Raw genomic sequence first — 72,089 nt, forward strand, 5'->3', positions numbered from 1 at the left:
AACTCCCCCCCACCTCCCCTTCTGCAACCCTTTGTTTGTTTCCCAGTTAGGAGTCTCTCATGGTTTGTTTTCCTCTTTAATTTTTCCCCACTCAGTTTCCCTTCTTTCCCTTATAGTCCCTTTCACTATTTCTTATATTCCACATATGAGTGAAACCATATATAATTGTCTCATATAAACCATATAATAATAATTGTCTCTCTCTGATTGACTTATTTCACTCAGCATAATACCCTCCAGTTCCATCCATGTCAAAGCAAATGGTAAGTATTCATCCTTTTTAATGGCTGAGTATATATATATATATATATATATATCTTCTTTATCCATTCAGCTTTTAAGGTCTTAATTTCAACCCTGTATTTGCTAAAGTATTTGTAGCTTGAAATGTATTCATGCATCCAAAGGATATTTATTGGAGAGTTGTTGTGTGCCAGGTACTGGATAAAACACTGAGGATATGATGAGAAGCAAGATAGTCTGCCCTCCCAGAGCCTAACCTTGGCATTTATTCCTGCAGATTTCCTGGTAGCAGCTATACTCAGAGTCTACTTTAGTCTTTGCATGGCCCCCAAGGAGCTTATAACACAGGGAGGCAAGATACCCCTGTGGAATCTTTAAGCAAATCAAAGGGAATGGAATTAAGATGTCACCATTAGCAGGTATTATGAAGCAGGAGCTCAGAGAAGGGATCAATTGTGTGGGATGGTAGGATAAGGGATTCTGGGATTGGACTTCAACCCAGAAGTACAGGTAGACTTAAGGCAGCCAAATTGAGTGGAAGGAGGCAGGCTGGATGGGGGAAGAGATGAACAGGCTTATGGAGTTAGATCATTGTTCACTATGTAGGATGTAGGGAAAGGCTAGGGCCTGCCTCTAAGGAGAAAGATGTTTATGGTGGGGAACTCCTGGTCCAAGATTGGGTTTTATTCTCTATTGATGGAAAACTCCTATGTCTTCTAAACCATTGGTTAGTGAATATCTCTCTTGGGTGTGATTAAAAGTCCACGCCATCATTCTGTGTTTCCCAAACTTGCCAGATCCTAAACTTTCCCAAGTTATAAGAATTATCTGGAAATACTTGTTAAGGGCACAGATTCTGGGGCTCCATCCAAGATAAACTGACCTGGGGAGGGGCTTGGAGTTCTGTACCTTTAAGTCATGTCAGGTGATGTTCTTTTCTTTTTTTATTATAGGTAAATTTGGGAAATATAACTCAACGCATTACTGATGTTTCCAATCCTGAAGCTGCGTAATAGGAAACTCAAACAAACAAGCAAACAACAAAAACAAGAATCCACTGCTCAGGCTTATTCACAGTAACCTAATTTAATTAAAATGATAAAAATGTAGATAACTAACAATAACCACAATGAAATTATGAGTGATTTTGGTCCATAATTATTTCTTCAATTGAGCCATATTCCCTATAGCCCCAGAATCAGCTAGAAGACTCACATCTGGCACCACTAACAAGTTTTTTTCCTGTTCTAAGATGCCAAGACTATGGCATTGTAAACTGAGGGTGTGATTGCTGGTGGTGCTTTAGGAGGGGAGTGACATAGTTTCCTTTGGGGAAAAAAAAAAACATTTATGGTTACTCTGGGCTATTACTATCTGTTCAGGTCACAGCAAATGTTAAAAGCAGCCCACTGGAATCATTTGGGAAATAATCCTTCTGGTTCCACTTAGCTGGAACCTATGGGAGGAAACAGAGAAATAAAAATCACACAAGAATTTTCATTGTTACTGAGAACTTTCTGAGTAAAGACAAAGCATGTGTTGTTTCATCCCACAGGAAAATCAATTCTATTTTTACTGGGGAACGTGTTTGTGTTTTTCCACTTATGAAATCATGGACTCCAGGTTTTAGGAAGTTGCAAAGCCAGAAGACATTTCAGAGGCCACTTGGCTCTACTGCTTACACCCTTTCTCTATTCTTCCTCGTGTAAGCTGAAATGAGTACCAGGAGCTATGAACTTTGAGTTACCTCTGACATTGGCTTGCTGTGTGATTTTGGGCAAGCCCTTCACCCTCGCTGGACCTCAGCTTCCCCATGTGTTCAAAGAAAAATGGGCTTTAGTTGAGCTCTTCTATCTAGAACCTTGCAAAAATGTAAGACTCTCTCATGGCATTGTTCTGGCACCTTCCTAGACAAAGGACACCTAGTTTATAGAGGTTCTACTGCATCTAGAAAGACCTATATTTGTTATGTGGGCCAAAATGAACAGGATCTGTTCACAGACTTAGAAAAACACTCTTAGCATTCAGGAAACCTTGTCTGATAGTCTGAAAAAAGGAATTGTCTGAAGGTTGGCCTTGTTGATTCAACACTCTGTTGGGTTGCATCATCTTGGACTTGTGAATTATTCTCATGGAATCCATCTTCTTCATTCATAAAATGGGGATAAAGATAATAATGATGTCTATCTCATGAAGTTGCTCTGATGAGTAAAGTAATATACTTAAGGTTTCAATAAAATTAAATATCATTATTTTCCCCTTATAATTTTGGTCCCCAAAGGTGTTTTCTCCTCTCCTTGGTGTATCCCCTGGTACTGTTCTAGCTTCATTTTGTTAATGCATCTTTATTACCTTTCCATTCCGTTATTATTTAGGCTTGTTTCACCTGAGGGAATGAAGAAAGGAAATGTTTCTTAAGGAGTCAATTTTTAAAGAAAAACAACATATCTGATGGTAGAGTCAAAGTAGGTGACAAACCACCAGTGTTTCATTCTGTCAAAACAGAGGTAGAGTCCAAGATCTGTGTAGGGGAGCAGGTTTCTGGATGAAGGGTTACCTGCCCCGCCCCCAGAACTGTACTTTATGACCATCATTTCCTGAGTAGGAACTTCCTATTTAAACCATTAGGATGAGTTAAAGGACATTCAGGTTCTCTCAGAGGGAGATTCCTAGGGCAGGGCAACAATCAAGGCTTTTTGTTCTTTTCCCTTCACCTCTCACCTGCACAGCACAGTGAACAGAACAGTGATGGTGATGAGCTCACAACACAACACAGCTGTAACACAGCTTCCGGGTGTCAGGTCAGGAAGTCTAGACTTTGGATCTAGTCCTAGTTTTCACCTTCTTATTCCCCATGGGTCTGTGAAGGGGTCTCTTGCCCCATCAGCCTTACTCAGGATCTGCACCTATGAATGGGCAGGTTAGAATGGATGCACAGAAGTGCCTAAGGGAGTTTTGTCAAAAATACACAGGTCTGGACCTCACTCTCAGAGATTCTGGTTTAGAAAAGCTAAAGATGAGTTGTTCTTGTGAATCATTGCTTCTGACCCAAGGCACCTGCACATTTAATCCTAGATGTCTTCCATTTGTGGTATGTGGCATGACTTACCCACCTATTGGAATGTGAGAGAACTCAAGCTAGTTTACTTTTTCACAGGATTGTCACCCAGGCTGTGGCTCTGGAAGTGTGGTCTATAGGTCTCCAGTGAGCCATGAGGATCTGTATGAAGGTCTCAGACAAAACAAATGTGAGTCCTTTCTTGACATTTAAAAAATTAATGGCATACATTTCCATAAGTTGATATCTTTGTATATGATCAAGAGCTACTTACTAAGAATCCAATATTCAACTTTGGGCTCCCCCTGAAAGCAAAGCCTAAGGCAAAGACAGGTGAGTTTATTTGGTACTACCATCCTTTCCTTTGGTTTTATGATGTGTGGGTGGAGAGCAAAGAGGATAGAACTTGGAAAAATGAATTTTAGTTCCAGGCTGAGCTTTGTCATTCCCTGGCTGTGGATTTGGAAAACCAATTTTCTTCTCAATTTTCACATTAATAAAGTGAATATAACCAGTCCTGATTCACTGTGTTTCTATGAGACTTACATGAAATGGTACCAGCAAAAATGTAGGAATTGCTAACTGTGCCAATAGTTTATTATTTTATTTGAATGTGCAGTGTTCTCAACTCCATCTGGGACTATGGAGCTTTAAAACATACAGATTTCTGGGTTTTAGCCCTATGATTGTTGAGTGAATCTGGAAGGGGTACCAAGGGAATCTATAGTAAGATTCTAGTCATTTTTGATAATCAGCCAAATTTAAGAACCACTAAATTATACTGTGAGTGCCATGGAGCATGAATATGTCTTATTCAACTTTGTATTCCCACTGCTTAGCATAGTTGTTAGTATACAGTGTAGTCAATGAATGCTTTTTTAATGAATAAAAGAGCAAGCCTCTATACTTGATAACAACAAAAAAAGTAAAAGTACAGCTCTCCAGGCGTCACCCTGTTCCTGTGATCTACATGTCTGCCTGACCTACCTTCCTCCACTGAATTAGTCTGTTTGCCCCAGAAATACCTAAGCTAATTTATACTAATAGCAATAATATTTGAGTAGTTTGCACTACATAATGCTTAGAGTCACCATGGGTGACAATATCTTCGCTTACTACTTCAAAGGTGGTTGTGAAATATAAGGGGATAATAAATAGGGTGATTTTCAGGCTGTAGTGTGCCATAACTATAGAGGGAATTAGTATTATTAAGCAGTATATGCTAAGTAACTTCATAGTTCTTCAAAACTCAATATATTATGTGGCTCTAGAAGAGAAGATTCTTTAATCAGAGTCTCTAGGCCCACAAATTCGCTACTGAGTTCACTTTAAAGTGATTCAGAGGACAAGTTTAAAATAATGAAACATGGAGAATTGAAATTATAAGACTGAGCAGAGGCATACAAGCCAAGACAATCCACAAGAACACAGAGGGATCTCAGTATTAGTATCGGGAAAGTGTAATGCAAGGCAAAAGATGTTGAATAGGCTGAAAAGGAACCTTTTATAATGATGGAGTATGTGGTACATAATGGAATATACTATCATGAATAGTTATGTGCCACAGAACATAATATTAAAGTATAGAAAGCAAAATCTTCAAATATATAAGGAAGAAGAAGAGGAAGAGGAAGGAGAAGAAGGAGAAGGAGAGGGAGAAGAAGAGGAAGAAGAAAAGGAAGGAAGGTAGGAAAGAGGAAGGAGGGAAAGGAGGGAGGGAGAAAGGAAAGAAGGGAGGAAAGAAAGAGAAAGAAAGAAAGAAAAGAAAGAAATAAAAAGAAAGAAAGAAAGAAAGAAAGAAAGAAAGAAAGAAAGAAAGAAAGAGAGAGAGAAAAAAGAAAGAAAGACCCCAACAGAATACAAATTGTAGTGGGGAAATTGTTATTCCTTTGAAATTTGGGCAGATCCAGCAGACACAAAAGTAAAGATAAAGACAGTGTGAACAAAACTTACAAGCTATTTTTAGTACAAGTGTATTGAACCGTACGAACAAAAAACAGATCTTTATAAAACCATCTAGGGAACAAAACCTCACCATATTTTAAACCTAAAAATGCCCTAATAATTTCTCCAAAGAAAAAGAATATTGACCTGGGTTGTCTAGTATAGTAACTATGATTCATATCTGGCTATTGAGCCTTCCACTGTAGAAGATAAAGAATTTAGGAAAATTAAAACCATGCTGTCATAGAGGTCTATGGTCAAGTTGGAGAAAGACACCTACCACTGTACAATGGATATCTAATTACTCTTAGTACTGAGCACCTACGGTGGGCTCAGCAGCAGGACCTCTGCTATATTACCTGTAATCCTTTCAAACATATTACAAGGTTGGCATAATTATACCCACTTCTCAGATGACCAAACAAACTCAACCAGGTTGAGTGGCTTTGTTGAAGGAGCAAAGTAGCAGATATGTGGTTGGCTGGTTCTAATGCCCATGCTACTTCCACACTGGTTCCATAGAATGTTCAGCTACATGATTGAAAGTCCACAGGTTATAGGATGGACATTTGAAGGTGAGAGAATTAAAAATACCAAACCATTACATTTGCTTTGATTTGGTTGGCATATTGGTTTAGTTTTAGGAACTCCAATCTCCTTCTTTACAAGACAACAACAAGAGTTGATTGTTTATGATCCCTTTCAGAAGATAGCAATGAGAGACGCTTTGGACGGGTCAGCTTTTTTAGTATGTGGAAGTATGCAGTCGCATGTAGGGGGCAGTCCTGACAGGTGTCCCATTAAGAGTTTCCTGGAGTTTGGGTTGTCTGTCCAAGCAAGGCTCTAATAGTGACTTCACATTTGGACATATTGCAGTTAAAGCTCCATTAGCTGCAAAATAAATTTTGCCAGAATTTATTCCCTCTTTCATTTTAAGAGAAAGGGGAAAATCATACAAAAATCCAGAATTAATCAATTCCTTGGAGCTTTCTGGTCAGTTGAATTCATTTCAACATATTCCTTTCAGGTTCTTGCTTGTGTGTTGGCCCCAGGGACAGAGTCAGGAACAAGACAGAACAGTAACTCCAGGAGGGACCATATAGATTCTATCAGTGTGTTATTTTTTTCCAGTTGTAAGAACAGAGGCACTCCCAAGTCAACCCAGGAGCTATTCAATATTAAAGTACTACTTGGATAGATAACCCAAATTCCAGAAACCCAGGTGATCCCTCAAGCCTGCTGCAGGGACATGCACAGGAAGCAGGAAGAATAGAATCTCAGTCACACAGCTAACCCTTAAAAGACTGGCTCATCATGAAAGTGCTGGAAAGTTCAGGACCTTCCCAGAACAGCACTTGACCACAGCTGTTGTTTCAGCTACCATGAACAAATTTCTCTTTAATAATGATTATGCCTGATAAGGGTCAAGTACGATGCCAAACACTTTCTAATTCTAATTATTTCTCTTTTTCATATTGTTTACTACTTTTTTAAATAATTTTTTATTGGAGTTCAATTTCCCAACATATAGCATAACACCCAGTGTTCATCCCACCAAGTGCCCCCCTCAGTGCCCATCACCCAGTCACCCCAACCCCCTGCCCACCTCCTCTTCCACTTCTTGGTTGTTATTTTACCTTTCTTTACATGTGTGCTTTGGCTTCTGGTTCTGCTATATGGGTGCCTGGGTGGCTCAGTTGGTTAAGTGTCTGTCTTTGGCTCAGGTCATGATCCTGGGGTCCTGTGATTGAGCCCCATGTTGGGGAAATCCCTGCTCAGTAAGGAGTCTCCCTCGGCCCCTGCCCCAGTCCTGTGCTCTCTCTTGCTCTCTCTTTCTCTCTCTCAATTTCTCTCTCTCTCTCATAAACAAAATCACAAAGAAAAGAACAGTGGTTTTGGGTTGTGCTATAAATTTCTCAGCTCACTGTGCCTGGGTTTCAGATGATCATAGAATTCCTTGATAGCTCTACTTCATTGATTTATCTAACCAATATTTATGATCCTCCTGTTAAGTGCCAGTCCTCAGCTAGATTCTGGAGTTTCCAAATTTAATAAGATAGTGGTGGGTCCTAAAGAGTGTGTGTGTGTGTGTGTGTGTGTGTGTGAGAGAGAGAGAGAGAGAGAGAGGGAGAGAGAGAGAGAGGGAGAGAACGCAACATAATCCAAATTTATTTTTATTTTTATTATTTTTTTAGAGAGGGAGAGAGAGAACCTTAAGCAGGCTCCATGCCCAGCTTGGAGCCAGAAGCAGGGCTCCATCCCACAACATTGAAATTATGACCTGAGCTGAAATCAAGAGTCAGATGCTTAAATGACTGAGCACCAGGCACCACAGATCCAATTTTTATTTTGAAAAGATCCTTTTTCATGAGTGGAAGATGCATCAGGGGTGGAGAGGAGGCAGCAAGGAAGAGGTGAGAACAGGCAGGAGCCTATTTTAGTAATCCAGGTGAAAATGATGGTTTGGATTACAGCACAAGCCTCTTATTGGTTGCTTGGATGTTGCATATTAGTGAAAGGGTGATTTTTTTTTTTTTGAGCAATTGAGGTGACGGGATAACTCTGAGGGAGTCTAGAGAATGGGAGGTGGGGTGTAGAATAGAAGATGTAAAGGAGCTTGGTACATTTTATATTTGAAATATTAGGGAGAACCTGTTAGTTGACTTTGTAAGAGTAGATTTCAGGGGAGTTATCTGGAGTGGAGATATACATTTAGTAGTCATAGCAAAAAGATGGCGCTTGTAGCCATGGTCATAGAAGAGATAATGATGGAAAGGACTACAGAAGTGGATGAGAAAGATGCTCCAAAGAATAATAAGTTCAGAGAAGTGAGGAGGATCCAACTAGGTGACTGAATAAAATGTCCCAGTGATATGGGAGAAAAAAACCCAGGTGATTGCAGTGTTAGAGAAGCTGAGAGAGAAGCCATAGGGTGGAATTCAGAGCCCAAGAAGACGGTTGGGCATTAGTAGGCTTGAGAACACTTCCTCCATCATGGTAGGCTAAAAGAAGGAGAAAATGACCATGAATACTGTAGGCTTGAGCATGGGTGGTGAGAAGCTGAGGGAGTTTGCTTCTGCTAATTTGTATTTTTCTCAACTAAGTATGAGGCCAGGTCATCAGAGGAAACTGTGGATGGAGGAGGAAGTGTGGGAGGCATGAGAGAGAAATTATTCACCTCAGTGAGTGGGAAGGTCAGCTTGTGAGAGAAAGATGGTCAGGCCTTTGGGCAGTTGTGAAAGTCCACCGATACCTGGGACCATACATAAATGTGAACCCTGTCAGCTCAGTCATGTGATTGTTTTCTCTAGCAACATACAGCTTCTTGGGGACACTGAGAGTGAGGGAAGGATGGTGTGTGCAGGCCAGAATGGTGGAGGGGGGCAGGGAAAGGAAGTTGAGGAGATTTTCTAGGAAGTAATTGCAATGAATGTTCATGCAATCTGGGATGAGGAGATTGCATGAAGATTTCAGGAGAGACTAAAGGGGGTGAGAAGATGGTAAGGAATGAAGGGTAATGTCCAAGAATTGTGGCAAGGGGAGAAGGGCTTCTGTGGAGCATGAGACTTGGAATGATGGGATGGGGTGGTCAAGGTAGGGGGTGCATACATTGATATTTTACATATGATATAGTGTCTGTTGGTGGGAAAATCCAGGATGTGACCCATGGCAGTGGATAGGCTAGATAGAGAGGGGGGAAAAGTTGGAAGGGGGAGGAGAACAAAGTCTTGGATAGGTTCATGAATGGATGTTGAAACCAGTAAGAATGATACAGGAATTGATGTGAGGAGGAAAACAGTCCCCAGCTCAGGTCTTTAAGTCTTTTATCCCTTAACGGAGCATGATCAGAAGGTCAGTAGATAATAGCAACAAGGAGGTGTGAGTTCACCAAATCCTGAATGTTTTATAAGAGTAAAGGGGAGGAAGGGTGTAGAGAAAGAAATGGGAAACAGGGAGGACACCTACCCCATCCTAAGACTCTGATGGTGTGGGGTATGAGAGAATAAAGCACCTTCCAATGGTGTCTCAGAGAACAGATTTCAGTTAAGGGAAAAAGGCAAAGAGAATTTACCAAGAAAAGTTGATTATTTATGGAGATTTGCTGACCCAACAGTTGGATTTTTAGAAGGTTGTAGTGGAAGGGTTTGTTGGGGAAGGATTGGGTGAGAATAAGAGATGTACAAAGCAGCAGGACATGTGTACCCACCCAGATTTACAAAACCATAGGTAACCAATCATTCTATAGGCTCAATAAGGAGTAACTTGTCCCTAGCCAAATCCCCTAAAGCCATATGGCAATGATTTGGGTACAGAATGTGGCTTCCTGTGCTTAAGAAGGTACTGAGAACTATGTCCCTCAGCAAAGGCTAAGGACAGTACACAGGGGAGGAAAAGGTGAAGGATGCAGGAGACCAAAGTGCTGGACAAGTTCATGTATGGATGATCAGGGCAATGAATTCTTACAGAAAACCTTATCCAATCCCAACTGCTTTTCAAGACAGAAGCCTTCCCTATAACACACTCAGTAGCTTATGCTTAAACACGTTTCATTAAAATGGTAATATTTCTAGAGTCTAGTTCATATTAACATAGATATGTGACTAAGTTATTTTTAAATGCCAAGTAAAATGTCAGTGAAAGGTCATATAATCCCCCTCAGATTAGCAAGAGTAATACAGATTGGTAGTACTCATGAGTGGTGAAATTGAGGGAGGTGGGAACCGCTCTAAACTACTGGGTGGAGAGTGAATCCGTTTAAAATTTGTGAATGATAATTTATAATATCTTAAAATCTTAAATGCCCATATCTACTGACATTAAATTCTTCTTTCAGGAATCTAATCTATAAAAAATTCTCACTATTTAAGGTACATACTGATGTAATTTTCAGAGATGTTAATGGCAGGTCTGTTGAAATAGTAAAAGCCACAAACAAGGTATTCATCAATGGAGAAATGATCTGAAAATTATCTTTTTACAAAGAAATACTAGCCATTTAAAAGAATAAAGAACAATGATAGCAAGGACAGATCTGCAGGCACTGCTGTGAAAAGATGTCTGTGCTATATTCTTAACCCAAAAAAGTAAATTACAGACCAATATGTATGGCATGATTGGATTTTTGTAAAAGAAAATGTATATGGGTTATACACACACATATGCTTATGGATATATGTAGATATATATGTTTGTATGTATTTTGCCAATTTTAAGACTTAAATTTTCATGTCTCTGAAATCAGGATATATCTTACAATGTGCGCAATGTGTGGTGTGTTACAGTTTAATTGACAGTCTTTCTTTCTTTCTTTCTTTCTTTCTTTCTTTCTTTCTTTCTTTCTTTCTTTCTTCTTTCTCTTTTCTTTCTTTCTTCTCTTTCTTTCTTTCTTTCTTTCTTTCTTTCTTTCTTTCTTTCTTTCTCTCTCTCTCTCTCTCTCTCTCTTTCTTTCTTTCTTTCTTTCTTTCTTTCTTTCTTTCTTTCTTTCCTTCCTTCTTTCTTTTCTTCTTTCTTTCCCATACAGAAATTGATGGCTCATTTTACAATTGACAGATTTGGACATGATGAAATATGGCAGGTAAATCAGAAAGAAAGATAAGAATGTATAAGCATAGGAAAAATAATACACATCAAATATTTACTAAGGGTTATCTTTAAGGATGGGGTTGAAATGACAGTAGGTGAGGATTTTTCCTTTCCTCTTTTTAAAAATATTTCTAAATGTAATTAAAATTTTTATTTGTGGTAAAAATGCCTAAAATTTAATTGAACACTTTGATGAATTTTTATAGATGTGTAGGACCTATATAACTATCATTCAGAACAGATTTAGAATATTTTCATCTCCCCAGAAGTTTCCTTCACCCCCAATCAATATTCACCCTTCCTCCCTGTAGACTCTATTTAGCCTTCTATCCACGCAGATTCATTCACCAGTTCTGAACATTACATAAATGCAATCATACATGAATGCATTCCATTCATCAAATGGGATAAAATGAAATGTATTCTTTTGTGTCTGGCTTCTGCTTAATATAATGTCTATGAGGTTCATTCCTATTATTTGTGTGGCAGTAGTTTTTCTTTCCTTCATTGATGTGTAGGATTCCATTGCATGAGTATACCACTACTTATTTAACCATTTTTCTATTAAAGGACATTTGAGTTATTTTTGTTTTGGGACTGTTACAAATAAAGCTAATGCATTCATGTACCTGTCTTTTTCTGGACATATGATATGACCTTAATTCTGTTAGGGCTGACCATGCCTAGGAGTAATATGGTGGGGTCATTGGGCAAACATATGGTTAAACTTAGTTGATATTGCCAAATAATTTACCAAAGTGATTTTACCATTTTCTCTTCCTCCTGCAATCAGATTTCCAGTTGTTTCACACCACCACCAATATTTGATATTGTCTGTCATCCTAACTTTTGCAATTCTGGTGCATATGTAGTGGTATCTCTTGGTGGCTTTAATTTCCATTTCTCTGACTACTAATGATATGCCTTTCAAAGGCCTTATTGGCCATATAGATATTTTCTTTTCTGAAGTGCTGTTCCATTCTTTTTTTTTATTTGACTTATGAAAGTTTTTATATATGTGGATGTGAATCCTTTGTCATATATATATAATATATATATGAATTTGGGATGAATATCATCCCAAATATTTGTGGCTTTTTTTTTATTTGTGGCTTTTCTATTCACTTTCATAATGGTATCTTCTCCTGAACAGAAGTTCTTAATTTAGATGAATGCCAATTTATCATTCTTTTATGGTATGGCTTTCATACACTATTAAAACATTTTAATAATGGGGGTACCTGGGTGGCTCGGTGGTTGAGCATCTGCCTTTGACTCAGGGTGTGATCCTGGGTCCAGGGATCAAGTCCTCATTGGGCTCCCCACAAGGAGCCTGCTTCTCCCTCTGCCTGTGTCTCTACCTCTCTCTGTGTGTCTCTCATGAATAAATAAAATCTTTAGAAAAATAAAACATTATAATAATAACATTTGAAGACATTAAAAATATATATTTTTCTTCCCTCATTGCTCTGGCTAGGACTCTAGTTCAGTGTTCATAGAAGTGGCAATAATGGGCATCCTTGCCTTGTTTCTAACCAGTGGACACATGTTTACTCTTTCACCACTGAGTGTGCACCACCATATGTGCACAGCTAACCTGTCCTCTGATGGGTCATGGGTGAGGCTCTGCAAAGCCAAATGTCATAGTTATCACAGGTGTTCCATCCCTTAGTTGGACATTTCTAGACCAGCCCTAACATAAATGACCCTCTCAGGGCTTTGTTTCCATATCTTTAAATAGGAAGTAATAATAGGACCACCCTCATAAGATACCTGTGAAGATTAAGAGGATTATTTAAACATAAAAGCACTAAAACTAATGCCTTGTTCAGAGTAAGCTCTTATTATATGTTAGCTCTTATTATTAGCTGGTTTTATTGCATTTGTTGGGCATTTCAATACATCATTTTATACTTCATTAAGGATGTCTTGGTTATAAATAGTTTATTCTCCACATCAGTTTTTAAGCTCGATAAAAGCAAATCTGGGTCTTGTACTTTCCTCAAACTTCTTTTGCACTAATCAAATTTACGGTCTAATAGCACAGCAAAATAATAATATTGGGATTTTTTTTTCCATCTGTATATCTGAATTAGCATTGACCTGATCTTTTTTGAAGAAGTGACATTTTGGGTATCATGGTTGTGTCTCTAATATGCAGAGATTTTTCTTTCTTTAAGTATTCAGATAAAGAGATGAAGAAAGTTTTCAAAAAATAGAATAAAAACTAATTTGCTGAAAATCTGGATTGGAGTCCTGGTTTTTCCATTTATTTATTGGCTAGGTGATTTTCATCTCTGAGCCTCAATTTCTTTACATCTTATCAAATGGGCCTAGTAATACCTCGTTTTTAGTGCAATATTTAGCTTTCTTCCCTATTTCAATATTGGATTAAAATAAAAAATAATCATATTTCTTCAACAGAATTGTTATTCAAAAGGAGCTGAACCATTAGTACACTATAAATCTGTACTGTAATCACTAGTGTGTGTGTATGTGTGTATGTGTGTTGAATTAATTGCAGAAAAGGGTATAGACCAATGTTTATTGAAGAGGTTTCTCTTGAGATGCTAATAGATGTTCCTGGGTTGGGGAGAGGGTTACAAATAGAAAATTTGCAAAACTGGTCAATATTCACAGAATGATAATCAGTTATAGTTCTAGGACACAATTTGCATCTTTATGGATGAGAATTATTTGCATTACTATCAATTTTCCTCAATTTCAGGGCAGTAAAAAAAATCTGAGACAATGAAAGCTTAAAACGATCTGAATTCATGAGCCAGTCAGTACTCTCTCTAAATTTCAATCTTTCACAATTTTTCCCTATATTACATGTCTTCTCAAACAGAATGCTATTCTTGCTAATCTTTTACTTAAAAGGAGCCTGGAGTTAATTATTTAAAAAATATATGCACATATAGCTCAGTTTAATGAGTATTTGGATAGAACATCTTCAGTTGGAAAGATGTTGAGCTAAAAGGGAAAAATTCAATATAGCAAGTTTTTAAAAGGTGATTTTAGCTTCTATTCAAATCAACAAATATTTCATAAGTACCTATGTTGTGATTCAAAGGAGAATAATGTACCTTGTCTTTTGGGGAACTTAACAATATTCTACCTTCCATAGTATTGTGTTTGGCCCCATGTTTGCATAGGATCCCATGCCTGGTAATATATTTCTAGAAGTCTGATAATTCAGTCTAGAAAATAGCCATCTAGGGGGTTCCATAATTCAAGGAGAATCCACTTAAGTCCCCTGTACTAATGTAAATGGAAGACCCTCCACTTACCATCTTGCTTCTGTTTCCAAATTCCCCTGGGAGGCTGATGGAAGAAAAATAGACAAACCTAAGAGCAGACAATTGTCCTGGTGCAGTACATTCTGAATCCACATTTTGGAAAGAGACATTTGCATTAAAAATATTTTTATTATTATTATTATTTTTAAAGATTTTATTTTATTTATTCATGACAGACACAGAAAGAGAGAGAGGCAGAGACACAGGCAGAGGGAGAAGCAGGCTCTATGCAGGGAGCTTGATGTGGGACTCAATCCCGGGTCTCCAGGATCATACCCCAGGCTGAAGGCAGCACCAAATCACTGGGCCATCGGGGCTGCCCAAAAATCTTTTTATCATTATAATGAAGCTAATTATATTATATAATAATAATTATTATAAAGAAGTTCAGCTCCTCACATTTCAAACCATTTTTATTTAAAACATGATCTTTGTTTTTGTGTAACTAAAAGGTCTATTAATTTTTTTTCTAAAAACCAAGCAAAACCAAGCCCCTTTTGTCCTCAAAGTTTAAGTTTCTGATATTATAAAGCTCCTGGCAGCTTTAATCATCAAGATTAAGTAATAATAATAATAATAATAATAATAATAATAATAAAATTCTATTTCGGTGTCAGCTACTATACTATGTACAACTAGACTGAATTGGGTCATTATAATGATGTGCAGGAATTTCTTGGAGTTAAGGGGTCCAAGTTGTGATCTTAATACTATTCTCTTTTTCATAGTTCTTCTGTCCCTTCTTATTGGAAGTGATCCCTCCTCACTGCTTTTGGTGGATTTGACTCTAAGATCTTTTAGTGTGCCACTTCTTCATATTGTTTGGATAGATACTACCATGGTCAAAGCCCATGCATTTGTCCATAGAACCTCTTACTCAGCACTTATAGGTGTGGTCTCTACATAATTCCCAAACACTTCACATTCCCCTCTAACAGACAACATTGAGAAATTCAGGTAAAGGCAGTGGCCAAATGATTCTCTTTGTGGGTGAATTTAAGATGTATGGTATATAAGTGTGTATATCTGAACATATAGAGAGCCATCAGTAATATATAGCAGATTCCGCAAACATTTTCTATAAAGGACGAAATAATAAACATTTTAGGCTTTTCAGGCTATAGGGGCTGTCCTGCATTCTGGCAGTTACTTAACCTGTAGTCATCACAGCACAAAAGCAGCCTTAGAATGTAAGCAAATGGATGGACACAGCTGTAGTTGCTGACCTCGAAATATAGTATAATCTGGACAAGAAATCACAATGCCAGGGCATCCCAGCTTTGCCCCTTACCAGCTGAGTGCACAGCTTCTCTTGAACTAATGTCACTTGAAATAATCATTTTATAAACTCTAAAATACTGTGCAGACATCTAAGATGGTATTCATTCAATCGTTCATTTATTCAACAAATTTGATATATATCAAATTCCCATTGTGTGTCAAGAACTGTCCTTGGAACAAGGTGGTAGCAGGTAAGAATGAGTCACATAAATTTTGGGAAGCATACCAATATCAGGCTGTTGGGTGATTGTCGGGTTGGGGTCATAAGGTAAGATGACACCCTGGTGGGAGTGGGGGGTTCCCCTGAAAGGAATTGATGTTCACACAGTCACTTATTTTGGGAAGTGGTTAATTCTAGGCAGGAAATGAGTTGGCACTTTGAGCTGGGGGTGGTCACACTTCTTTCTCTCTGTGGGGCCAGGAAGAGTTGGGCTAAGATTCTAAGTCACAGAAAGGCCTAAGTAAATCTCACTGGGGAGTGAGATGTTTCTCAACTGTATGGAGTCAGGCCTATAGCGATTGATATCATCAAATTCATGATTTTCCACTTAGTGGGGCCAGCAACCAAGGGGAGAAGCAGCCAGCATTTCTGGGGCAGCCAGTGTGAAGACTCAGGGTTGTAGAGTCGCTGGCCTCAAAAAAGCAAGATCCCATGTAGTATCCAGAGTAGGGTATGAATGATGCAGGATCAACCAAAGTAATTTGGAAGCAAGAATCACTTTGTTTTGTAGATACTGGCAGCTAGTGAACTATGTGTAAACATTGTTCTTAAAACCAAACAATTATAGTACAGGGTAGTAAGTGTTTAGATAGGAAAGAGGATGTCAAGGCAGAAATTGGATGCCTAACTTAATCTGGGAATGATTCTTGAGAAATAAGGTCTGAGTTGAGATTTTATGAGTGGGGTCAGGTTAACCAAGTGGAGAAGGGAGGGGAAGCACAGTGCAGACCAAGGGATCAGCATGTGCAGAGTCAGGCAGCCTCAGAGGGAAGAGTGCAGTGTCATTAGGGATATGATTCTGGAGTCAGACCATGGGCATTTACATCCTGGCCTCTGAACACTTAGACATGCTTATGCATTTCTCTGAGCCTCTGTTTCCTCATCTAACATGGAAATGTCAATCTTTATCTCATTAAACAGTGTCGAGGATGAAATAGATAACAGTACTGAAGGCTTCAGTATGATGCCTGGAACTCGGTAAACAAGCCCTCAGTCAGGATTAGCAATAATAGATATTTATGTAATATAAAGCTATTTAAGTAAACACACCAGAATTGATGAAGGAGTAGTATGAAAAGGCCAGATTCGGCTGTGGGCTGTGTATTTGAGTGTATGAAAGTAATTTTGGCAGTAAGAATTAAGCTTCCTTAAGCATTTTCTTGCTTTTCCCTTGTCTCAATGTGTCAATCCCATGATGGGTCATGGCCTTTCTTCCCTTGACTACTTCTGCGCCTGATGCTGAGTGCGCAAGGCCAGCTGTTAAAATGAAACTAGTTGCAAGAGCGGAAGGCAAACTCAGAAAGGTCACAGCAGTTATGTGCTCTGTGCCCCCAGCAGTAGGAATGGAATGATGAAATACTTCAGCTGGTTTTCACTTGGAGCTTTTTGTTGGTGAAGGTGGATCAGACTCCAATTCAGCATGTTCTTAACTAGTTAAGGTGATACCCTCAGCTGGTATTTCCCTGTCTCGCTGAGAGTGAACCTACACATTTCCCGAGCGCCGACTCTGTGCCAGACTCTGATCTGGGTGCTGGGGCTCAGAGTGGATCCTTGCTTCTAGGAGCTCAGCTCTAAGTGCAAAAACAAAAACAAAAACAAAAACAAAAACAGGAACAGAAACAAAACAAAACAAAGCAAAAAACCTGGCAAACACCAATACTCCAGTGTGTGAATACTGTTGCCATGGGGGCAGTTGCAGGGAGGGGACCCCCAGGACTTCATTTCTCAAATATTTATAGGTTTTTCCAGGGTAGTTTTCCCTAAAGTATGAAAGTATTCATTGAGCATTTGCCTCATGATCATCTTTGTTCATCCAAATAGCTGGTTTTTCCAGATGCAGATGGAGCTGGCTTCAGTGAGTTGGAGGAAACATCGTTCCTCTCACATTTGCCCTTGAGCTTTTCCCTGCTCCTCTCCTACATTGAAACTCCTTTGCAGGTACTGACTGTAATAAAAGACCCCACATTTGTATCCTTCTCAAGCTTATTGTATGTTCTTCCCACAGCTTTGGAAAGGATTATGCTTCTTATTTTACAGTTGAGGAAATTTAGAGAGTGTCTGTGACTCATCAAGATCCTCCTGTTAATCACTGCCTGAGTTAGGATTCAAACTCAGGTTTCCAAACCATCCGTTCCCATCTGCCACCCCCAGACTTGGTTTCTCTCCTTCCTTGGCCCTAGGGAAAGTACATCCTCTACTTTGGACTACATTCCAAGCTTTCAACATATTGGTTAGTCTTGTCCCGGCTCTTGCCCAAAATACCCAAGGGAAAGACTGGACCGAAAGCAATTTTTAAAAACTCAGTGATAATTAAAATGAATATCATCATGGTGACTTAATGATGCTTTTGGTAGTGTCTAGACCCTCATATTTGCATAAACAGCAGAAGGGCAGGAGAATCCATTTCCCAAAGTCAGCTGGGAGGACGCAGGGAAGCATAATGGATTCAGAGAAACCTACACTTACCAGGGAAAATCATCTGAACCAGCAGCCCTCAAACTGTTAGGTATCCAGGAATATCAATCTTGTGGATCTTATCAAAATGCAGGTTTTGTTTCAGTAGGCTCCTAGGTAGATGTGAGATTCTTCATGTGTAGCAAGCTCTCTGGTGGTGCCAGGGCTGCTGGTTCAGGACACAGTATGGATAACGAGGATTTAAACCACTGACTCTTGAACTTAAGGTTTAGGAGCTTAAAATAATCCTGATGCCTGGGTTCTAACCCCAGAGAGTCTAATGTAATTGGTCTGGGCTGTGGGCTGGGGACAGATGTTAAAAAATGTTTCATTTGATTCTAGGCGTGCCAAAATTTGATTTAAACTCTAGAGTGAGGGGATCCCTGGGGGGCTCAGTGGTTGAGCGTCTGCCTTTGGCTCAGAGCGTGATCCTGGGGTCCCGGGATCAAGTCCCACGTCGGGCTCCCTGCACCCTGCATGGAGCCTGCTTCTCATGGGTGCTTGCTTCTCTCTCTCTCTCTCTCTCTCTCTCTCTCTCTCTCTGCCTCTCATGAATAAATAAACAAAATCTTTTAAAAAAATAAAAATAAACTCTAGGGTGAGTATACCCCCTATGAGATGATTAGAACAGCATATAGCTGTCTCACAGGGGCAAGAAGGAAATGGATTATATAGCGAATATACTACACCTAGCTCAAAGAAGGGGTTCAACACACCAAGCGAGGGTTTGTTTCTCTTTTTTCCCCCTCCAAATTCTCAGATGCCACAGACGAGTTCTGGCATCTGGAAATTTGCCCCTTCTTTGATAGCTGCTGTCTTACTCTCCTGAGTGTTGAAAAACATTTATAAGAAAAAAGGTAGCTTTTAATTCACATTCCCATACTTTTGAAAGGATTCTTAGTCCTTTTTTCCCTTTTGGGTGGCTTATGTGGTTATCTTTTCACACAGAATGTGGCCTGTGTTTAAAGAGATTTTCTCTGATTATTCATTTAAGAAATAGTTACTGAACAGCTATTATGTCCTAGGAGCTGTGCTGGACTGTGAGGACCCAGTGCTGAATAAGAATGATAGGATTCCTGCCCTCCAGGAGCTTGGATGCTGGAGAGGAAGTATAGAGAGAGCCAGAGTGAAGAGCATCATGCACTAAAGGATGGGACAAATGGAGAAGACAAGCAGGGTTTTAGTTGAGGCTAGAAAAGTCCGGAAGACTTCTCTAAGGAGATCAGAGCAATGATAGGAGTTAGGCGGGCAAAGAGAGTGAAAGAATATTCCAGGCAGAAGGAAGAACACCAGGTGGCAAACACCAGGTGGCAAGGCTGAGCATGGAAGGTTTGAGGAAATGAGAGAAGTTCAAAGCTATTTGAGTATCAAGCACAAGGTGGGAGGTGGCATGAAGCGAGAGAGGAAGAGGGAGGTTGATGGGGAGGGGGAGAGGTTAGATTTTTAGGAAGGCTGGGTCCATCGTGGTTGGAGAGTGGAATGTTGGACCAGAGAAGTTCACACACCAGGTGAATTCCAGCTCTCCCACCCTCTGGCTGTGTGATGTCGGCCATGCTACTCAAAGTCTCAGAGTCTCGATGTCACTGTCTGCAAGGTGGGGAATACAATAATGCCTGCCTCCCAGGGCTGTTCGGAAGGTTAAATGAATGAGAATGTGAAAAGTGCAGAATGTGTAAGAGCTTGATAAATGGGCATTATTGTTATCGGTTACCCAGAATGATAGTGCCATCTAGGGATGGGATTTGTAAGGGGTTAGACAGGAGCCAGAATGTGAGGCAGGAGGTGGCAAGGGTAAGGCAGGTGACATGGTGCCGGCGGGCACAAGACGACGGATGAACTGGCTAGATGTTGATTGGATGGGAAATAGGAAATAAGGGTCATAAGGGACTCAAGATGATCCTTGAGATTTAGAATGTAGGAATAGTGACAAGTTGGGATGAGTCTTGTGAAGTCAGTTTTACATGGTGAGATTGCATCCATCAGGGATCATTTGCAGAGACCAGATGTCACTCTAGCTTGTTTAGCAGGAAGGAAAGTATCACAGGGTATTAAGTGGCTTACAGACTCGCTGAGAGGGCTGAGGAAACAGAATCCAGGTTGAACTTTCAGGAGCAACTTCTTTTTTTAAAATTTTTTTTAATTGGAGTTCAATTTCCCAACATATAGCATAACACCCAGTGCTCATCCCGCCAAGTGCCCCCCTCAGTGCCCATCACCCAGGTACCCCAACCCCCCCAATCCACCTCCCTTTCTGCTACCTTTTATTCATTTCCCAGAGTTAGGTGTCTCTCATGTTTTGTCACCCTCACTGATATTTCCCACTCATTTTCTCTCCTTTCCCTTTATTCCCTTTCACTAATTTTTATATTCCCCAAATGAATGAGACCATATAATGTTTGTCCTTTTCCGATTGGCTTATTTCACTCAGCATAAAACCCTCCAGTTCCATCCACGTCGAAGCAAATGGTGGGTATTTGTCATTTCTAATGGCTGAGGAATATTCCATTGTATACATAGACCATAGCTTCTTTATCCATTCATCTTTTGATGGACACCGAGGATTCATCTTTCGATGGACACTGAGGTCAGGAGCAACTTCTAATGTCACCTCTCAGAACGGGGCCGCTAGGATAGCTGCTGTCTCTTCAATAATCTTGCAGTCAGGAAGCTGCCCCTTTAGAGCCACAACACTGCTGTTTCAAACAGGAAACCACCATAATCAGGAAGCCACTACTGCTATCAGGTCTAGAACCACTGCGAATCTGCAACAGACCATGTCAGCAGAGTGGATGCTCCTGTCCCTACACCCAGACTCACCTACCAACCACCAACCAACCTAGTATCTGAACACTGGTACCTATGCAAGTGCACCTGTAGGAAAACCAAACACCTCCACAGCTGGGCTCGCTGGCAGGGTGGACAAAAGTTTAAAATCTTGTCCATCTTGGACTAAATTCTTCTAGAACTCAAGCTACAAGGGATTAGAAAAGTATGTTTTGAGCCTTCCAACTTCTGGAGCAGGGAAAGTCACACTAGAACAGCACTTTGCAGACTGTGGGCTGTGACTCATTTTTATGACAGCATCGTAAAAATCAATTCAGGTGGTCACAACAAAAATATTTTTCTTAGTCACAAGTAGTATTACTTAATGTAACGTAACCTTTGTCCTAGGGTTTTGTGTGTGAGTGTGTGTGTGTGTGTGTGTGTGAGCGCGTGTACACATCTTTGCAAAGTAAACCATTTCTTCTTTTGAGCCACAGTAAAAACAAAACAAAACAAAACAAACCTTGAAAGTCACTACACTAGATGTGGAGCGAGCGCCAATCTTCTATTGTGAGGTTACAGAAAGAACTAATGGGCAGAGCCCACTGACTCCTGAATATATGGGGCTGAATTTTAGGAGCAGTTAAAGCTGGAGATATAGATTATGCAGTCATTGGCAAGAAGATGCCATTGAAGCCCGGGGAAGTTGATTAAGCCATCCAGGGAGACAGCATGGAGTGTGAAGAGAAAGAGGTCAGGGATGGACACCAAGAAATACAGACATTTGGAGAATTTTCCTTCTGGGCTTGTGCTCATCCTTCTTGCATTCTGGTATTTTTCATTTACTCTCCAGAGAGAGAACTGGATCCAGGGAAGCCACAGAACGCTTTGGAAAGGTGTGTTTCAAATCCCACGTCAGTCCGAGCTGAGTGTGTAGCAGCCTGAGAGAGCTGTGGGGCCTACCGTGCTGGATCATAAACCAGCACCTGGCATGAGGGCCTGACACCACACCGACACTCAGGCCTTGTGTGTGGAATGGATGTTCAGAGCAAAGAAGTTCTAGGAAAGATGGAAAGAGCTTTTTTAGATTTCAAAGCTCCAGCTCATGAGCTGCGACCACAGAGGGGTCTAACCTCACTAGCAAAGGATGACTCAGGAGTGTTAGGGTACAAGGTATAATTTTCAAAGAATATTTCTGTTATATAGAAAAGTGGCAACAAGGAGTGGGAGCTGTATAGGAAGATATGCTCGTTGCAGCAAAATTGGGAAGTAAACTTAATGTTCATCGATAGGAGCATGGGCAATGTGGTGTATTCAAACAATGAAATGGGATACAGCAGGTAAAAGAGTGAGCTAGATCTGTAGCCTGTATAAATCTCAAAAAAAATTACATGAAAAATTTAGTCACAAAATGTGATATTAAGTATGATATTATCTATTTAAAAATTCATTCATTAAAATATTTAAAGCCGGGAACCCTGGGTGGCACAGCGGTTTAGCGCCTGCCTTTGGCCCAGGGCGCGATCCTGGAGTCCCGGGATCGAGTCCCACGTCGGGCTCCCTGCGCGGAGCCTGCTTCTCCCTCTGCCTGTGTCTCTGCCTCTCTCTCTCTCTCTGTGTGACTATCATAAATAAATAAAAATTTAAAAAAATATATTTAAAGCCACACAAAACTGCACTATATATTCTTATGAGGAAACAAGTATAAAATTATGTAAATGAAGGGGCTGGGCAAACTTTGGGGCAGTGGCTTTCTCTGGGGAAGGTAGGAAGGAAATGGATGGAGGAGTGAGGCTTTGCTTTATCTGTGGTGTTGCATTTTTTTTTAAAAGAAGCAGAAGCAAATATGACAAAATATTAATAGTTTTAAGTAAGCGGGTGAGGCATGGGAGAAATATTATTTTCTGTTCTTCTCATAATTAAAAATAAATCCAAGTGTACATATGTTTTGCAACGCCCAGAGCAAGAGCCAAGCTTCTTTCCCTGACTGCAGGTTAAGCAGATGATGTGAAACAATTACTAGAAGAAAGTGGACACACACACACACACACACACACGTGCATATACACACATATAACACACACGTATATGTATAATACATATGTGTGTGCATCCGCATATATATATACATAAACACATATATACACATATACACGCATATATGCATAACTTCAGATCAAAACAATAAGCTTTTAATTTTTAAATTATTTATTCAGTTTCTGAGAGGTTGAACCTTTATGTATGGGACCCTGGCCTTTTTGATTTGACCGTGTACTGAATCTGGAGACTATCTGTGTCTCACATTCGAATGATAATCCTGGAGGATCTGAGTGGGGGCAACGAAGAACAGAGGAAATCCCTGAATGCTGGGACCACCCCATTGCTGGGCTGCAAAGATGGGAACCAAGGAATTACAGAAAGGCTTCAGGATGAGAGCAGTAAAGCCTGGTGGGAAATCCTGGGCTCCACTGCTAGCTCAAATCCCAGCTCTGCTACTAACAATCGTGAGGACTTGACAAGTCTCTGCCCACTCTTGGGCTTGCATTCAAACACTGGCTTAGCTTATCAATCAGGATCTTTCCAGAGATGACACGGACTGACTTCTCAATCCTCTTAATGTAAGTGCCAGAATAATCAGTGGTATTCCAGGGGCTTTGAAAGGCTCTCCTGTTAGGTAAATTCTGCCCAAATTCCCTCAGCATTTCCTCCCTTTAGAGCCTGTTCCTATCAACCCTCTTGGGGGTGCTGGGACCTCCCCGGAGCCAACCTTTGTGTGACTGGGGAATTCTGAGAGGGAATAGGGTAGGTTAAGGAGGCATCAGTGGATGATAGACAGATGGGGCGAAGAGAAAGTTACTAAATGTGGAGAAAGAAAGTCTTATGAATTCCCCAAGGGAAGGAACATATTTAGTCTACACTGACTTGTTTCATATCAACGTACACATTGCCCTTTCTACACTTTCTGCAAGTATACCGTGGGATGTGTGTGTGTGTGTGTGTGTGTGTGTGTGTGTGTGTGTGTGAACTCCAGGTTTTTGTCCCAGGGGCCATATGTATTGGGTACCTTAGTTCCCAGTTAGAAAAATTATTTATTTTACTTGCGTAAATGCAATCACATTCCCAGGGGCTGGTCAATCCTCAGGGAGTAACAGAACCTGGTTTCCAGCTTATCCACTCCCTATTATTTTCAGTTGAGTTACTAGCGATTATTCCCTTTTACTTGTTTGTCTGGCTATGAGGCTCCTTTAAATGCTGTGCCCCCTGTGTCTTCAGCTATTGGCTTTCAGAGTGTTGTTTGACAGAGACTGAGAGTAGGAACCACTCAAGAATAAAAGTCAGGTGCCTCTGCTCAGAGAAGTGATGGAATCTTTCTCAAATTTGAGTATGAGACAGTAGAAAATTTGCTTAGTGTACACAAGCTTAGATTGCAGATACCTTTTCAAGAATGCATGAGTTGGCTTAAGCAAGGTTCATTTGTCCTTCAGCGTTAGGGTATAACTCAAATGCCAGCGCTCCCTTACTTGTTAGTTTGGGGTCCTCAAAACCTGTTTCTGTGTTTACTATATACTTAGTTTGCTGAATTGAACACTTCTTCCAATGCCCGCTCCTCCCAAAGAATCTAGTCATAGAAAGCATTAGGAGAAATGTAGACTTTACTGAATATTTCATAGAGGAGACCTCGGAGGAGGTTGACATAGCACACTGCTCAGCAAATGACTTCAATTTTTCCCCTCGTTATTTTATTTTCCCAAGTCCTTCTCATCCATACCAACACTGCTGTTTTTTTTTCTTTTCTTCTTTTAAATTTTTTATAGTCTTTCTCTGACAAACCTTCCTGATTTCCTAATTTTTCTTTTCCCTCCTCCTTTTTTGAGAAAAAATGCAAATTTTATTCCCTTCTTCTGCATGGCAGTTGAGGGTCCCTTTTGCTTCTGAAGTATAAACTCTGGAGCTTTATACTTCAAGGGCAATGGTCCTTTTATACAGGTAAGGTGCTCCTTTGTAAAAGGACAGATGTCAAGGCAGGTTGGTGTAGCTAGAGAAATCTCATGGCTACCCAAGTCAGGAGAGGAGGTTTCCATTGCTCAGAAGTCTTCACCATTTGCAGGGTCATCATCATTTATCAACAACATTTTGGGGCCTTAATAACCCTCCACAGAAATGATTTCCTGAGAGACATTTGAAGCAGGGAGCAGAGAGAGATCATGTGAGAAATGAAAGTAGCTGATCCCTGACCAAATGGCCGCATTACCATGACCACTGCACTACCATCAGCATGCTGATGGAGTGCTTGCTGAATGCACAGCCCTTCCCTACAGGAAATGAAAGCTGTCTGTTGTTGATGTATTGTCAGTCTGAACTTGAATGGAGTCAAGCCTGGTCAGATGGTTTTCCAAATACCAGGAGGCTTTTTAGATTTTGGATGATCAGTTGGACAGTCCTTTCTTTTATACATTTTAGAACCCACAGTTCACATCCCACCGTTTACACTGAACCTCATCCCCAAATTCTGACTCTGTTGAGGTGACATGCAGCCAGATCCTAACATATCATTGGATTTACACTGGAGTGAGTTGAGGGCCTTTCCTTTGGTTGGGGGCTTCTAGAACACCACTTGGAATCTTAGTTGGCAGATCTGGGGTGAAAGATCCTGGTCTTCTGAGTTGGAAGAGATTTTGGAGAGATTCAAATCCAGCCCCTTCATTTTTTTAGTTATGGATCCAGAGTTCCAGGGAGGGGAAAGGAGTAGCTCCAGGTTGTACAGTGAGTTAGTGGATGGGCCAGGGGATAAATCCATCCCTTCTGATACCCATGTGGGGCTTTTCCCACCATACTGCCTTGCTTCTCTGCCTTCTATTTGAAAGACATTTCACTCAAAACTGTTTTTTTTTTTTTTTAAACCCTGGACCCGTATCTTCCCAAGAGACAGAGGAGAAGCATATTATTTAATACCCATTGTGGTTTCAGTCTTGGTCTAGAGTTTTCTTTTTCCCCAAGTGTTTGGATGGATGAAGTACTGTATGGCAGAGAGTTGCTTTCTTCCTGAAGGCCAGAAGAAATGGTTCAGTCTGAACTACTATATAAGAAGATAGACAACACATTCTCAAGAGGAAAGGTGTTTGTATCCACATACTGGAATTTATCCACCTTGACTGATATGGTGCTGTTGACCTGGAGGTGCTCCAGCAAGAACTGAGAGAGATTTTGGTATATGTTCTTGGTTTGCGCTCCAGACTCACACACTGTAACCAGCGTCTGCTTTTTGACATCTTTGTTGATGAGAAGCTCCAACTTCAGGTCAACAGAATGTTCTGGGCATTTTACTAGAAATTGCAGTTGGCAAATGATGACATACCAACCTGGGAACTGGATTACCAGATTCCCATCCTGATATCTGACTCCACGGACAATACCATCTTTGTTCCAAGATAACTTGGATTTGTTTATATGCTTGGACACTGGGGAGAGAAGGACAAAAAGACAGAATTATTGGACATATTTCAGGTGCAGATTGCAAAATGTGAAATTTTTATTCAAGGTTTCCCACTCGAGATCTGTATTTTCTATAACATTGCCTGATATTCCAACCATCTGGAATATCTTCCATATTACTCATTCTAGGTGCTGCTTAATATTCAAGGCACAGGTGCAAAACCACCCCTCTTCCTTTTCTCTAATGCTTAAAGCTGGTGGGCCAGAGCACACATGGTAATGGACCGCTACCTCGTATAGAATCATTTTCTACTTATGTGTTACCTTATAGTATTCTGTTATTGTTATAATTATTCTATTTCCCTTTTCAGACCATGAGCTCCTGGACTATAATCCCCACAAGTTCTGGACCATTCATTCATTCATTCAATCATTCAATCAAAGCTTTATCACTAAGGGATTGCTCTTTGGTAGACATTGCATAAAGTATCCGAAATATGGTATTTATTTAGTTTTATTCAATTAATAACCAAATTAGGCATTAAGATGTGCAGGAGAATCTGTTGATTTTCACATGAAGATGGATCCTTTAACAATTTCTTGTCTCAATTTTTAAATGTCTTTCTCTCTTCAAAAGGGCAGCCAGGCATAACTGTACAAGTGTACACTAAGGGGCTCTTCCCAGCTGGGATTTTTAGAGAAGCAGAGGATTGGCCGACCCTGTGAGCCGACATGTTCCTGTGGAAAGCCAAGTCTCTCTGAGTCCTAACAAGTGAAAATCAGCACTGATTAGTCAGGGTGCCTTTCAGAACTGGAAAGCTGGCCTTCGTTTTAATTGCTTCCATGCCTTCTCTTTAAACCTCATTGCAATTCAATTGAAGAGAGAGAACTAATCTAGCAGCAAAATTGAATTTTTAAAATGGGCAGAATGGCTATTCAGAGAATCTTGGCCATCCTCTCCATATCTGGCTTTCCCAGTGTAAGTGCCTTGTATTGTTTCCTTTATAAGGGGCCTCTTACCTGAAGCAGACTGCAATATGCAAATAGGCCGCGTGCAAGCACGGTCATTAAGCTGTCAATCTGGGGACAAGGCAATTTTATGTTTTCCTTGTGAATAACTGGACAGAGGCAGAGACCAAGAGCCTGCTTCTCTTTCATGAGGAAAAGCAGACTTGCTTTTCCTTGGCCCCAGATTTGTAGGTGACTGAATAGAGAGGGTGCTTGGGGATCAGACACAAATGCCTTCAGAGGCCAGGTTGGCAACACAAAAGAGTGAAGAAGGCTGAGAGGGGAGAGGTCTTGTGGCTTCCTCCCCTTTCCTACTAAGGTCTTGAAATTCAAATTATAAAAAATATGCATGCAGGCTACAGACCACATCTGCAGGTCATATTTGGCCATGGGCTTCTACTCGTGATCTCTGGCTTGGAAGCTTCAGAAGGGCCATAGGAAGTGGCCCTCATATGGCTAGAGTTTCTGGATTCAGTTACTGACCTTGGAGGTAGGCCCATGACTTCTTGAATGGAGCCTTTTCCAGTATACATGAGATGTCCTCTGAGCAATTCCCTAAAAAAAAAAAAAAAAAAAAAAAAAGGAGGCCACACATTAAATGTCTTTCTCTGCTCTGGGGACTTGGAGACACCAGATCTTTTTCCATGACTCTTTGATGGAGGCAGTTAGTGTGTTCTGTTTCCATTTGGGGGCCTAAAAGGAAGCCTGTTTATTTCTCATTTTGCCATCAAGTACTTTAGGATTCTTTAAATTAGTTACTTCCACTTGGCTTTTATAAAAGAGTAGAAGTTGGGGGAAGAAAACCAAATATGACCTGAGCGCCCATATGTGCCAGGTGCCCTTCTTGTTCCTTTATCTACTTCACTTAATCCTTGCAGCAACTCTATGAGAATGGTATTAAGTTCCTTTTACAGGTGGAAAGAAGCCTGGGGACCAGACAGATTAAGTATATTGTCCCACATCACTCAGCCAGGCAGTGGTGCTCAGAATGATAGTACTAATAGTAATTACTGCTATCTTCCCTTTGAGAGTGCACCAGATACTAATATGTGCACTTTTACATATTTCTGCTGATCTAGTTCTCTGAATAACTGATGCCTAGATAGAGTCAATGATACGAGGTCAAGCAAGTTGGTGGTAACGTTGAGATTCACCCCCATGTCTATCTGATTCCAGGCACCAGTTTTCCTCCACAAAGCCATTCACTGGACAGTGGAGATAAATACATTCCTGTGCTCAATTTTAAGAGGATATAGGATTATAGAGATCTAAGCAGGAAGGCTGCTATCTGGAGCTTCCTTGGCAGGGGAAAAAGACAGTGTTTATGTCATTATGGTATTTACGAAATAAAAATATTTTTAATATATTCACCGGTGATGCTGGCTTAGCAGCTTCTTATTATAAAAACAATTTTATATGCGAAGAACCAAGTTATACATTTCCTGTAGTGACTCATGAATTCAACTTACTCTGGGTAAATTCCTTCTTCTCTTTGGATGTTGGTTTCCTATCTATAAAACTGGGAGATCTCTTTGATGATGGCATCAGAGTGACCGTTCAATCCATCCATCAGAGTCTAGGCAGCCATGGGCCTGTTCAGTTGAAGCAGCCACGCTCTGATGTGTTTGCTCACTGGATCTCTGAGGGGTATCTGTTGGGCTCACGATATCCCCCCGTTTGCCTGTCTGCTCCAGGCTTGAGGAAATGCCTCCTGGCCTTCCTCACTTCCCCGTGGAGCCTTGAAGAGGTTGGAAGTTAAGTGAACAGTTCCCTCTGCTGTCTGAACAAGCTCACTGCTCGCAGCAACCCCTGCAGAACCAGGGGGCAGTTTTCATCCTTGTCTGCCCTCAACCCATAAAGATGCTCTGGCCCAAAGGTCTCCTTGGTGATGAGGGCTGGTAGGCCAGCTGCCATTCTTTTGATCCCATCTCTTTACCTGGCATTCTTGTCCTGCCTGTTTCAGCCACAGCCCTCACTCTTGAGGTGTTAGAATCAGTTACAACATGAGGGCTGCTTATTTTCTAATGCACTGTGAGTGCTGTTAGGAGAGTCCCCCTGGCCAGCGTCCCCTTTTTTGGGGATGTGAAACATTAAATCAGAAAAAAAAAATGCAGCGAGGCATACCTGGCCGTGTCTCTTCTCTGCTGGGAGTCCCTTTCTGACCTTACTGTGCCTGCTGGATTGGGGCCAAGATCCTCCACAGGTGTTCTTGGTCCCTACTCTTCTGTCCCTCCTGCATTCTCCAGTCTCACCTCCACCATCCCTCTTTCCCTTGTGCTCTTGATCCTGATAGTAGTAGCAATAGTGCAGACAATAATAAGAGCTGATACACACTGAGGGATGGCGATTTCCCAGGTACTCTGTGAAGCATGCTGCATCCAGTCTTTCACTTAATTCCTACAACCACCGCATGAGAAAGGTACTACAGTGATTTCTGTCTTGTACGTAAGGAAGCCGAGGCTTTAAAAGGTTAATTACTCATTCACGTTTGCACAGCTAGTCAGTGGTAGAGTGAGATTCAAACTCAGGCTGTCTGACTTGAATGCCCAGGGCCGGTTACTGATGGTTGTATTGGTGTTTGGGAGCCGTGGTGCCTCCAAACACACATGTTAATTTGCCTCACCACCTGGAATCCCCCTTGCACTGGGAAAGTTATTCCTTACTTAAAGCATGGCCTTGAAGTCATCTCTGACCTTCCTTCTGTTTGCCTATTTGCCTCCTCCATTAGACTGTGAACCCTCAGGGCAGAGACAACTATTTATATATCCCCACTGCTCAGGGCGGGAGATGCTCTGTAAATGTTTGTTGAATTGAATCATCCAGTCTCTCCCTCTTACTTCCCTCCATGGAGGTCGGTGGGTTCTGGTATGAGTGAGGTGAATGGGGATGCTCGTCTTGCCTTTCCCCTTAGGGCTGGAATAACACTCAGCTTCATTTTCCCATAGTTCTTCAGGTTAGCTTAGATTAAAGGAGAGGACAAGACTCATGCCCTGGGCCGAGGCCAACACATCATGCCAAGAACAGGCTCTGCTCATTGGCTGGAGGCCCCCTCACATCATGTCACTTGTGGTGGCATCTGTCAGGTGAGCTTCTGTAAACAGGTGGCTAGAGAAGTACAAGCTGGGGCTTGCCTCTCACACATACACATTCTGTTTTTTCTTTCCCCTTTGGTCTTTGTATGTTTGGTTGGTTGACCTCAGCTGTAATTCTGAGAAACCCAAGGACGGAAAAAAAACCCAACCAACATAACACTCATTCTGAAGCATTTGTGTTTCCTGAAGTCAAATGGCAAGGTGTACTTTAGTTTTTCTTTAAGAAACTTTTAGATGATTTCAAGCAAAAGGAAAAACATGGGCAACCCTCTCTGAGAATGGTGTTGCTGGAACTTCCTGAAGGAAAGGGCCTGGGAAAGGGACACTGGAGAAGCTGTGGGTGGAAGGGGGAGTTGAATGTGGAGAGGAGCCTGGAAGAGGGCATGGTTGTTGGCCCTTCACATCTGACAGGCTGTCAGCAGGAAGGTGGTGCAGTCTGCTCGGTGGGGCCCAGACACCAAGGCTTTATGTGGAAGTTTGAAGAGGTGACGCACTCAGCTCATAACTGACATTGCCCTTGTCCCCATTTCTCAAATGAGGCAATGGTAAGACCTTCTCTAAGGACACACACAGCCCAAATATTTGACCAGTTAGTGCTATTCAAACATGCGCTGGGCTGTTTTGAGGGTCATGAGGCTCTTATCAAGAGCCAGATGGGCATTTCGCCAGCCATGTGTCATCACCCTGTGTGTCCATGATATGACTTTCTTTTTTGGTTATGAAGACAGGAAGGAGTGATTTACAAATAGGTAGTGCTACCTGCAGCTGGAACCCTCTGATGTCCCTGGAATTTTTGAATGCTGGGAGTAGGGGAGCAAAACACCCCTGTTGCATTCATTTCCCAGATGAATTCGATGTCTGGGGCAGGAGGGGGGTGGGTCTTAGTTTGAAGAACTGACTGCTCAGGTGGCGGAAATAAGAACTGTTTGCAAGTCATGGCTGAGTTGACGGCATGGGAGTTAGAATCTGGGAATTTCCCCTCTCTGGGCCCTAGTGTCCTTAGATAGATGAAAAGCAGTGGGGATTTGATCATCTAAAGGGGCCCTTGTAGTTTATTGTAGCAGGCCGTGTAGACTCAGCTATACGTGGCCAGGCTTGCTGCAGCAGGGGGAAAGTCAGTCCCCGTTCCAACTGTCTGTCTTAGTGGGCATGTTGCTCTATCCCATCTAGGAGACTATCTTCACACATTTAGATTTCTAGACACCTGCAGTGGTAGAAGAGGACATTTTAGATCTGGGGACAATCTAAGTTATGAGCAGCCTGATTCTATGAGAATTTGCATGGTTTGTAGAAATGGAAGTTCCTTGAGAGGTTACATGGTCCAGTCTTGGTAAACATATAACACATGTGCTCCCCAGTGTTACCCTCATGGCCGACTAGCCCTAGGTCACCCCTGAATTAGCGACAGAGGTAGACTAGAGTCTGAACACCTTACCTCTTCTATGGGGGTATTCTATCTTTCAATCAACTTAAGTACTCTGAATTTTTCTAAGGACCAAGGCCTTTATATGGGCAAGATTTATTAGCCTAGACTTGGCCTCCTCTAGGATCATGAAACTTTTCTGGGCATTGTTTGGAAGACTGGAGAGGAGTATGTGCCAATGAAACCCTCTTGTCCAGTTTCACAGGAGAGCTAGGGAGAGAGAAATGTTGCTTAAGTAGTTGAATAGATCATGTTCTAGGGACACCGGGGTGGCTCAGTCGGTTAAGTAGCTGCCTTCAGCTCAGATCATGTCATGATCTCTGGGTCCTGGGTTGGGCTCCCTGCTCGGGGGCGGGGGTTGTCTGTTTCTCCCTCTGCCCCTCCCACCCCACTCATGCTCTCTCTCTCTCTATCTCAAATAAATAAAATCTTAAAAAAAAGAAAACAGCATGTTTTAGAAATCAGCATAATGGCAACCTAAAGACTGGCTCTTGCCTTGGGATCTCAAGATGTAGGACTTGAAAGGGCCTTTGATGCCAACTTAACCAAGACCCTGTTCTATGAGTGGGGACACTGAACCCAGAGGAACTGAAGGTCTGGCCCAAGATGTCACTATAGATTAGTGGTAGAGCTGGGTCCAGAGCAAATGTCTCCTGACTCTTAGTCCAGGGCTCTGTCTTCCATTAGTCTTTCCATGGAGGAGGGAGGGTTAAATGTAGGATGAAGTGGGTTTGCAGTCGCCATACACACTGGACTAAAAACTGACGAGACAGCTGGAGGTGCTGGGAAAAGAGCACTAATGAGCCTTCTGGCTTCCTCTTGCAGAAGAATGCCAGCAGGTGACTTCAGGACCATGTGCCGAACCCTGCCAAGTCATAAGTCATACGCCTTGATTAGGCTTCCATCAAGATGCAACAATGCCCAAGGTGGCAAAACAAACCACACCAACCATTCTGGCCAGATGGTATGTGGTCAGAGTGCCAGGTACCTTCCAGGTTGGTATTAGGACAAGACAGACACAATATATCTTTTAAAAAAGAGCACCTGGGCTCTGGTCAAGGCTTTTAGCTGTCACTTCTCCTTACTGACCCCCAGTTAGTGCATACCTATACATTCACATGATAATAATCAACCCAAATGAATGGTTGTTGCAAAGATGCAATGGATGTAAAGTAGCCAATATAGCATGTGGCTTAGAGGAGATATTCAGGAAATAGTATCCCCCTCCTCCCCTACTCCCATTTTCCATCTTATAGTAGACAGTTTAGCCATGCCACCTAGCAGAGCCAGCTGGCTGAAGAAATGCTCAGAAAAGCAAAGTTCAGGGCATTGTCTGATAGATTGAAGTTTCTCAACTATGTGCATGAATGTTTGAGGCCACCTGATGGCTTCCGGAAGTGTGTGTAGAATGCTCCTTCCAACTGTTGAAAATATTTTAAGCCATTCAAGAAGCAGAGGAATTATCTTAATGATGGTATCTACCAAGGTCCCGGCAGTCCCTTCCTCTGGTGGAATATCCAGGAGAGTCCCAACAGTGACATCTAGGGGACAGTCGCTCCATTATCAGTAGAATTGGGAATTAAAGTGAATCCTCAACCTAAGGGTCATTTGAGCTGTCTTCAACTTGACCATTCCCTCGATGCCACAAAGCCAACTAGTGGTGGAAGGACTCCAAGATGGGTTATGTGTTAAACAAAGGACAACAAGGTGACTCTGGATTTACAAACAGCACTTGGGGAAAATACTCATCCCCGTGTGCTCAGTGTTAAGCACATAGAACATGACCAGTAGGTACAAATTGAGGTCAAGCTGGAATTCACTTGAATTTCTTGACAGCTTTTTTAGAATGTTGGAGTCTTCTCAATCCTGAGCTGTTGCAGTATGTAAGATAAACCTATCTGACTATCTGACTTTTTGGAATTCACTTAATCTAAATGCAGGTGGAATTGGTATTATCGGGGGTAGTTAAGAAGCATATAAAGTATATAATTCAAAAGGCAAAGTGAATCTGATTTTACATGGTAAAAGCTGCTAACATTTTAAGTATTTTTTTTTTTAAACCTCCTAGCTATTCTAGATGCTGAGGTATGATACACACTTAGGAAGTCAGGCTTAGGATCAAACAAGCTTGGGTTCACGTTCTATCTCTGCAACTTCACTGAGTTGTGTGGCTTTGCGTAAGTCACCCAGCCTCTTTGAATCCTCCCCAAAGTGAGGATAGTAACAATCTTCCTTGAAGAATTTCTGGAAGGTCAGATGGGATAATACCTAGCAACCAGCTTGGTGCCCAGCACCCAAAAGATGCTAGGTGATGGTTGGCTCCCATTCCCAGGTCCAGGGCTCGTGCTACTGGGCCTGTAGAAATTCAAGCCAACGCAGGCGGCATCCAGAAGATTGAGTGAAATACATCATCCACATTCCGCTTTCTCTCTCTGTCCTTCCTTTTCTCCCTCTGTCCCTCCTCCCTTCCCCTGCCTCTCTTTCTGTCCTTTTTCCTTCCCTGATGTATTGGAAAGATGGGGATTTCTTCTAGATTTAGAGACCTGCAGCTTGTGTGTGCTAAATTCAAGTATAAATTTTAATATGTTTCTCAGCGATCTGAGTATGTTTTCCTCTGCTCCCGTCTCTTTTTCCCTCCGTCCCTTTCCCTGGCAGCGGGGGACGCGGATTACAAACGGGTTGCTTTGGCACTCTGGATGGCCCCTGCAGGACTCTATTCCACTTAATTCTGAGTGGCCTGTTTTTCTAGCTTATTTCTTGTGGAGAGATTCCGGACTCCTGTTAGCTCTGCCTTAAGAGAAAGTCAGTGTAAAAGTGGGCTTTGCGTGTGTTTAAAGCACATGGAGAAGCAAATAGGCTCTTTAAGGCCTGTGACTATCTGAAAAGCAATTTGCCCCCTGAGCAGAAGAAGTACTCCCTCTTGCTGGGAAAAGTCCAAAAAAAAAAAAAAAAAAAAAAAAGGCACATGGCAACTGTTGAATTGGGCAATGGAGAATCAGAACAATCTATCGGATAGAAGTGAGGGCTCTGCTGCTTTCAGCTGTTCTGGGGGTGCGGGGGCTGCTCCTTCGCTACCTGCCTCTGCTGCTGCCAGCGCGGCGTCCCGGTGGGGCTGCGGCCTCTGGATCGCACACGGCCACACGACAGCAGGGATATTGCCTGTCTGTGGGCGGGTTCACTAGGTACGGTGGAGAGCCAACCTTACTTGAGCTTGTTTAATGCGCACATTTTCTTTTGGGCAGAGGGAGTGGAGAGGGCAATCCTAGATTGCCAGGACGGTTAAGCGGTCCCCTTGTCTAATCCCAGGAGTGTCATACTCGAAGCAAGATCCGCGCCAGGGTCAGGCCGTCTGGCTTGCTCCCCTCACTCTTGATATTTTAGACAGTAGGAAACTCCAGCCCCCGAGAGGGAGAATGCATTGTTTCAAGTCCCAGGATGGGAAAGTGGGTATTCCGAAGTCCAACCTGGTTCTCTGTCTTTGCGCCCCCCTGTCTCCAGCTGGGTACTGGATTCGGGAGAAGGTGCTCAGAGGAGGCCCAAGAATGTGCCAAAGGGGCTGCAGAACCCACATGTGGTCTGTCCACTGGTCCCCCCTCCCCCACCTTGGGACCTCCAGGAACCTGGGGCCCCATGACATTCTCAGGAAAGGCCGACAAGGAGTCCTCCGGCCTCATGATGCCTCAACCTCAAAGCTAGGGCTTACTTTTGGAGGCCAGACCCCCTGCCATGGGCTGTTTACGCCCCCCCCCCCACCGCTGCAGAGCTCCAGAACAAGAAAGCAAAGAGCTGTGGGAGCGGGTGCCCAGGAAGCCATAGGGTTGGAAGTGTGCCCAGCCTTGGACAACCAACTGGAGGGACCACAGCGGTGTTTTACTGAGCATCTGGCAACATTGTCCAGGAGAAGCAAGAGTGCTCCAAGGTGACTCAGCCTGGATCTTGAGGTCTTGCCCCATTTCTTACCAGCTGTGCAAGCTTGGGCAAGTCAGTAACCTCTCTGTGCTCCAGATTCGGTCCCCGTCACCCGGGAGAGTAAGATCCTTGGGGCATGTTGTGAGGACTGCCGGGGGAGTCTGAGCACAGCCCAGCGCCGGGCACAGGTGGGTGCCCCTTGGCATCTGCTGTTTTCACCCCCTTAGAGCCTCGTACACATGTAGTGGGGAAGACAAGACAAACCGGCTGAAAAGTTGTCTACAGAAATCCTGTGGTGCGGGAAGGACTGTCATTTAGTGGTTGGGATGTTGGGAAGGCCCAGGCCCACACACCGAGGTGGCCAAACCCGTTTTATAAAATAAAGGCAGAGTGTGTGAGGAGAGGGGCTGGGGCTGGGGAGGACAATTAGGTAAGAGGAGAGTGGGGGAACTCGCGGGCCGGGGGCTGAACCCCAGGGCGGAGGGCTGTCCTTCGAGACAGTCCCAGGGGCTGCAGCGACAGAAGTCTTACAAGGCAGGCCCGGGATGGAATGCATCGCCCTACTGCCTTCTCCGGGACCCTAAGTCACACCAAACCCGGCTGGGCGCGTGGGAGAGTCAAAGTGCGGCAGAAGCAGAAAATCAGAATAAGAAGTGAGGAGAAGCAGCAGGAAGCCCAGGCTCTCCCCCTTGCTTGCTCACCCCTTGTGGGGTGGGGCGGAGTCATTTCATTTGGAAATGAAAGAACAGAGTGGCTCTCGTGTCCCAAGGATGTAGGCTCAGCCAGGTAGAGACAAAGGTCGTGTCGGCTGTCCCCTGTCACCCTTGTGGTGGATCCGGGTGGGGGGGGTCCTTATTAACCCCATTTTCTAGGGGTGCCTGGGTGGCTCAGGGGTTGAGCGTTTGCCATTGACTTAGGGCGTGACCCTGGGGTCCTGGGATCGAGTCCCGCATCGGGCTCCCTGCAAGGAGCCTGCTTCTCCCTCTGCCTGTGTCTCTGCCTCTCTCATGAATAAATAAATAGAATCTTAAAAAAACAAACAAATAGAAAAACTCCATTTTCTAGATGAGAGGAGAAGGATGTGGGGCAGGTTCTCCTCCCCATGGTCTTCCTGGCCCACAGTCCCTGCTGAACCCCCAGAATGGCCCACCATGGCCTTAGTCCCGTGGAATGAGTGTGAGGTGGCATTCTGCTGGTGACCAGTCTCCCGGCCAGAATGGGAAGCTTATGTTGGGACTAAGAAATCCTTTCATTACAAAAAAAAAAAAAAAAAAAAAAAAAAAAAAGTCTGGTTTTCCAATGGTTATCCTGCAGCTACGTGTCATCCTGGGTTGATACCTGAGTGTGTGTGTACCTGGCTCTGCTTCCCAGACTCCGGGCTGCGGCCGGCTTCCTGCTGAGGATGTACAGTTTGCATTAGCTCATGACAGAGGGCTCCCTAGAAAGTGTCTGGCTCCTGCCCTTGTCCCCTCCGCCCCCCTCCCCCAAGTGACAAACCACATGCTACCTCTGGAGCTTCCTCCAGGGGTTTCTGGGAGGTGGCTCCCCTCTGCCAGATGTCTCACAATGGCTTTTTAAAAGGGGCAATGTGCTGCCTGTATCTGCTTACGGGGGGCTTACTGGGGAAGGGGGCTGTGGCTACGGACTTCCTCAAGGTGATGGTTAGATTTGTTTTCTTCTATATTCACACCTTAAACAAAAGAATCGGAGCATCATGAAGTGTCCAAGCTGGAAGGCCCCTCTCATTTCATTTTAGTGGAACCTTGCTGTTAGGACGAGGAAAGACTTGCCCAGAGAAACACAGCTCCATGGTAATACAGCTTCTGACCTCACCCTAGTGCCGTGTCTACAGTTTGCCTGTGGTTGAGGGAAAGGTGGGTGTGCATTACAAACAGGGGACAGCCAGGGAGCACGTCGCAGCTGGTCGCTCGCATTGCATGGCCGAAGCACATCATGCAGGGAACAGAGAGGAGCCCTAGCTGCTGACCCCTGCTCTGCCATCAGCTCCTTGGCTGACCTTAGCGAAGTCACTTTGACGGTCTGGACCTCAGCTTCTCACCTGCCATCTGGAAACTCTAATCCCTGTGTTGCTCGCTTACAGGATCAAGGCTAAGAGCAACCCAGACAAGGCACGGGAAGATCCCTGACAAAAGTTTCCTAGCCTCGGTGGGGATTATTATTAACATTTCTAAAACCTGGTTGCAGAAACATTGACTTGTAGACTGAGGTGGGCCTTGGATTAGTGCATGCTCTGACGCAGTGACGGGCAAGATAAGAAGGGATTTGATAAGGGGCCTAGTCCATGGCTCCCACAGTTTTGGGTTTCAGGGGCCAGAGAAATTTACCCCTAAATGAAAATTCAGTGACCAATATAGGGCGGGCAGCTTTCGGTTTCTGTCTGTTGTGCCCATGAAAACTAAACAAAACAAAACAAAATCACTCGGGCAAAAAGCAAGCGAACTCAACTTGCCTCCGTAGCAGCTTCAGGTTGTAAAAGGAAGGACGTGTTTATGCTTTAGGGAAGGATGTGCTCTCAGAGGAGAGGGGTGCCCCTTATGTTGAAAATAGGTGGCCGTGGGAAGAAGGGCTACCTTGTCCTTCTCTTTTCTATTTCAGGCTGGGCTGGTGAAAACCGTCATAGGGACAGAGCCAGCAGTGAGAGCCCCGGTGCTTGGCCACCTGTGAAGGCTGGGCTCTACAGGTAGAGGACCTGTGATCCAGAACGGCAGGGGGTCCCATTGTCTCATCAGAACTACCTCATTGAATCCTGTTCCTGTCCAAGACGGCCTCTCTCCCTCTCTCTCAAGAGGTGAGAAGTTCTGGTCTTACTCGGAAGACCCGAGTGGATGCGGTGGTGGAATGGACGGAGCAGAGGAGGAAAACGGACAGTGACTCAGTGTGCCCGGGTTTCCTGCAAGGCTCCATGAGAACGTGTGTCCCATGTTCTGACTCCAGAGCCTGTGCTATTTCCATAATAAGGCTCTCAACTTCTGTCTGCCCTGTAGGCCAAATCCAGCCTCGCACCTCATTCTAGAAATAAAGATGTGTGGACCCACAGCTGTGCCTTCTGGTTTTCAGAGCCAAGGGCTTCCCCTGCACGACAGAGGCTTTATGGGAATTGAGGTCGCTTGTGAAGTAATTCCAGGCGGGGTTAACATACTGTTGATGAAGCTGTAATTATCAGTCTTCCTTGAAAGATCCAGAATGCTTGTCTGTTTGGGGATTTTCCTTCTCTGTGTGGTAGGTAGCAGGAAAGGCATGCCTAAGGCTTCCTGAGGGAAACTCCAAGTGGAACGCTGTTGGTTTGTGGGGCTGTGTTCAGACACTTGTGTCCTCCGGGCCCATGGATGCCCTGGTGTCTCTAGCTCTATGATGTCTCACCCTTTCTTTTTAACTTTTTTTTTCTCTGGGCTGTCTGGTTATCCCGCTGTGATGCTGCCTAGGTTCAAAAGTTTACGGGATGGAGGTGGGTTCATGTTCTGGGGTGGAAAAAACAATGGATAACACATGAGGACATCTGGCTTCTGGGTTTGGCTCCACATGACCTTGGACATGACACTTCATTGGGTCTTACTTTTCCTCTTCTGTTCAAGGAAAACATTCCCCACATGATCTCAAGGTTTTTCATCCTCAGTGTTAAGCTAACTCTGCATATCCCCCCTGGGGCTCAGAGAGACGATGCATTAACTAGTACCTGCAATGATAGGAAACGTCCTCACCCCCTGGTGAGGACGAGGTCGGTTCTTACAACCCTACCTTCATCAGGCATTTTGACTACTACCAGTTATTTAATGATTGCTATGTGCCGGTGGCCAAGCCCAGCAATTTATGGATAAGATCTGATTGGCTTCTCCCATCCCTTCGTGAAGTAGGTAGCATTATTCCCATTTTACAGATAAAAAAGCCTGAGGCTCCCAGGGGGGACGTAGACCCAAGATTCATACCCACATTTACCTGACTCTAGATTTCAAACTCTTTAACACAACGGCGCTTTGCATTCCTGTCCGTGTCCATGTGAGGGCCTATGCCACTTCATTAGTGGGAGAGCAGCGGCCACCAGAGTGCCCAAGGGAGGCTGCTCGGGTGAATCCAGATGCACCTGCTCAGCTCTGAGCAGCCTCACCTTCACCTCCACCCACTTTTCTGTTGGGCACTGCTATGATCTTTCTGGCTGTTCACCCACTGTGATGCCATATGATTCAGTGTACATTTACTCCCAATTCCAAGGTCTTACCTCCTTTAAGGGGGAATTTTCCCGGTGGGTTGGGAATGGAGTCCTGGAAGAGAGGAAAGAAAAAAAGAGGCAGTGTGAGATTGTCATGAATGGAAAGAACTCATCATTTTCTTTTCCATTTCGGTTGCCCTCCAAGTGCTGTGCAATTTAGACTTCATGTTCCATTTGACTCTTCAGTTAAAAAGAATTAATTCACTGACCTAGTTCACGCTGGGCTCCTCTCAACCCTTGGCCCAATAACTTGCCTATCAGAGAGACAATTTGAGGGGCTTACTATCCATATTTCACAGGCGAGGAACTGGAGGCTGAGCAGGGTAAAAGGAAAAGTTTGTGGCAGCTCAGGGGACCAGAATCTGCAACCCATCGCCCTGTCCAGGGTTTTTGTTTTCACCTCCACATTTGATATTTTCCCCCCTTCGGTCAACAAAAGAACAAGCAAGTGTAATATATAAACATATGTGGGTTTTTTTCCATATTTGATTCATCAAACAGTGAAAATATGCTGCAAACATACCTGGGAAGGTACATCTCTATCTTTCCTGTGGTTGGAAATTCTGAATTAATTGAATGCTTATATGCCAAGCATTGTGATGATACCGTAAATAATGAAATAGGCTCCCTGCTTTCGTGACTTTATTATGAATGTATATATGATTATCATATCTAAATTTTAACTATATAATATAAACTCAAAGGAATATCATGTATCTATAAATCCACATTACATGTTATGTTATTTATTCTCTAATACACATAAATATATGTATATAAATATTTATACAGGTAAGTAAGAAGTTGATAGAAGTGACTTGTCTTCTGAAAGGGGGCCTCCTCCTGGGCTGGGGGATTAGAGATACTATTAGGGAAGTCTTGTTGGGGTGCTCTGAGCAAGTAGGTAACAGAAGGAGCACTGCTCTTTACCTCTTCACCCCGAGCCTCCTTCCCCTTTCTCCCCACCTCAGCCGTGGAGGTGCACCTCAGGTGTCTTGCCAATAAAGAATAAAGTATCTTATTTCTCTTTTGACTTGTCCACATTGGGATCTCCTGTAGTGCATTGGATTGAAATATTAATAAAGACCCAGATAGAAGTGACATTGATATGGGTGAAAATAACTCCTCAACCTCTTCCAGAGCAAGAAGTTAGCAGCTCTGCAAATCTTACTTCCTAAGTGTCGGTCTGAACACCTAGAACCATCTGGAGCTTCCCTTTTATCCCACCATTTCCATGGGGGCCTCTGTTCCTTTGCCTTCCACCGAGGGCTCATTTTCTCATAAATGGATCTCTTCTCCAGCTCAAGCGTGTTGTAATGAATTGAGGAAGCCTCCCGAAGACAAAACCCTGGCATAGCACTGCTCTGGAGATAGCGGAAGTCAGCATATACTCCAGGGCGTCAGCTTTTCAGGGCAAAGGAAGTGAACTTGGCTTGGAAGGTCCTTCCCTCTCGGCTCTAATAGTCTATGATTTTATTGCTTTAGTTGAAAGCTCTTAACCTAAGTAACTTTGTTGTGCATTGTGGTCTCTCAATTACGCATGCAGGTCATAGGAAAACCTGACATCACAAAATTCCCCTCTGTGTTGGCTCTGCAAGACTGCAAATAGCATTTCGAAATCTAAGGAACAGCTAGTGTGCTACAAAGTATGATCGTCAATGGATGTGATGTGCAAATGCACATAGGAGGAAAACATCTATGTTTAAATGGGGTGCTAAGATGGCTAAATTCATCGGTCACCCAGGAAAATATCCATCCATGGACAGGGAGAGAAGGCTGGCAGCGTAGAACCACTGCGGCCATCCCAGCCTCCACGAGCCGTCCGGGAAATGCCAGAGGGTTTATACATCCAGCATATATTGAGTGAGCACCTGGTCTGGTGTGTGCCAGGAATCACTTTAGTCACTGGAAGATGTCCCATGGAGTTTATGGTTTAGTCATGAGAGCAGTCATTTAAAATATACAAATAAATATATAATTGAATTCCAAGTTGAGGCGAGGACGATGAAAGAAGAGAGTTTCAAAATAACCCTTCTCAAACTTTTACACACGTTATGTGCATCACCTGAGGAGCTGATTAAGATGCAAATTCTGATTCTGCTGGTTTATCTGGAGCTTGAGAGTCTGTATTTCTGACAAGCTCCCAGGTGACGCTGAGGTTCTTGGCCCACGGAACGTAGGCCAAGGTTGTAAGAAATAGTATCTGGGAGGAGGACCTCATTTATATGGGGGCCAGAGGAGGCCTCTGTCTGTCACTTGAAGGCTGTTTTCCTAACTTTAGGTGGGAGTATGCCCAAAACAACACATCTTAGTACAGGAAAGAATCCTGTTGCTTAAACCTTCACCCAGAGCCCAGGGCATCCAAGATGGAAGTGTGATTTTTCCTATTTTGGAGAGCTCCTAGGATGAAGTCTCCTTCACTCCCCTGGCTGCCCACGGTAGAAAAGCTCAGAGAAGCAGAGCCAGAGAAGGAACCTAGATGTCTTTCAGTTCATCAAGCTAATTTAGTAGAAGAGGAAATTGAGATACTCGTGAGTCAGTGGCAGATCCTGGATTGAAATCCTCTGGTGTTCTTTCTACTGCCCCAAGAGAGATGCTAGCTTTGGAAGCCAAGGAAGGAGACGCTCATTCTCCCCTCTCTTTAGCAATCCTTGCATTTATAGAAAGGATTCTGTAGAAAGGCAGGGTGTAAAGAGATATGACTTTTACAATTTTCTGGGAGTTGTTTATGCCCTAGGCAGTATCTAGTGCTGTCTATCAACTCCTCTTTGGCAAGGTGCCTCCCGGTCCTAGCATTCTCTCCCCAGTCTTGCCTGGGGACCTGGGTCCTGGCTGGGGAAATATGGACCATCTTGCTCAGCGAACTTGGCTTTGAGGTCAGTTGCGCATAGGATGGACATGGACACAGACACAGGCTAATGCACCCTCCCAGGCTGTCATTCTCAGCTCCATTGAGTAGCTCAGGAAACTTTATCTCCATGGCTAACAATCAGCTGTACTTCCTTCATTGAACTTCTTTTGTTTCAGACTCCAGGTGTCTGATGGGTATTTCCAACAATGTTTCTGTGGAGGGAGGGAGGAACCATCACGTTTAACCTGCTTGTCCCCAGGTGGAATGACTCAGTCCCAAACATGTTGCCTGCCCACGACTCTGTTTTCCTGTTTCCTTTTGTCACTGGGATTGGAAGGCAAACTCCTCCCAGATACTATTTCTTTCTTTCTTTTTTTTTTTTTTTTAGATTTTTATTTATTTTATCATGGGAGAGAGAGAGAGAGAGAGAGAGAGAGAGAGGCAGAGACACAGGCAGAGGGAGATGCAGGCTCTATGCAGGGAGCCTGACATGGGACTCGATCCCGGGTCTCCAGGATCAGGCCCTGGGCTGAAGGTGGTGTTAAACCGCTGAGCCACCTGGGCTGCCCCCTAGATACTATTTCTTACAACCTCCCTACACTGGCTTGTTGCAGACACAACAAGATACTGTATATAACATGTTGGCAAGTGCTTGAAAAATGATAGCTATTTTGGTTATTCTCTTGATCCTGATAATGTGTTTAATTTGCTCCAAGACCTTGAAAGACTCATTCCTTTCACAGAGCAATGCTGCATGGAAGCAATCGCATTCCCAATTGTGCTTTTGATCAAAGATGTCCCTTCTGGTTGAAAATGGCCAAAGGCAACTAATGGTTGGAATATGCCAGGGAGATTCCATATCCTGTTTCTTGCTGGCCTCACCTTGTCTTATAAACTGGGTCATGGAGATTTTTGGCCAGGAATGTTTCCCTTACTTTTGAGCAATCATAAGGAAGTACTTCATGAGGGTGCTTAGTCCTCCAGGGCTAAATGCTTTCCATGCATTTATTTCATTTGGTCTTTACCCCAAGAGTTAGTGATTGATGAAGGCTTAGCGATTTCAGAAGGTCCTATAAATGGTGAATAGCAGGGAAAAGATCCAAATCAAGGGTCTTGACTTGGAAGGCTATTCTTCAATGCCATGCTATGCTTCCTTTCTAGAGTAGGGCAGGATGAAGCTGGGGCAGAAAATTCTTCTGAGACTCAATGAGAAAGTAGATGGAAGTCAAAGAAAATCTTCAGGAGAAAGACAAATTTTTTTTGGCAGATTTTTTTTTTTTTTTTGGATAGCTTAAAGCAGTGCTGAAAGGACCAGAGTGGCTTAAAGCAGTGCTCTTTCCACTAGGGATCCTGTTAAAATGCTAACTCTGGTTCTGGAGGTATGGGGTGGATCCTTAGGGTTTTCATTTCTAATAAGTGTTTAGACGATGCCAGTGCTGCCGGGCCATGTTATTTTGAGTAGCAAGGGCTGAAAGACGTTACTCATTAGGCAATCAGAACATCCAAAGTCTTCCTTCCCCAAGGAATGGGGAATGGCTGGCTACAGGAGGCTGGGCTCATACATGGGTTTAAGAAATCTTTCTACTCTGCTGGTGGACACAGCGTCCTACTCTCTTATCTACCTCTGTCAATGCTTCTTCCCAGCTACCTCTACTTCCTGCTGTTCCCTGTGCAATCTGGGCTGACTTCTGTTCTGGCCCTGCTACTCGTCTCCTGACACCTGGGCTTGCCTTCTTCTGGGCTGTGCCTCTGCTCACTGTTCTGCCTCACCTGGAAAGCCCTGCCCCAGCTCCACCTGCCACCAACCTTCCAATGGAGAGCTCTTCCCTACTGAAGAATACCAGTTAATAAATGCAGAAAGAATGATAGGATTAGGCAATCATCATTTTTCATCCCTTGGTGCATTTCCTGATTCAGACAAAGATCATTGAGGAATGCCTAAACCACTTAAAGATATTTGTGTGTCTTTAAAGTGTTACCCCACAGATTAATTATTAGTAGGAGAGAAAAAAGCGCTCACCAGTGGTCATCACCTTAATCAAGTAACTAAACATCATCACCAATAATGGGACAAGTTGACATATGCCTCTAGGTGTGCTGCAATAAGAAGTATGTAGCATTGCCTATGGACTGTTCTTGCCAAAAAAGTTTCATCTGAAGGTAGTCACAACAAACACTAAGCCAAATCCAAAACTTGGCCAATTCTACAAGTGCAGTAGCCTGGACCCTTTGAAAAAGTCAATGTCCTAAGAAATAAACAACGAAGGGCAGAAGAAATTGTCAGATGATCAATTCTCAAACTTTAGTGTGCCTATGAGTCACCCAGGGAGCTTGTTAAAAAGCAGATTTTTATTGAGTGGGTCTAGAATGGGGCCTGGGATTCTGTATTTCCAACAAGCTCCCAGAACCGCTCTTTAAATAGCAATGTTCTAGACTGAAACGGACGTAACCAAATGTGGTGTGTGACCTGAGTGTGGGTTCAGGATCCCCAAACAAAACAAGGCACAAGAGCTGAGGAAGATATTTTTGGACAAGAGGGCAGTGGGCATTGTTCTATGGACCGTACATTATTACTAGATGTTATCATTGAATGGACATTGACTCTCTTGGCTGTGACATTGCAGTAAGGAGGATATGGGGGCTGAGACACTTGCAGGCCATGCCGTCTGCACCTTACTGTTATACACATAAAAAGAGCACAAACAGGACAAAATGTTAATACAGCTGATTTAGGTGAAAGGTTATATGTGTGTTTAATGTTCTATTTTTCTGTAGGTTTTGAAATTTTCAAAACAAAACTTTGGGACTAGGGCATCCTTCTAATTCTTGGAGGAGGCTCAGCTTCTGTTCTAGCACTTCTGCAAGCCCCCCCCCCCCTTTCATCCCAAACAGAAACTCTTCCTCCCCTCCCATCTATGGGATTCTGTGACATTCTGTCCTGAGCTCTTGGGTGTTTGGGCCTTGCTTAGAGAATCCCCAGAAAATGGGACATTCTGTCCCATGCACATGGGTCCTCCCTTTCTACCCTAACACAGGGCTTGCCCCTGTGAAGACTTTCAGTGGGTTTTTTTTTTTTACTTGATAAATTGAATGCATTGAGACAGTACTATGGGTAGAGAGAAGCATCATGGGGCATTTCAACTCACCCCTATATTGTATCTGAACATAAAAGCAAACCAAAAACCATACGACTACCACCAACAATCTCTATACCTAACCAGACGCTCAGTGCACTCTAGGTGGGGAGGTGGAGAGTAGTAAAGTCCTTAAAAAAAGGAATTTCCTTCACTTATAAAGGGAAAAGAGGCAGCTGCTTTCTCTTTCTAGAAAGGATCTTTTTGAAAACCTAAGGATCCTGAGCCCTTGTTCTAACTCTTTGGAATGTAAATAAATCTCTTCAGGGACTGGATAAGCCTAGTTTTATAGAATTGGTTTATAGAATTGGCCCTTAGATTGAAGACTTTATAATTGGTTTATAGAATTGGCCCTTAGATTGAAGACTTTAGAGACTTCTGAAATGACGCCTCTACTGTCAACCTGACAGTCCATCTCCTTATATCACCCTTTGTTTCTGGAAGAGATAAGAAGGTAGTCACATAACAAAACAAATTTTATTGTTTTTCATTTGTTTTGCTGTACAAATTTTGTGAAATTTCATCCTGACAGATACGCATGGACTCTGTTGTGCTTACTTAATAAATCAGTTTTCTATCTTTCTATATGGATGTGAAGAGGTGTTTCTTTGTTAGCAGGACTTTTACTGCCTCCAGAGTATGTTGGTATAATCTCTGCTGAGGCTGACTGATGATATTTATTGAAGCGAAAAATATACATTCTATTCCCATCACTAGGAATTTATCCCACAGATATACTTGCAGACGTGCACAGTGGGTAAAGCGACTAGAGAAAAATATAAGTGTCCTTCACCAGGTAGATAAAATAAATTACGAAGCAGTCATACAACGCAATACTATGTGACTCTTCCAAAGACTGAGACAGACTTTCGTGTGTTGGTGTGGAAGGGACTCCAAGATACACTGTCAAGTCAATAAAGCAAGGTTCAAAAACATGAGTCTACTATAATGACATGTTGTACTATATATTTGCAGAGACACAAATTTCTGTGTATTTTTTCAAAGGACAAGGAAGAGTCTGTTAGTGGTGGTTGCCTTAGGGAAGAGGGAATGGTGATTGGGCGGGCAGGGTGTGAGTGAGTTTTAATTTCTTTTCCCTTATTTACTGTTTACTTTTCTTAAACCATATGAATAGAATATTTTATAACAAGTATACTGGTTTAACTGTAAATTAAGGAAAAATACCACAGGGACTCTAAAGACATTACTACATGATAAGTTCTATAAGCAACACAAAAGCAGGAATTTTGTTAGCTTTGTTCAAGCTGTATCCCCAATGCTTAGAAACACGTAAGATGCCCAATAAACATTTGAGATTGAAACCTAAGTTTCTCCTTTGCCTCGCACAAGGAGTCTGACCTTGGAGTTTTTTGATCTTCAGGCCAAATCTCAAGGCAATCCTTGTTGGTTTTTCCTACAGGCCCTGTGTCTTCTCTCTTCCATCACTTTGTTTACCCTGTACCATTGGCCAGGAGTGCACTCTCCTCTGATTTCTCTTCCCCACCTGCTTCAAATTTCTCAAGCCAGTCTGGAATTCCAATCTCCAGTGAAGTTTTTCTGAAACCTGGGAAAACACTCTGTCTCCTTCATTTGTGGTGTCATGAAAACCCTATGTAACAACCTTCCATCACTTATTATATATTATGACTTATCTTGTTTTATTATATTTTAAGACTTATCTGTTCATGTGTTTCTTACCTAGAACTGTGACTTCTTAGGCTGTAAAACCATTCTCATGGTACTCTATCCCTGCCCCCTTCCAACCTCACACAGAGTGCTATGTAGCCGCCGACCCATTCCATTTTTTGATAGTTGGGATGTGAGTTTAAGTTTCTCAGGCCTATCCCATTGATTTCTTTACCAGGGGTCCTGTTATTAGAGTCTTTCCTTTTATCTAAATTCCTAATGTCAGCCTGCATTCCCTCTTCCTGCAGAAAGCCTTCCTTGATAACCCAAGGGGATAACTCTTCTTAGCTCTTAGGACAGTTAATGTCTGAATAATTTATTGGAAATGATAGTTTATTGTGCAGTATAAAACACTGCACATTTAATATCACAATTAGTATGACAAGCCTTAGCTTTTAAGCAAGTAACTGATATCTCCCAGACTAAAGAAACCACAGCCCACCAAACCATATAATCAGATTGTGAAGTGAATCTTTTCATATCCTCATATGAGAAGTGAGTCAAGGAAATGGATGCGCAAGAAGATAAAGCTCCCGAAAGAGGAGCAGGAACAAAATTTCTAAGTGTTTCTGTGGCTGGCTGATAGGTAAAGGGAGTGTTGTTCTCATTAAACAATCGAGCACAGTCTTGACTCTATCACTTTCTCAGGATGACTTAGTTCAAGCCCCTTCTCCTTTCTGTTCCTGCTTTTCCACACATACAAAAATGGGCCAGAAAGATCCACTCTAGTTCCTTTCTGGAAAGAATGGAATTGCATAAGGACACTTCTAGAGCTCTCTCCAGCTTTAGAGTTCACCATCACCCCCAATACCTTCCTTCCCTTCTTCTTTCCTTTCATTTTCTTTCCCTTTCCTTCCTTCCTTCTCTTTCCTAGTAGTTCTAGATGCAACATTTAACTAAAGAAACTTCTTAAAGACCACTTCAGTTTCTTTTCTTTGGCCATTGCTATAAAATGATATACTTCTGGTTTACTTCAAATTAGAATTACAGAAATGATCTAGCCTCTACCAAAAAAAAAAATGCCCTAGAATATTTCCAAAAGTATTATTCTTAGTATACATGGATGAACTCATTCAAGGATGCATTTTATAAACCTTACGATCTAAATCAAATGTTAGTAACTCTGTTTTCTTTCACTTTTATGGAGGTATGAGCCTCAAAGCTTCATTTAAACTTCAAAGCTGGTGACCCTTGAGAAACAGATACCCAAATCTCTTAAAGCCTAGTTCCATTCACCAATCCATGAGGTATAGAACATTCAACCTAAGACAACTGCAGGGAAACGGAAATCTTGCAGGATTGTAAGAAAAACGGGAGCTCTGAAAGAATAAGTAGAAACATTCTCACCTTGGCAGGGCAGGGCACGAGGGGGATCAAGTTCTCAAATTACCAAAATAACAAAAACTTCTCTTCATTCAAAAAACGCATGAGCGAAATATACCACCAATATGGTATTTTCTACAAAATGCACACTGGCCAGATTCTCTGTAAACACCAATTTCCTAAAATATGAAGAAGTGTCCTCCTTTGTCTCTTCTGTTTTTGCAACAAATCTTACCATTTCCTCCAAACAAAGCCAATTTCCTGAGATGTTTGCCTCTACAGTGGGTACCCATAGTTGCTTGTAGCTTTAGTATTCTGAGCAGTCTCAGAGGCAACAGGCATTACAAATATTTCTATGTTCTGCCCTCGTGCTCTGGGTTTCTCGTGACATCCTAAACTCTTCCAAGCAGTGGCTCAGGAGGAAGCCTCCACTTGCCTTGTAGGCTTTAATTAGCTCTAAGGACCTAAGCCTGGTCTCCTGTCTTGCTCCTTCTCGTATACACCTGGGTCACTGAAACCTAGCTCCTTGTTGAGAAAGCTCTTGGCAACAGAGGAGGCCCCGGAGAACTCAACACTGTTTGAACTGAGAATAGAGAACCTTGAAGAAGACATGGTAACAAGTCGTGTGAATCTGTTATCAGATTTCCTTATCACTTCCTTCTCAGATACACATCTCTGGCCCAGCAAAAAATTTAAATCTTAATTTCTTAATACTAATAGCTCCTGTCTCTTCTTCTGGCCCATGTGAGTCTGCAAACTTTTGAGGTGACTGCTGAACATATTTTCTCTTAAAAGCCAAATTATTTCAGAGAGTTGAGTTCCTGTTTCTTTTCTCCCTCTTTCTACATGATATATGTACCAGATGTTGGTTTTTTCTTTCTTCTTCTTCTTCTTTTTCTTCTTCTCAGCTACTTTTTGTTTTTTTCTCAAGCCTTTCTCTCTGGGGAACACTGAACGCAAATCAGAAAAAAGGTGACCAGAAGTCCACTTACCGTCTTCTGAACTACCAACATCATGATGGTTGCCACAGCAAAGATGAGACACAGAGCCAGCGCCGTGGTGGTGAAGTAGAAATAACCACGGCTTGTGGTTCCCAAGTGGCTGGCGACAGAGCCTGCTGGCACATGCATGGCTGTGTCTTGAGAAGGGGCCATTCGGTTGAGTGCTTGCTGCAGCCCTGGGTCCATTCTTATATAGTCTTCCCACAGCACACCTTATCTCTCCTCATCTGATTCAGTTCTGAGCCCATCTCTGTTCCAAGAAGGATTCTCCCCCTGCATCCTGGATCATGTGACGTGGAAAAAAACCTTCACCAGCTGCCACACGAAGAAACTCTTCTCTGGGGGCGTGAGGCGAAAGACAGCAGCAAGGGTGGGGGAGAGGCTCATTTTTCATTGCCAGGGATGAATTTGAGGGCAGAGAAACTGTAGCTACAGAGAAGGTGGTTGATGTCAGAGGGCGAGAAGGAAAATGACGGTTTCCCTACTCTGGGGTGTGTGTGTGTGTGTGTGTGTGTGTGAGTGAGTGAGAGAGAGAGAGAGAGTGCACAAAGCGACTTCTGTTTCACTTAGACTCAGCCACAAAACGCCTTCCTGCTTGAGAAGCCGCATCTTCTCTTCAGCGAGGCCTGCAGCTCAGAGGACCTCGTCAGAAAATGTCTCTGTGCTGGGCCTCCGGGAAGCTGGCGTCCTCGCACTGGGCTGTGATGACTCCAGAGGGTTTGGTTTGATCGAATCAGCTCCTGCTGGAAACTGGAGATCGTTCCAGCTGCCTGGGAAGGAAGCGCCCACAAGCATGGCCATGGGGCCAAAGGGGGCGAGCCCACCGCAGTAGGAGATGTGGGGGCAAATGTCAAGAGAGCAGGAATCTGGAAACGTTGATCTTTTCAACAAAAATTCCTGCCGGCCCTATTGGGAGGGGTCAGCCCCGCAGATAAACCTGGGCTCGCCTGCCCAGTTGCAGAAAAGGGAAGGGACTGGCGGTGGCGGTGGTGATGGGGGTGGGGAAGCAGCCTGGTGCAGAGCGTGGGGGGTGTGTTCTGTGGGCGTGTGCATGGTGGGCGTATGGTATGCTCGTGTGTGGTGCACCTACGTGATGTGTGGCGTGTGTTGTGTGTCTTATGCATGGTGTGTGTGTGTGTGTGTGTGTGTGAGAGAGAGAGAGACTATTGCAGCCGAAGCTCTGCGATCTCAGGCACAGTGCTAGTGCCAGGTGCGCTTCACACCTTGCCTCACTCCACCCTCCCCTCTGCCCTCTGATGCACCTAACACTGGCTTTTCACACATGGCAATATTGAGGCTCAGAGAGCATGAGGACGGCTCATGCTTTTTTTTTTCTTCTTTTCTTTCCTTTTTTTTTTAAAATACACATTTATTAGCTCACAGTTGCTGTGGGTCAGGAATCCAGGCACAGCTTAGCCGGCTCCTTTGCTTCATAGTCTCTCACAAAACTGCAATCAAGGTGTCAATCCAGGACCTGTCATCTTCTCTGAAGGTTGCACGGGGAAAGGATTCACTTTCAAGCACACTAAGTAGTTGTTGGCAGTTTTCAGTTCTTTGTGGCTGTTTGAGTGAGTATCTCAGTTCCTCACTAGGTGTTGACCGGAGGGGCTACTCTCAGTCCCTTACCACACTGGCCTCTCTCACATGGCAACTTGCTTCATCAAAGCAGGCAAGTTGAGAACTCAATAGAATCTCTCTAGGATGTATGTTTTCATTCTCTTTCTGGTCTAAAATCACTTGCAAGTGGCTGACTTGAGACTCAGGTTCTGCCATCCACCGTGTCCGTTCATTGTCATCCATCATGTTGATCCATGAAGTCACCTGGGTGGCAGCCATATCTGTCAGCGCCCACTGCCCCGTGTTAAATCATTCAATCGTCACTGCTTGAAGGCTGAAAACCTGAGGTCTGGTCTCAGCCGTGCCCACTCTCAGCCTTGGGTCCTTGTGCAAGTCCTTCCGTCTCCCCCTCCCCCCCCAACCATGCATTGACAGCCTCTGTAGGCATCACATCACCCTCAAGTAAGGACAATCTGTGAGGGGGATAGACTTGGCAAAGGGGTTGGCCTGGCCTGTGCTGGTTGACCATTCCCAGTGGTCCCCTGGGCCGAGTCTAGAATTTGGACAGAAATAATTGATAGATTCTCTAAGGGACAGAGCTGTCGCATCTGTGGTTACTGGCGATCTCCACTTCAACACACCATTTAAAATCTGAATCACTACAGAGCTGGTGCCTGCAGAGTAGCTCTTTGAAAACTTCATTCGGAAGTACCCAGTGCTCTGTAGCGCCCGCCCTCCCCTGCCTTTCTGCTCATTTGGGGTTGCACTCTATCTCTGAGAACCAGCAGAAATCCCGGCTCCTCCTAAGGAAATGTTCTGTATCCAAAGCCAAGCTTGGATTGTTCCCCCTGCTGCAGCAGCAGTGATCCCAGACTGCTGAGCATCACCTGAGTTGGGTCAGACTCTAGAGACTGGTCTGAGTATTCCTTCCCAGTGAATCCATAAAAATCACAGATCCTGGAGATGGAAGAGCCATCAAGAGGTAAATTGTTTTCTTGGGCTAACCAGAGTGGTATAAAGTAGACCTGTTTTACAGTCAAGGAAGCAGATGCCCCCTGGACCCCAAGTCGGGCTTACTTTTGGAAGAAGTGGGTTGCACGTGTTCAGTTGGTCTGTAAACTGAGGAGGGGATGAAGGCAGCCAGTGTCCTCCAGGGCACGTAGCCAGGGGATCTGGTGAGAAGGCCGTGTCCAGTGTCGGGCGCAGACAGGGAGTGGGTAGCGGGGGGCTCTGGAGTCTGCCCAGCGCTGCTGAGAACAGAGTGCTCCCTTGGCCCATGTCTTCAGTCTCTTTGATGAAAGTGGAAAACTTCTGATTGTGGAATGGAAGCTGTGGGTGTTGAAAAATAAAAGGGCTTTGCTTGAAGTACAGGTCTTCCTGAAGGCCCGTGGGGCTGAGAAGGGCAGTGGAAAAAAATGTTTGTCTTACAGTTACACATTTTGCATATAGTACGATGTCCTGAGAGGGAAGGCTGACACGGGGGAAAATCACTCTTTGTTTTTACTCAGAACCTTCTGAGCAGTTGAGATTTTCAGATCCGTTTGCTTCTCCAGCAGCCTGTGGGCCCGATCTCACTGCCGTCCCTGTGCCTCTCCTCCACTCCAGACCTGCGGGCTTCCCTGCTTCCCACACCACTGGTCTGAGCCCCTCTCGCTGCCCAGCTGCTCCAGGATCCCGCCCGGCCAGCCAGGTGGGCCCATCCATTGTGCGACCCGGCTGCTTTCTCTTTTCCATTCGGTCACCCGATGTACAAATGGAAAGAGCTTTTACAGAGTTTCTCACTGAGTGACTTTCAAATCCCTTCTGGAAGAGAAACTGTACAGTGAGTGTAGAAATGTAAGAAAGAGGAGCTTTTCTGGCTGAAGCGGAGGCAGGACCACAACGATGACGATGAGGGCCTGGCCCAGTATGCTCATATACCTCTTAATGGCCTGGGGTATCTCCAGGATGGAACAAAACTTGCAACCTTGCAATTGCGCTGAAATTCCTTATTCCTCAAATCAGGAAGCTGAGGCAGAGAACTGGAGATGAGTTGTGATGGGGTTCTCAGGGGAAGGGACAAAGTCATGCTTAGGAGTCTCCTGTGCTCATTCTCATTCCCTCCCTGCTAATAATATTCCTGGTGCAGCCCCATTGCATGCCAGGCTGTCCTTATCCTTCCACTGCTTCAGACCCTTCCTGCCCCTGTTGCCTGACTCTGTCTCCCAGGGAAGCCTGCCCAGGCCTCTCAAGCCCACCAATACCCTCTCTCCACAATACTCCATGGTCATGCCACCCCACAGTGTGTCCAATTATCTACTTGCTTTGACCTCTGTCAAGTGTGAGAACATGTGACTTTGGCCTTCCCCATAAGACTGAAGGTTCCTGAGGGTAATCTTTCTTGCTCCCACCGTGCACTATTTGGTGCTGGACCTATGTATGATCAACCCTCAGTCAATTCTTGTGTTGGCTTTGTGTTTATGGGAAGAGAAGGTTCTAGAAGGTTGGTTTATACAAAGGAATTGTGTGACGGTGTATTTGTCTTTCACTTCTCAACGGTCCCCTTTCCCTGTCCTACAGGGCTTACTTGGCTGCCCGTTGGCCCTTACATTCCAGCATGGCCCCATGCCTCCTTCAGCCTGTAGGTAGTTGCTGAGGTGTGGTTGTAGCATCTGAGACTCAGTGAGCAAACAGACCTAATCTCTCGTCCCTTCAAAAAGGAATGGCATTTTGGAAAAAAGAAGAATAACCAGTTGTAGGACTTTCCCCCACTGCTCTGCCATTGTTTTCCTGTATAAAGGACTGTGAGATCTCTATCATATAGACCCAAAGTGTGGTCCCTGGGCCAGCGCTAGAAGAACTTGGTGGCACTGCAAATCCTTTGACAACACCTTAGACTTAGTCAGAAACTCAAGCTAGGGTCCAGCAATCTGTAGTTTAACATGTACCCCAGGGAATTGCAATTCCTGAAACCAGTTGGAAATCGTTGGTTTAGGAAAATAATCCATCTAAATTCTAGAAAGAGTCTATAAAGGATCATCTGGTCAGGTTCTGGCCTTTGGGCAAGTGAGGCTCTATCCCCATTATGTAGATGAGAAAACTGAGGCATAGAAAAGTCATGATCAAAAAAGACAAATAAATAAAAATTAAATAAAAGAAAAGTCATGATCAGGGTCACGTAGCTAAGCTGAAGAATGTTGGCATGAAGACTCATTTTTCTGTCTCTCACTTGGGCCCACTTTCTAAACTCAAATAAGGCAGTGGCTATAAAAATACTATTGCAGGTGGAGATAACATTTGTAATATTTATCCAAAGTTCTGTTGTGGGGAACACAGTATTTGGCAGGAAGAAATATTTTTAAAAACAATTGGTATTCTTGAGAGAAGGGCAAACTCCTCTAGGGTATTTTCAAGCAATAAAACATGCAGTAAGGATCTTGTCCCACTGTCTGATTAACTGTTTTGTAGAGTCTGACTTGAGTAGATTGGACTTTGGAGTTGGACAGAGTGATCCTGCACTGAGGATCTAGTGACCACAAATACAGTGGATGTGGAAGGTTTAGGGTCACAGCAAACTATGGTCAGGGACTGAATCAGCCCACCACCTATTTTTATAGGTAAAACATTATTGACACACAGTCATGCTCATTTGTTTATGCATCATCGTGGCTGGGTTTGCATGACAATGCAGAGTTGAGGTTGTAACCAAGACCTCAAGGTCCATAAAATATAAAATATTACTATTTAGCCCTTTACTGAAAAAATGTACTGACCCCTGATTTAGAGTATTAAAACAAACTCAAGTCAGGATTACAAAAGAAGGGATTTGGAGAAAAGAACAGAAATGTGTTTCCTCAGACTCCTCCATAAAATCTGCATGTAGGTTTAAATTGCGAACTCATGTTTTCACGCAAGACGATTCTTTCTTGGGATTCACTAACAGTAAAGGAGTTAGATAGCCTCGTTTATGCATGACCAAATTATACTACTGGAGAGGACCCAGGAGCTGAGAGAGAGGCAAGACAGAAGGGATCTGGGAAATCTGTAGATAGACACCCTTCCAGCATTGGGAATTTATGTGTATGTTCATGAATAATATGCAATATACATATACACAGATATGAATATATACATTACATGCATGTGCACACACACGTTATTCCTGCCTACTTTAAAAAAGTTTTGAGGCAAATTAAAACAAATGCACACATGTATAGGAACTGAAGCCATTAAAACAAGGCAAAAGGTAGGAGTCATCATATAAAGGGAGAGAGTAAAGCAACAGGATTAAGACATGAACACACCCTGGTAGGTGACAGTGTTCAGCGGTTGAGTACAAAATGTATACTTCTGAGCTTCTTGGTAACCAGCGCAAAGAAGAAAACATATTGGGTTGCATAACTCTTTGATCGTAAAAGCGGATGAGTTCAAAAGGAGAAATGGACCCTTTGCTGCTTGTATAGGTGCTTTGAAATATATAGCATATTCTGAAATGGCTGATGGTAATCTATGAATTTAAAGCATGGTATCACAATGAATCAGGATAAAAGTCAATTATAAGAAGTGAAAATACTGGAATATTTAAAAAGAAATAGGGTCTTATGATTTTCCGTGATGCAGAATTAAAGATGAGCAGACACTAGGGCACTGGAGGATTCAAAAAAAAAAAAAAAAAAAAAAAAAAAGAGCATCACTTTCCTGGCATCTAGGAGCTTCCAGGAAAGCTGATGAACTAGAAAACTCTTAAGCTAGATGGTCCTTAAGAACTCCATTGTCATTCAAAGAAGAGAGGTGAATCTGCATTTTTTTTTTTTTTTTGCAAAGTTGGGGAAAGGTCCTTCCATATTAATAAAAGAGGAAAAGAGAGAAGATGACATATTCTATGGTGTGTCACCCATTGGGCATCTGTGGACACTACTATGTGCTAGGCACTGTTGCTATAGCAACCAACACCCCACAGACATCATCCCTGACTTCCTGAAGCTTACAATTGGGGGAGCAAGATGGGCAATTAAATATGTAATCACAATATAGTGTAATTGATATTAATAACAGATGATTCAGGGCATTATATGTACATGGTGGGAAAGCCCAAGTTCATCTACCTACCATTCCTGGGAGGAGGGGGGAGGATGGAGAGGGGTTCCTTGAGGTAACATCTTTGATATGTACACTGGTTTAATAAGTAAAAACTCAAATTCTATTACGTCACTTCACTCCCTTCTTCTTCCAGTTTAAAATCTTTCAGCATCTGTCCTTGTCTGTGGAGTCCCGGTCACATTTCCTCGCACAGCCTCCCTGGCCCTCCCGTAAGCTTCATTTTTAGCCTCTGATTCCATTAAAAACCCAGCTCCAGTCCAGGTGTCCTGTTTATTCTGATCCCCTAGCCTGCTAATCCCTTCCCTGACTCCGTTTTCATGCAGGCAGCATCCTCACTGCAACACGAAGTGCCTTTTCTTCTATCTCTTGCTCTGGCAACTTAAACAAACGTTCAAGTTGCCGTTCAAATATTGTCTCTGCTCTGAGCATCCACCGCTGACTTTCAGAAGAAATATATCCCTCTTTGCTTTGCAGGGTTTCAGAGCACACTTCCACCGCTAGTCAATAATGATGTGAGTAATAGTTTTATGATTACAACCACCACCTACATTTGACGATCATGAGCTCGTTGTGTGCCAAGCAAATTACATTCATAGTTTCACTTAATTTGTGCTTATCCTGTGAGTGCTCTTATTCCCCTTTGGCAGATAAAGAAAGTAAAGCTTGGAGCTGCCAAATGGCTGTTCCAAGGTCGTACTGCTATTGAGCGATAGAGCTGGCATTTTGACCCAGGGCTACCTGACTGCAGAGCAAGTGGTCATAAACACCATGAGATTGTAGTTACCTAGGGCTCTGTCTTCCCAGTGGCACTTAATCACCTTAAAAACACAGGAGATCCCTGGAATAAATAAATGACTTGCACATGTCCACACCTAGCAGTCTCCCGATAAATGTTTAAACTATATATACTAATAAATCCACTTTAAGTACCTAATATTGGGGAAAACACCATTTTTTTTAAAGACACGATACCATTTTCATAAATGAGATCTAAATATGAGCCTGTTTCAGAGAAGAGATCCAAGGCTTGATCTTCTCTTTGGCCTCCTCTCTTGCCACCTTCCATCCTCCAAATTCCCATCCCTCTCCGTACCCCAGTCCTTGCCCTAGATATATGTGCACACACATGTCTTGAAATAGAAGCAGACAGAAACTATGAGACGTAGATGCCTAAGGAAATCTGTGTCTTCTTGGAACATGATTGGTGGGTAAAGAATTTGAAGAACAAATGTTATTTGGAGAAAAGGAGAAATAGAAAACGGGGGCGGGGGGGTGGGAGAGAGAAGGAAATTTGGAAACTTTTCAGAAGTTTAGGATCTGTTTTGTTTGAAGAGAATGGCTCATTTCTGAGTTAGACTTCTTTCACATAGAATATAACCTCTAGCCTCTGGGTATGCTAGATTTATGGACTTTGCTGGGGGTGGAGATTGATACTGAAAGATGTCCTGAAGTGTTTTTTCCTGATGTTAGCAAAATCAGGAAATGACCTTTTCTTTTCTCTTTAAAGTGGGCTAGCTTTTTTTTTTTTATTTCTACAAAATTTTAAGCTCAACAGGTCCTGTTTTTGAAGTAAAAATCGATTTATACCTAGAGTAAATGATTTCAAATTGAACAGATGCTTTAGCTGTGCAATGCCACATATTTTCAGTTGTGAAGCAACAAGCAAAGGAGAAAACATGTCAACCACAACAGAATGCACCAATTCACTTTTTGCGGTTGTTATTTTTACTGGGAAGAAGAACAAAAAAGTCCCAACCGAACCTTGCCTTCTTAGCATCAAACTTTCAGCCATGTAAAGAATGGGGGTAATGGGCAGACTGAGAGACCAGAATGTGCGTGTCTGTAGAGGGGTAATCAAGGAAAGGGAACACAAAAGAAGAACACATGGAAGGATGTGTAGCAGAGCACCTTGCTAGAAGGTGAAGTGGTAGCAGAGTGTGCACAGGTGGAGAGGGGTTCAGATCACTGTCCTGGAAACACAGGCCTGACTTCAAAACCCTCTCCTCCTTCCTTCTACTCAAGCAAACATCTACTGAGCACTTGCTGTGAGTTAAATGCTCAAAAGCTTTGGAAGGGGGTCTGCTTGGCCACCCATCTCACTTGTCATTGGCCATGGAATAGCAATCATTTATTTTCACTTTTAGGGTAGTTAAAAGATTGATACTGTGTTTAGAACACCTTAGAACACCTCCTGGAGCACTTGGTTTATATTTGTTGAAGGGATTGGATCCTTCCTTTTGTTGACTTGAAGTGTTAGAAACTAATCTAGCTGCATAAACCATTGAGTACCAATCTAGGCGACCAAACTCCTCCATCATCCGTGGTCAAACCACTGAAGACATCATTCCTCCTTTCCGTTCCCCGCCCCCCCCAAGCTCTTTCCTGTCATCTTTGCTCATTTGTCCTTATTCCCACCTTTATTCTTCTATTCTCTCCTACTGATTTCCCAGTTGCAATTTTACTAAATATATTTAGTCTTCTATTTTCTTGTTGTATATGTTTCTGTTTGTCCCAAATTGTTTACAATGAATACGTATTGCTTTTTTTATACAGAAGATACTAGAAACAATCCAGAATCTGTACCCAGTGGGGAAACCACAAGTAATATCTTGGGATCATACTAGACATACAATGTTGTTTTCTTTTTTAATATATGTAGTTTCCTATAGGTCATAGGAAAATCTATTATTTCCTTATCTGAATACCATGCCCTACCTTTCACTACCTCTTTCCAGGGAATGTGGAATATATAAGAATTTAAATTTCTCCCTCTGAAACCAGCCCACAGAGTGGTTGACACAGCCCTGTGTGCCCTTTTCTCCTCTTCTGTGAAGCTGCTTTCTGGGGTATCCCATTCTGTTTTTCACATCGGAAAATGTGAGCGTAGCTGACAAATAGCTGGACAAGCTGGAAACCCTCAGTGGGAACTGAGAGAGCAAAAGGTATCTGTCCAAGGATTTCATCTGCTCGTTTGGTAAAACCTTGGGCGATGAGCCCCTTGCCCTTAGGGGACTTGCCCCCAGGTGTGGCTTGGCAAAGCTGTTGGTTCTGAGCTTTTCTTGTGAGGTCCTGCCTTTGGTTTCCCTGTGAATGCCCCTTGAAGGAGAGGGTTGAACTTCCTGGGCTTCTACCCCTGAGGCCACATGACTTTGCCTTTCTTGCCTCTTTCTCTTGCTTTGATGTGATGGAAACTGATGGGCATTTTTGGGGAGAGGAAATAATGCCTAAAACCTAATAAATTTAGAGCATTGTGGAAGCTGTTGCCTCTGCTGCACTGGGACTGAAGGCTAATTGATTAATTGTAAATTAAAACAAAAGGACCTAATCTCTCTTACAGAGTCCTCCTAAGAACGTCAGTAATTCCGTGATTATAAGTGAAAACTAGAAACAACAAGAGTAAAATATACATGAATATTGTTTTTACCTAAGAATGAGTAAGAGTGGCAGAAATTGGCTTGTGTCCACTATTACGCCCATTCTGAGCGACCACCAGTTCTGGTCCTGGGTTCATCTATACCACTGCCTCTTGAACTTTGTGCAGAAGAATTGCCTGGGGATCTTGTGAAAATGTCAAGTCAGATTCAGTAGGTCTGTAGGGCTAATTGCATCTCTAATACGTTTCAGGTAATTCTCATGTTGTCTCTCCAAGGGCCATACTTTGCATAGAGAGACTAGATAATCAAACACACATGACTACAGAGGTCCATTTCACTTGGAAAGACACAGCAGAGGAAACACAGCAGGCTAAGACCGCTGTGCCAAATGAGTCTCCTCAGTGGGCATCTGCATGGCAGTCTAGGGTCTGTATTTCTTCTCCTCCCAATATCACAGGTGTTTCCCTGGTAATGAGACTACACAACTGGGTATAGGGGCCACTCTGGCTTAAAAGTCCCAAGCTCCATTGGAACCAATATGTATTTTCACAGCTACTGAGTCCTAAATCAATGGCTTTCCACAACATTTTCATTGTTCATGTACAGTTTGTCCCATCTAGAGGCTATTTATCATCCAGAGGCCATTTTCCCCATTAGCCATGTCATCCTATCTTTATCAGGGAATAGTGCTTTGAGATTAAGCCATAGTCATTTTCCCACAGAGAAGGCAAAGGCATTTTGTTAAACTTTTACTCATACTTATTTATTTTTGTTTCTGAGAACATAAGATCACTGATACAATAATCTGTCTTCCTTGTGGTTAGGGTGAAGCCATGTGACTAGTTTGAAGCAATGAAACATGATGCAGAGTTATGAGTTGGTATATTTCTCTGAGCAACTTTTCAGCTAATGAACCCTGGGCAGAAGAATCAGTAAAGGACTCCAGATGCGGGGAATGGTGGAGTCTCAGGGAGGAGGGAAAACAACGGACAGATGTTGGGTAAGGGTTGCTATATGTTGCATGTAATATAGCCAGTTTAGCTTACAATTTTCTTGTTTAACCCAGGATGCCTTAGAGTGGTCAAGGATTGTCTTATATTAATAATTATACCGAATCCCACTGGGGCAATGGGTCTAAATGGGCAGCGTCCCAGCCAAACTATAACACATATGGTCACTCTAGATATAATCCTTTTTATTGCCCAACAAATTCTTGAGTAAAACAATGTGATTTATCTTCACTTTCAGAGTTGTGTAGGTGGGTGGAGGAGGAGGATATATGAAATACTGAGTCTAGTTTCCAGGTAATATGCAAAATCAAGGACCATCTGTGGTCATATATTCATGTCTAAGTAACATGGATGAAAAATTCAGTTCCAGAGAGATATCTTTCCAATGTCATAAACTAATGCCACAGTTAGCCTCAAAATCTTGGTTTCTTCATTTTTTTTTTTTTTTTTAAGTTTTCCACTCTGCCTCTTCGTATTAGTCTGGATACTACTAGGAGTAGTAACAAGTTAGTCCTGAAATATCAGAGACCCAATAAAATAAAAATGTTTTTCTCACTTACATGAAGTCTAGCAGGCGATAGGAGCCTGTGTAGCCTCCACGTTGGCTATGGAGAGGGAAGATGGTTATGAAAGTTTACACATGGAATATTCTATGGATTAGGCCTGGGAGTGGCTTATACCACTGCTGCTTGAACTCTATTGGCCAGAACTAGTCATATGACTCCAATCCAAGAACAAGAGAGGCTGTTGAAATGCAGTCTTTCTGTGTCTCAGAAGAAGAAATAGTGTGGTGAATGTAAGAATTTTCTCCACACACTTTCTGAGAACTATGCTTTAATAGTTGGCTCTAACAATTCTGTCAGGAACTATATAAAGAAGATCGAGGGCCTCTTGAATACAGCAGAATATCCCCCCAACTCCTGTCCTCCATAGGAGACTGTATTAGTTTACTTAGGCTTCTCAACAACATGTCATAGACAAGGGGGCTTAAACAGCAAACATTTATTTCTCATAGGCTTGGAGGCTAGGAAGTCCAAGATTGGGGTGCCACCATAGGTGGGTGCTCGTGAGAGTTCCCTTCCTGTGATTCAGATGGCTGCCTCTTTGCTGTACCTCACATGGCCCAAGAGAAGGAGAGAGAACTCCCTGGTCTTTTCTTATAAGAGCACCAATCCCTTTATGAGGACCTCCTGCCTCCTCCGGCCCACTGCCAGCCCATGACCTCATGTAAACCTAATTATCTCCAGAAGCCTCATTTTTCAAATACCTTGACATTAGGGGTTATGACATTAACATATGAATTTGGAGAGGAGACATTCAGTCCATAACAGAGAACTTCTGCCATTTTCCACTTGTACTTGATGCTATATGATTAGAAATATGGATATTTGGCTTCTGGTCTACCTGTGACTCTGGGAGCTAGAACCTCTGGTCATGTGGCTTCTTGATGAATCCATTTCTCCAAATATTTATCTTTACAGCTCTTGAAATAATGAATATGAAGGAAATGCATAGGAAAGGGTGGTAATTTTTGTGGCACAGTCAGAGAAGGAGATGATGTCTGTTCATCTCATTTCACATGCATTTTGACCACTAAGTGTGAAATGCTTTCATAGAAACTAGAAATACAGTGGTGACCAATAACTACTTGCTGCACAAATTCTCACATTTGTTTGCTTGTTTGTTTTTGACCTAGTCAGGGACATATATGTTATTTTCATGATTATTTGAATCACACCTAATTATGAACTGTAATTAGTGCTATGAAGGAAAGGTATCCATCACATGAATGGGCATCACTGGGACACCTAATCTAATCTGGGGGACATAAAGTATCCCTGAACAAGTAATATCTGGCAGCAGATCTGAAGATTAATTTGGAAGTAATCATTAATGATGATGATGATGATTACATTTATCAAGATCATGGGGTGCCTGGCTGGCTTGTTCAGAGGAGCATGTGGCTTTTGATCTTGGAGTTCTCAGTGTGAGACCCACGTTGAGTGTAGAGATTACCAAAACCAACCAACCAACAAACAATATTATACTATATGCCAGGAGCTGCTGTATGTGTCTTATGTGTACTGTCTTAATTACATTATTATCTCAATATTGCTCACAAATACACTGTGATATAAGTCCAAATATTAGCCCATTTTAGCAGAATTAGTTGGAGAAAAGAGGGATGTATCTTCCAGTGAAAGGAGCGGCAAACATGAAAGTCCTGTGGTTGGGGAGAACATGGCACATGACATATTTGAGGAAGTGAGAGAAAGATGAAGTATTTGAAATCATACTGTATAAAATGCTCTAAAAACAGACTTTCTCCGTCCTCATCAAAGTATGAATGTGTTGGGGGCCAGAGGAGAGAAGCAAATGTGGACATTTGTGGTTTGGTATCAAATTCAACTGTCTATAAAAATACACTTACCATGTAAACAAACCTATATCGAATTTGATTTAAAAGTTTTGTGTGTGTATTCCTTGCCATGTTGCCACAGGAGCTCAGAGAAATCGAGGCTTTGGGAGATGCATTAAAACCTAAGACCAGGAGGAGGGGTTGGAGGGTTTGCTAGAACTTTCCTTCTCTTGCAACTGTAAATCAGCTGTGGGAGCTGCTGAGGAGTTCAAGAAAGAATACTACTTGCACTTGACCTTATTTAAACCTACAGTGTGGACTGGGGACGAGGACAATTTTGTACACTACAGCAATAGCTTATCTAGTCTGGTTCCGAGTGTTTTCACAGCAGGTTAATAGGAAAGACTTTTTTCTTCTCTTCTTAGAAAATGATCAGCTTTTTTTTGAAGTTAGAGTTTGATTTTCTATGCTAGGCAGCATTTTGTTTTCATTGAATTGACTTTGATGTGAAATTTCCTGGCATTTCTTAATTCTGTAGAGGAGGTTTCTCTCTTTGAAACTGAGATGTGTACGTGTATAATCACATGTGTTACTATGTCTGGCTGATGTACGTGTTCATGTGTTCATTAGCAAGTGTTTATCCGGCACCTACGATAGGATAGATTCTGGGAATGCTGCACTGAGCACATCAGACAAGACTTGTACCTTCACAGCCACAGAATTTACAATTTGAAGGTGCTTATATACAGTCAGCAAAAAGATACAAGAGTGAACATTTTATTGAATATGAAGAGGAAGAAGAGCATGTTGCTACGAGGCAGGATGACAGGAGGGTCTACCTGGGAATGGATGGTGTGCTGGGTGGCTTCCGTCATCCTTCTTCCCATCCTTCTCCATCTTCCAGGGAGGCTGCCTGGCGGGGCTGCCTCAAGGGCTCCTCTGCTCCCAGTTAGGGGTTGGCCACTGGGGCAGTGGGAGAAGCGGGAGGCTGGGGTATTTTTTTACTTCCTTAGTTCCTTTTCTACCACCTCTTACTGCTCAGTTGTGACCCTCTAGTGAAGACCATCAATTGTGTCAGGTAGCCTTCTTCTTACACCTACTGTCTCCAGGTTCAGGTACCTGTTCCCTCCCTTCCTGCTTCAGGGCTGGGTGAGGGAATGGCTCCCTGCCGGTGCTAGGCATGGCGTCCTGTGCCATCTCCTGCTGGTGTCCCTCAACCCTGGCCATACCTTTGTAGATAGGCTCTTTATTAAAATATTACCCCACTTGGTATGTGACATCTGTTTCCTGCCAGGCCCCTGACTAAAATATACTCCAGAGGGTCTTTTAGAGGATGTGGCTTTTAGGTTGAAACCTGAAATGTCAAAAATTATGGACTAGAAAATTAATGGGAGGAAGCAGGTTTTAGAAAGAGGGAAGAGCATGGGTGAAGGCCCCAAGGCCAGAAAGAATTTTATGTGTTCAAGAGACATATGGGGGAGAGACATATATGTAGGCACAGAGGAGATGTGGCACCAGATGGGGCTGGAAGGGTGAGCAGAGACGATCATACCTGGCATCATAGCTGCTGCTAGGGAGTTCAGATTTAATCTGAGTGCAATAGAAGTCATTGAAGGAGCTTAGGCAGGGAGAGTGTCATGATCAGATTTGACCTACTTATCTTTTAATTTGCTTAAGGCCATTAACTGACACTTACTATATGCCAGGACCTGTACAGATTATGGGGAAGAGGGAGGCAGAAATAAAGGCATATAAGGCATAGCCCTTCCACCAGGCCGCCTATTGGAAGAGTTAGGATATCAGTGTATAGACTGTAATAGAAGACGTGATAGTAAGTAGTGTAAGAGGGAGTGTCAGTGACAGACTGTTGTCAGTGGAGATGAACTGGAAAGACTTCCTGAAGATGGTAGCATGTGAGCAGGGCTTTAAAGGATCGATAGATCTTACCTTTAATGGTGGAAGGCATCCCAAGGGAAGAGAAACTGTACTAGGCAGTGTTATTGCAAGTAGCTGGCCTGTGTACCAATGAGACTAAGAAACTTGTGCTTAGGGATCCCTGGGTGGCGCAGCGGTTTAGTGCCTGCCTTTGGCCCAGGGCACGATCCTGGAGACCCGGGATCGAATCCCACATCGGGCTCCCGGTGCATGGAGCCTGCTTCTCCCTCTGCCTGTGCCTCTGCCTCTCCCTCTCTCTCTGTGTGACTATCATAAATAAATAAAAATTAAAAACAAACACAAAAGAAACCTTTAGAAACTTGTGCTTGAACGTGTATCAGAGCATTGCTCCCTTCACCAGGACAGCCTTGCATTGGGCTACCTGACATTCATAGGTAGGAGGTGAACTTGCAGAGAGAGAAAGAGCAATTTGATGAAGTGGGATGCAGCCAGAAAGATGCAGGTATCAGGGTAAGAGGTTGAGATTTTAAGACTGGGCAGCAGTGAGACATTAGACATTTTTGAGAAGAATAACAAGTTTAGAGCTGTGGGTTTTTCTTTTATGATTTATTTATTTGAGAAAGAGAGAGAGAGAGAGAGTGAGCAGTCAGGGGGTTGCCAGAAGGAGAGGGAGAGGAAGAGAAACTCAAGCGGACTCCCTGCCTACTGCAGAGCCCGATGCGGGGAGTGGATCTCATCAGGCTGCGATCGCAACCTGAGCCGAAATCAAGAGTCAAATGCTTCAGTGACTGAGCTGCCCAGGTGTCCAGGGCTGTGCTTAAGGACATAATATAGCAGGACAGAGCTGGACAATCAAGGGGGAAGTGTAAGGCAGTGATGAGAAAGTCACTGAGGAAGCCACCGTGGAGATGCAGTTCTCTCTCTTGTGTTTTCGTCAATTTAACAGGAGCTTTTTATTTTTGGAACGATAGCTGCTATTCCCCTGTCCCCTTTCCATGCTAATTCTCAGAATGCTGGAATAAAGCCAGGAGTCTTCAATGGACTAAAACAGAAGCCTTGAGAACAAAAGTGAATGGCGCTGTGCTAATTTTTAGCTTGCTGATGGATGGAGGAGAGGGGGAGGGCTTACAATCCGATCTGTGACCCCCCCCCCCCCACAGTGGGAACGTGAGCAAATCACGGAGCCTCACTACGGCCTATTACCTTCCCAGTAATGTCCAAGAATTATGCAGAGAAGCTTGGCAAATTATCTGCATGCTCTTTCTTTGTAGGCAAAAGAGGTCAGCTGGTTTAATTAACAAAGTTTCCAAACAAGATTTACAGAAGAAAAACAGCAGGGGGACAGGAAAACCCAAACCCCAACCACCAGGGGCCGTCTGGGAAGGGCGACTATCGTGTGCACATTTTCTGGGTAAACAAATGAGCCCGTATCAAGCAAACAGCTCAAGGTGCACTGTGTCCTTGAGGAGACTGGATGGGGGTGTCAAGGAAAACCTTTCCAGTTGTTTGTGGATTCTCTGGAAAACCTGGAGAGCTTAGCGGTGCACACACACGGCACACCGGGTGACTGTAAGCGTGGAGTGTGTAAGTGTTCAGGAAAATGCTGGAGGCAGCAGAAGCCTGGCGTGATTGAGGATCTGTAAGACGGCCCTTGAAGCTAGAGCACCGAAGGGAAGGGAGGCTGTGGCTTCTGCATCGAAGCCCCTTGTGAGTCCTTGAGTCAACCGGCTGGGCCAACATCGGGGTGTTGCTACATTCTCACTACCATGATCCACGTCGTCATGGCTGTCACTTAGGGAGCTCTCACTGGGTACCAGGACAGTGGTCAGGACTTTCCATGCATCACCCCAGAGGAACTTCCCAGCCACCCCAGGAGAGTGGCATTGTCAGTCCCCATTTTATCACAGAGATCCTGAAACTTACAGAGTCCTGTGACTTGCCCAAGTCAGAGTAGGTCACAGAAAGGGATTGGAAGCCAGTTCCATTTTAGCGCACAACCTCCATCCTTATACCAGACACATCACTTCTTGCCATGGTCCTCTTCAGCCTCGACTCTGGTACTCGGCAAAGTGCACACTGATATCTGTGTACCTGACTGTTGTTAGGATTACTGTTTCGCTCAGCAGGTGCCAGGTATAGGGCATTGCCTTCCACTGAAGAGTGACACAAATGAGAAAATAGGAGGCACCAAAAATAAGGTATCTTGCTTCTTAAAATAGGAATCTATACTTTGCACAGATGAAATAGAATTGGGATAAGCTGTTGAATTATGGATCCAAATGAATTGCCTACAATGCATATTCAAGGACTACTTACTAAGGTAAGTCCACCACCTTTGAGTGACATCACTTTGGCCACTGGGAGTCCACCCAAAGTGTCTCACAGACCCCGAGTCATGGCTTATGACTTTTAAACATCCAAATGTTTAAAAACAAATTCACCAATGTCTTTACTAACAAATGAGGTTCCTCAAAGAGTTAAAAATAGACCTGCCCTACGACCCAGCAATTGCACTGCTGGAGATTTACCCCAAAGATACAGATGCAATGAAATGCAGGGACACCTGCACCCCGATGTTTCTAGCAGCAATGTCCACAATAGCCAAGCTGTGGATCAAAAGATGAATGGATAAAGAAGATGTGGTCTATGTATACAATGGAATATTCCTCAGCCATTAGAAATGACAAATACCCACCATTTGCTTCAACGTGGATGGAACTGGAGGGTATTATGCTGAGTGAAGTAAGTCAGTCGGAGAAGGACAAACATTACATGGTTTCATTCATTTGGGGAATATAAATAATAGTGAAGGGGAATGGAAGGGAAGGAGAAGAAATGGGTGGGAAATATCAGAAAGGGAGACAGAACATAGAGACTCCTAACTCTGGGAAACGAACTAGGGGTGGTGGAAGGGGAGGAGGGTGGGGGGTGGGGGTGAATGGGTGACGGGCACTGAGGGGGGCACTTGACGGGATGAGCACTGGGTGTTAATCTGTATGTTGGCAAATTGAACACCAATAAAAAATAAATTTATTATTTAAAAAAAAAACAAACGGATTCTTATATTTAGTGGCATACAAACATATCTCCTCCCTGTGTGGTTGGAAGGATTAAGTGAAACCCCTCATGTAAAAACACAAAGGTTTGAATAAATAAATACATTTTGGAACGCCTGAGGAGCTCAGGGGTTGAGCGTCTACCTTCGGCTCAGGCCGTGATCCGGGGTCCTGGGATTGAGTCCTACAGCAGGCTCCCTGCAGGGAGACTGCTTCTCCCTCTGCCTGTGTCTCTGCCTCTCTCTCTGTGTCTCTCATGAATAAATAAAATAAAAATCTTAAAAAATAAATAAATACATTTTGCTTTTTAATTTTAATAAAACCAGCAGTTCTTAAAATGTGGTCCAGGGACCCCCGAAGATCTCTGACACCTTTTTAGGTGAGGTTAAAGTTATTTTCGTGACAATACCAAGATGTTTTTGGCTTTTTTTAAAGCTCATTCACTTGTGAGTGTAAGTGGAATTTTCCAGAAGCTGCATGACGTGGAATATCTGCAAAAGGTTGAATGAAGAAGGAGATGTAATTTTCCAGCTGTTTCATACAAAGCCAGGCATGAAAGAAATTTGCAAAAACGTAAAACCAATGCCATTCTTCTTTCTAGTTTTGAAAATACAAGTGTTTTTTTTTTTAAAAAACAAAAATATCATTTATGTCAACATGTCATTTATTATTGATATTTTTAAGCCAATGAATAAGTCAAGTTTCTCAGTTTTTATTTCAAATAATATTTATTGATAAACACATACAAACACAAAATCCTCAGTTTCTAAAAGGCTAAGGAGTTTCGAGAATAAAATGACTGAGAATCACTGACTAAATTTATGTTTAGGACATATTATTAATTCTGTGCTGCCTCATCTCAACACAGTAAAAATAATTTATAATTAATTCTTAGGAATTCCTACAAGAAAATGTCAGCAGCAATAATGTGGAGGCTTCCTGCTACTTCTAAAAGAAGTAGGAGTTAATATGCAGAGTCTTAACTGCTATTTCACAAAAATAATTACATCTGGGTACACCTTAACCCAAGCACATGAATTGTAAAATAAATAGAACACGTTCCCCCAAATATTAATTGCTATTTCTTTAATAGAGGAAAAATTCTCTGTTATGGGGGGGGGGAGAGGAAATTCATCTCTGAGAATTTCCCAATCTCAGGCTCTTGCCTGGTGTATAATAGCTTTTTTCCCTGAAATCTTGTTTTTTTTCCTTTTTTTTTTTTTAAAGAATTTAAGTTCAGTTTAACATGTAGAGTGGTATTAGTTTCAGAGATACAATTTAGTGATTCATCAGTTGCATAGAACACCCAGTGCTCATTTCAACAAGTGCCCTTCTTAATGCCCATCAGCCAGTTACCCCATTCCCCCACTCCCCCCTCCCCCTCCAGGGACCCTCAGTTTGTTTTCTATAGTTAAAGGTCTCTTATGGTTTGTCCCCCTCTCTGTTTTGGTCTTATTTTATTTTTCCCTCCCTTCCCCTATGTTCACCAGTTGTGTTTCTTAAATTCTACATATGAATGAAATCATATGATATTTGTCTTTCTCTGACTTATTTTACTTAGTGTAATACCCTCTAGTTCCATCTATGTTGTTGCAAATGGAAAGATTTCATTCTCTCTCTTTTTTTTATGACTGAGGAATATTTTATTGTATTGTATATTGTATATCTCACATCTTATTTATCCGTTCATCTATTGATGGACATCTGGGCTCTTTCCATAGTTTGGCTATTGTGGACAGTGCTGCTATAAACATTGGGGTGCAGGTGCCCTCTTGAATCACTAGGTTTGTATCCTTTGGATAAATAATATCTAGTAGTGCAATTGCTGGGTCATAGGGGAGCTCTATTTGTAACTTTTTGAGAAACCTCCATACTGTCTTCCCTGAAGTCCTGAAGGGAGGCCCTCACAAACCAAAAGTGATGCAATCTGCATTGTAATCTTGATTCTGCCCTCAGTTTGCTGCTTGACATTGGGGAAAATAATTTCTTTTTCCTCATGAAGGTAGGGAGAGGGCATCTCTTGGGTCCTTCCTCGGAAGATCCAAGTCTGTTTTGAGACATCTGGAACAGAATGATAGGGAATGGAGAAGAGGGCACTTAGGTAGTCACATGATGGCAAAGATCAAGACTTTGATTTGGTGGAATAGTGGCAAGTGGGAGCTCAAGAAGAGATTGAAGGGAATTCTGCATCCAGAATTCCAAGGAAAATTAAGGGGATGGAGTCAGGAGGTGTGGGAGCAAGAGTTTACTTTAGAAAGGCAGGTCACTTCCAAAGCTGGCAAGGATATTTGTAGGTCCCCTCACCGCTTCTAGAAGAATTTGACATAACATCTTGAAGGAAACAGTTGCCATCTGGCTCAACTTTCTGATTTGTTTTGTTAGGTCATGGATTTGAGTCTGTTTTTTATGCAAAAATCTTCCTTACAAAAGAAAGACATGTGCTTCAGATATTGGTCACAGTCTTGTGAATCCATTGATGATATTATCAGCCCGTGATTGAGCAATACCTTTGGGATGCTTCATGGTGACATCATGGTCTCTTTCTTGCTGTCCTTGCTAGTTTTGTTCTTAATCCTTCCAGATCCACACTTTCCCCTTCAGCCAGTCCCACCCACTTCCAGTCCTTTAAATCATCATATTTGATGTTACCTCTGGCCCTTTGCACATGCTAGTCCTTCTCTCTGGGGGAGGTCCTTTCACCTAAACTGGCTGGCTGGCTAGCTTTTATTCAACCTATTGTTTTTTGTAATTTTCGAGATTCTATATTTTTAAAAAATTGTTTCTTCATCAAATAATATGCATACACAGTTAAAAAAAAAAAGATTGGTGTTGGAAGATTTGTGATGAAAACAGCAGTGCCCTGCTTACCAATCCCTACCACATTTGGTCCTGTTCACCAGACAAACTACTTTTTAACTTTTTCATTACTTCTTATGGTGTATGTCTCTATATTTCTGGCAAATATGTCTATATTGTTAATTTCTTGACTTATGAATGTCAGACTTCTATTGACTTCCAGCTATAGTAGATGACAATTTAGGCCTTTTGTACATCTCATTTCTCCTCTCCCTTTTCCTTAATAAATTTTCAGATGAATCAGAATAGTGTGTATATTTTTACTATCATGCGAATATTATTCACTGCAGAGTCCAAGTAGTATCCTAGGATCATTTCTTTTCTTGTACAACTTTGTATTTCCTGAGTTTACAATGGACTCTTTACCCCCAATTTGTGTTTTTTTTTCCTTTCTATATCTATTCTTATGTTTGTTTGTTTTTTAACCCATTCTATTGGACCAATACATTTTTTTAACCTTTTAAACAGGGGTTGACAAAATCTTCCTCTAAAGGACCATATAATAAAAAATTTATACTTTTCAGTCTAGAGAGTCTGTTGCAATTACTCAGCTCAGCTGCGGGAACTCAGTCAAGGACAATATGTAACTGAGCTCCTGAAAGGACCTAAATGAATGGGCATGGCCATGTTTCAATAAAACCCCATTTAGGAAAACAAGGGGCAAGCAGGATTTGGTCCACCAGTGGGAGTTTGCAAACCCCGGTTCTAAGTGATAAAATATGTCGGATATTAATGTGCATTATATTTGTTTTCCTGCATCTCCTGTCCTGGAGCCCTCCACTTCCAGGCTGTCTATTGCTTTTCTGCTTACATCCTGCCCGGCTAACATCCTGGAATCCCCCTTCACTGCTTTCCTGTTTTGGACTCCTTATTTCTTGGGTGTCTGCATCTTCCTCTTTCTAGCTTTATTCCTTTGCTTGGCTGGAGGACATTCTCAAGTAACTTCCTCAAAAAAGAGGGTGTGTATGG

The 72,089-nt window shown here is 42.9% G+C and overlaps 1 protein-coding gene across 1 annotated transcript; it reads right to left on the bottom strand.

The window, feature by feature from the left end:
• Positions 1-24,483: 24,483 nt before the first annotated feature.
• TNFSF8 (TNF superfamily member 8) lies at positions 24,484-50,495 on the bottom strand. Its single transcript, XM_072842520.1, has 4 exons — positions 49,925-50,495; positions 39,948-39,990; positions 27,773-27,844; positions 24,484-26,307 (listed from the first exon to the last, which is right to left on the bottom strand). Exons 1-4 carry the CDS (start codon positions 50,117-50,119, stop codon positions 25,913-25,915), a joined length of 705 nt encoding a protein of 234 aa, XP_072698621.1. The 5' UTR covers positions 50,120-50,495; the 3' UTR covers positions 24,484-25,912.
• Positions 50,496-72,089: the final 21,594 nt, after the last annotated feature.

The sequence above is a fragment of the Canis lupus genome, chromosome 10 (assembly GCF_048164855.1).
Source record: "Canis lupus baileyi chromosome 10, mCanLup2.hap1, whole genome shotgun sequence".
Lineage (NCBI taxonomy): Eukaryota > Metazoa > Chordata > Mammalia > Carnivora > Canidae > Canis > Canis lupus.

Excerpts from the sequence above, each read along its gene's own strand:
- TNFSF8 (XM_072842520.1), bottom strand. The coding sequence starts at position 50,119 with ATGGACCCAGGGCTGCAGCAAGCACTCAACCGAATGGCCCCTTCTCAA. Across the intron at positions 27,845-39,947 it reads AAAATTCCCCCTTAAAGGAG|GGAATTGCTCAGAGGACATC; the intron begins GTAAGACCTTGG and ends TTTTTTTTTTAG. Across the intron at positions 26,308-27,772 it reads GTCATGGGCCTACCTCCAAG|TGTCCAAGCATATAAACAAA; the intron begins GTCAGTAACTGA and ends TTCTCTCCCCAG.